At 37.5% G+C, this 72,089-nt stretch overlaps 2 long non-coding RNA genes across 2 annotated transcripts; both read right to left on the minus strand.

Moving 5' to 3' along the window:
• Positions 1-9,428: 9,428 nt before the first annotated feature.
• On the minus strand, positions 9,429-12,105 carry LOC118483080. Its single transcript, XR_004869553.1, has 3 exons — positions 11,882-12,105; positions 10,004-10,070; positions 9,429-9,468 (listed from the first exon to the last, which is right to left on the minus strand). It is a non-coding gene; the product is annotated as an uncharacterized LOC118483080 (long non-coding RNA).
• A 7,217-nt stretch (positions 12,106-19,322) lies between these two features.
• On the minus strand, positions 19,323-21,998 carry LOC118483078. The gene is made up of 3 exons (XR_004869552.1): positions 21,775-21,998; positions 19,897-19,963; positions 19,323-19,362 (listed from the first exon to the last, which is right to left on the minus strand). It is a non-coding gene; the product is annotated as an uncharacterized LOC118483078 (long non-coding RNA).
• Between the last annotated feature and the right edge of the window lie 50,091 nt (positions 21,999-72,089).

Here is a 72,089-nt window from a genome sequence, read left to right on the forward strand (position 1 = left end):
TACTCAATGTTGGACAATTTTTTATCAATCCAAGCACGAGACCCGAAATGATAAAATCACATGCACTGACACCCTCGTTTAATATTTCACACACTTGATGCACTTTTCAAGCGGTTCACACTTTTCAAACAAGATGGATAGTTTCAAACGGTCACGATGACAACTTTCAAATGGTTAACCCAACATTTTCAAACGATAAGATTCAGATTTCAAACGGTATCTTCAAACGGAAGAGGTTATTCAAACGATAGTTCTAACGGAATGCATATTTTCAAACGATAAGGGTCAAATTCAAACGGGAATGACCTATGACATCAGCAATTTATCGAACACTTTCAAACGGTCAGGCAGTTTTCTATCAGTTTTAGATCGAATTTCAGTCTGAAACTTTTAAGGCTTTGTTAATTGTCAAATCCGAACACAGTGTGAAAATTTGAGCCGATTTTAACCTGTAAAATTTATCGGTTTTAAAAAGAAGGTGTAGAAGATAGATTTTCAAGCTGAATATGGCAAGAACTCCTCCTGGGCTCTAATACCACTTGTAGGATCGATTTCGACCTGAATGAGTCGGACAGAAGAGCTCTAGTCCGTTTCAGAGGCGGAAACTAAGAAACGGATGTGAAAACAGCTTGAAATACACTTTAAACCTCTTGTATATTGAAATAACAGTGTTTACAATCAGAGGAAATACCGGCAGCACTTCGGTATCACTTGGCCTGTCCGTTACAAATGAACTCGTTTGAAGGCTATTTATACTACAAGCCCCTTTCGTTTGAACGTGCTTCAAATGGACACTAATTCAAACGGCCACTCATTGGACCTTTCAAACGGTCAACATAAACTCACACAACTTCAAACGGCCAACATACAAATTACATATTTCATGACAAACTCATCTAATTGGACCAATTTAACTTTTATCTTATGTGAGATGATGCAATGATGATGTCATCATATGATGTCATCATCAAAGATGATGACATAATGCATGATCAAATCTGCAACGAACCCAAGACTCGACATAAGACGAAAACGACAGATGAATGCACCAACAGAAGTGCTGCCGAAGTGTTGTCAGGCTTGTAAAGTGATTTCAGATCAATAAAAACAACAGTTTAAAGTGAATACGGCTGAGATTGCACTGAAACATTAGTTTCCATCTCTTGTTTTGGGTAAAAACTCTTCTGATCGACTCGTTTGGGTCGCAAACCCATCCTACACTTAGAGGCCAGGGAGTTAGTCTTAGAGACTAGGGAGTTCAGTCTTAGAGACTGGGGAGGTTTAGTCTGAGAGACGGGATGTGTCAGTTTTAGAGTCTGGGGAGGTTTAGTCTGAGAGACGGGATGTGTCAGTCTTAGAAACTGGGGAAGTTTAGTCTGAGAGACGGGATATGTTAGTCTGAGAGACTGGGAGATTTGTCTGAGAGACTAGGAAGATAATCTGAATACATGACTACGTGATAAATTACTCTTATTTGCATACGCTGATTTCTAATGATAATTATGGATATACGTGCTATGACTACTATGTACCGGCACACACGTCACCTTCCTCAGGGAACGGATTGTCAGATAATGATGACCCTACGGCCACCACCACAGATGATGAGACTGTACCTGCACCGGAGATATTTACGATAGACACTGAGAGCGACCCTGACATGCTAACCAAGGACGAGGACGACTTCTAACCGTCCGCGCTGCCAGACTTTGGTGATGAATTACCCTTGCTGATGGTTTCCTTGATGAGAGTCTTCCTGTCATTCTTGATTCGGTCCACGACCGCCTTACCATTAGGACACTTCGGTGGAGAGCACCTCTTGACTCCAATCTTCGATAATGCGCCTCCTGTGGACATTCCTTCCGAAGGTTGGCTACTCAATGAATAATTGATGATGACATTGGCTTGTTATTGACAGTCCTTCTGATAACACTCACGATGATGGGAAGTTAGACGAGAACGCTACTACTAGTTGCACTTTCAAGACCCTTGTTAACGAGCTATCCTCTGATTCTAGCATACATTCGATTTCAGACTCCTTTGAGTCTGCGACATCTGCAGCTTTATAGACAGCCAGATTACAACTACTAACGCAGACGACGACGCCGTTATGACTGCCGCAACTATCACCTACTCGAGGCACCACACCGTCACACGACCCAGAACCTACTACTGAGACAGCCTTGCTTCTTTTGGGGTCAGCCTGATATTGTACCTGCTGATCCTGCACCCTTACTTGATCATAACCCTGTTTCTTTTGACTTACCAGACAATACATCCCTTATACCCTGTCACACACTGCTAGTTGCGGAAGCGTGTTGCGTGTGACGTAAGAAAGGTAATCATTGCATCCAATCATGTATCACCGGCTCAAGACTTGTTTCCTTAAATACATGTAGTTTTAAAAAGTCAACAAAAGTTGAGCGAGTTCATGCAGTTTTTGTTATCAAACGTAATCGTAGTATTCATGAAAACGAAATCTTGTAATCATAGTATTCATGAAATTGAGATCTTGTAACCGTAGTATTCATGAAAATGAAATCTTGTAATCGTAGTATTCATGAAAATGAAATCCTGTAATCGTAGTATTCATGAAAATGAAATCTTGTAATCGTAGTATTCATGAAAATGAAATCTTGTAATCATGGTATGTTCTGATTCATTCATGGAGTCCGTTAAGGATCTATCAGTGGGTAGCGAGCCCCTGACATAATGTACCATAAGTAAATAACCAAACCGAGAACACTTTGTTATCATTTGGGATCACAAAAGCACTCCACGGTTAACAACTAGGAGTGGGGCGTGCCTCAGGCCCAATAGATCTACACCTTTTGCACCTTGGTCACTAAGTGATTAATGGTTACTAATGTTATCATCCTACTTATGCACATTGATCATGTTATCTTCTACTCCGTAACTAACATACCAATAGTTTAGCATGTATTTCCCCTCGATGTTTTTGAAAACAAAACATTGAAATCAGTGAAAGGAGGGACATGAACTCACAAGTTTGCGTTCCGTGTATTATGATATCGAAGTGAGCGTCCGTACGTGTCAATAACCTACAAGTGTACTAATCTCGTTAGACACTAGGTCTTTCGGACCTCGTACAAGTTGTTCATCTTGAATTCTTTATTATGTTCTCGTTTGTCATTTTTGGAACAACTTTGTATTTTAGAGCGTTGATAGTTTACTCGCTCGATTGTTATATGTATACATATATTCTACACGTATTGAATTTATAAGCGCATTCATGTATTCTATGTGTATTGACTTAAGTGTGATCGACTTCGTTCTTCACACGTCCTCGTGCAGTGCACGCATGTCATTGAGCCTTTGCTCATGTCATTGGGCCGAGCCCATGTCATTGGGCCGAGCCCATGTCATCTATGTTATCGTACTTAAACCATGTTTTAATGTTATTGGGCCGAGCCCATGTCATTGGGCCGAGCCCATGTTTTATTGTTATTGGGCCTAACCCATGTTTTGTTGTTATTGGGCCGAGCCCATGTTATATTGTTATTGGGCCAAGCCCATGTTATATTGTTACTGGGCCGAGCCCATGTTATATTTTTATTTGGCCGAGCCCATGTTATATTGTTATTGGGCCGAGCCTATGTTATATTGCCATTGGGCCCTAGCCCATGTATTAAGGAGTTTGGGCCTAGTCCATTACTAGCTTTGATAGGCCTAATTCTAACTTTATGAGTCCATTAACATAATCTTGCAATTTCTTTACCAAAATGTTACCAAGTTGTGAACTTTAAATAAGTTCATTTTTCCTATGAAAAATACTTGGTAATTTTTATAGTTTTCGACTTTCCGGATTCTTGTTATAGGTCACTTATATATGTGATCGTTTTAACGTCCAAAATATGTTATTTTAGACTCGACTTTGTGGTAACTTGTTCACGATGTCGATACGCCCAATTTGTCATCATCATGTGTTATGTATTTCCATTTCGGCCATTTTATTTAATTGTCCGATTTACTAGCATTTCTTGGACCATGTAGGAACATGTATGCGTATTTATTTAGATCATCCTATAGGTATCTAATACATACACATATAGCACATATTACATGCATTTGACAAGTTTCCAAAAATATTATTTTTACCAAAAATTATATATATATACATATATGGTTACATTTTTAACCATTTATTTTTGTAAAAGAATAAGTTTAAGTCTATAAAACTTATTGAATATTTAAGACTTAAATATTCTCATTAGGGTTTCCAAAATGATGTTTATGACCACTAATCGCGTTTAACCTTGTTAATCACCCATTAATCCCCTCTTTAATCGCGATTAGATTTTTAGAAATATTCGCCATAGTTTCCCCTAAAACTATGACATTTCCCATGTTATAAAAACTCGTTTGAATCGTAATCACAATCAATTTTTCAAATCAAGTTTCAATGTATCAACTTTTTATACTCGATAACATACACTTTAACCCTCATTTCCATGAACTTAACAAGTGTATTCTAACAACTTGATTATGACAAATAATTTTATATTTTTACTAGACTTTTAAATACATCATTTTTGCCATATGTTCAAATAAAGTTTCACACTTTAACCCCTTTGATTACTAGACTTTTTATGGTGATATTTCATAAAAATTGAGTTATTAAACTTAACTTGTAAGAACAAAGTTTAATAAACTTCCAAAATTAAGTGTTAAATCCATTTAAACACTTGTTTCTTTATGAAATCTAGAAATTATATAATTAGCTCATGAAAGTGAGTATGATGATCCTTCAAGATTTAAACATATCCATGTTTAAATCATATATTTATGTTCATCATGGTGAGATGAGCACTAATCTTGAATACTACAAGAATATACCCACAAGATCGTCATAAACATGAACTTTAACTCACTAATATTAACAGATGTCATCATAAATAACAAGATCACACAAACTAACTACACTAATCTACACATAACAACACATAATATGGTTAGATTTAGTGTTTATTAGCTTTGAGATTAGGGTTTTTGGGTTATATTTTTCTTTAGTTTCAAGATAATCAACTTGTACTTCTATAATCTAGACATAATAATAAGCTTAAAAATGGTGATTAGAAGACTTACAATATTGCACAATCTAGACAAGAAAATAAGAAGAAGATTAAACTCCAAAATGATCCTAATGAAGCTCCATGTTTTCTCCTTACATTAATGACCTTTAAAACCCTTGAAAGTGAGTAATTAAGGTGTTTAATGGTCATTTATTGTGGGTTTTGTGCTCTTCTTCTTTGGCCGAGATTTAGGAAGAGGTTGAGAGGAGTTTTGGTTTCACTTTTTGTGATAGGAAATGATGGAATGGTAAGTCTTCAAGTATGGTAAAATAATGGTGTAGGTTCATAATTTCAACAACTATCTACATAACCATACTCAAAATCTTGCAAAAATTCAAACAAGATCAAGTGGGTGGGAACCACTGGTTGACCGAATTTGACCATGGGGGGGGGGGGGGTACCATGTGAATTATTTTTATAAAAAAAATCATTAAAAAGTAGATATTTTGGTAATTAAGCAAAGTATGGTGATTAGGGGTATCTTTCACCATTAAGGGGTAATTAGGAATTCGGAACGTAAATTAATATTAACTAGTCCACTAAACTAGTAGAAATCATGTCTTGATACCTTGGATGCCTTTTGTTCGGTCGTCGGTGGGTTTACGGCACTTTTGTGGCGTACCGACGGACTTTGTCGCAAGATGTTATTTCACATTCGAACGATGTAGGAAGTGATTCCGAGTTCCAAATTTTGCTTAACTAGTTCGCCAGATTCTTCGTTTGCTTGTTTGGTGACAAAAACGTCGCCTACTAGTTCGTCGGTTCGCTAACGAACTATTTTAACGCAAAGCGATGTAATACCGGAAACTTGTGATTATGAACATTCCGTTGATATCATCTTATTGTTTTAGTGTGTTTTTCATCAAGTGACATTTTTCCGAAGTCCCGGAAATGCTTTGTTATAGGTTCGGACAGGTTAAAAATGGTATATTTTAAGCCGAAATGGACATTTTTGAGATTAGGGAGTTATACCGGAAAGTCTTGTTCCTTTGCAAGATGTGTTTTCATAATAATGTTTTCCTATATAAATGGACTCAGTTATGTTATCTGAGTGTCGTTTTTCAGTGTTTCGGTCTAATTTCACAGTTTGCTGGCATGAATAGTGTAACCGTGAATAGTGCACGCAGCACTTTCTACCAACACTTTTAGGACATTGTTTGCTTGGTTTCGCAATACGACGAAGACCAACATATGTTTTAGCTTTGTTTTCTTGTCCTAACACTGTTATCCAGTATACGACACAGTTACGTAATTAAATTATGCTAAATGCATGAGATTATGTAAATAAAATAGTGATTAGATTGTACGGAATTACCAGTTATTTGCCAGTTGTCAGATTCTCCCCCTGTTAAAAGAATTTCGTCCCGAAATTCAGGTTGAGCCATCCTTTGCAAGAGTCTTCTCGAACAGGTGGGGATATTTTGCCTTAATCTGATCTTCACGTTCCCAGGTGTACTCGGGTCCGTGACGTGAGTTCCAGCGGACCTTGACTAGTTCGATACGACTTCTCCTTGTCTTGTGGACTTTCCTGTCCATAACCTCGACGGGTTCTTCGGTAAGCTGGAGCGTTTCGTCTACATGAATTTCATCCGCTGGGATGATAACTGTCTCAACGGTCGGACTTTTCTTGAGATTCGATACATGAAATGTATCGTGTACATTGCTGAGTTCTTTTGGCAGTTTCAATTTGTACGCGACGGTACCGATCTTTTTTTTTTGGAATCTCAAATGGCCCAATGTATCTCGGGTTTAGTTTTCCGCGTTTCCCGAATCTAGCTATGCCTTTCCAAGGCGAGACTTTCAGTAAGACTTTGTCTCCAACCTCGAAGGATAGTGGTTTACGTCTTTTGTCCGCGTAGCTCTTTTTTCTATCACGAGCCGCCTTGATATGGTCCCGTATCTTTGCTATCTTTTCAGTAGTCTCTTGGACTAGTTCAGGGCCAACGAGTTGTTTGTCACCGACTTCTGTCCAACACAGTGGTGATCGGCACTTCTGTCCTTATAGTGCTTCGTATGGGGCGGCTTTGATGCTTGTGTGATATCTGTTATTATAGGAAAACTCTACCAGAGGTAAATGAGTATCCCAATTACCGCCTAAATCCATCACACAGGCACGAAGCATCTCTTCCACTGTTTGGATGGTTCGTTCTCTTTGTCCATCGGTTTGCGGATGAAATGGTGTGCTTAGATCCAAACGAGATCTAAGTGATTCTTGAAATGATTGCCATATTCTTGACACAAAGCGACCATCACGATCCGAGATTATCGAAATAGGCACTCCATGGCGTGCCACAATCTCGTTGAGGTAGATTTCAGCTAACTTCGCGGTACTGTCTTTTTCACGAATAGGTAGGAAGTGAGCCGACTTGGTTAATCGATCAACGATAACCCATATCATGTCATGACCTCGAGGGGTCCGTGGGAGTCCTGTAATGAAATCCATTGATATCTGCTCCCATTTCCAAACAGGAATATTGGTTTGTTGTAATAACCCAGATGGCTTTTGATATTCTGCCTTGACCTTTGCACAAGTTAGGCAATTCCCAACGTAGGTCGCAATGTCTCCCTTGAGATTAGGCCAATAACAGTGTTCTTTTAAGCCTTTATACATCTTATCGGATCCCGGATGTGTTGAATATTTCGACTTGTGTGCTTCGTCCAGCACCGAGTCTCATAGACCACCAAAGTATGGAATCTAGATCCTTTCCATCAAATATAAAGTGTCATATTTGTTCATTTCCATTTGTTTTTCCAATCCCCGCAAGGATTCCGCTTGGATGTTCTCCGGATTTAGGGTTTCTTATTGTGCATCGTGCACTCGAACCACAAAGTTCGTCTGAGTTGTCATTTCTAAAGTTCGTACCCATAATGTTTTGACTCGTTCCTTCCGGCTTAAAGCATCCGCCACACCGTTTGCCTTGCCCGGAGGGTACTTGATTTCACAGTCATAGTCATTGACAGTCCTACCCAATGACGCTGGGGCATGTTTAATTCCTTTTGATTGAATATATGTTGAATACTCTTATGATCGGTGAATATGTTACACTTAGTACCATGAAGATAGTGACGCCACATCTTTAAAGCGAATACCACTGCGCCCAACTCTAGGTCGTGAGTGGTATAATTCTTTTCATGGACTTTTAACTGTCGTGACGCGTACGCGATGACTTTCTCACGTTGCATTAACACACAACCCAAGCCTTGGTGCGATGCATCACAATACACCACAAAGTCATCGGTACTGTCCGGGAGTGATAAGATTGGCTCTTGACATAGTTTATCCTTGAGTGTTTGGAATGCCATTTCTTGTTTTTCACCCCAATCGAACTTTTTATCCTTTTGAGTGAGTGAGGTTAGCGGATGAGAAATTTTAGAAAAATTCTCAATGAATCTTTGATAGTATCCCGCTAAACCCATAAATTGTCTTACTTCTGTTGGGGTTTTTGGAGTGTTCCAGTTCTTTATGGCTTCTATCTTAGCTGGGTTAACAGGTATTCCGTTCTCGTTCACCACATGACCAAGAAATTGCACCTCGCGAATCCAAAATTCGCATTTTGAGAACTTTGCATACAATTGTTCTTTCTTAAGCAACTCCAAAATAGTTCTCAAGTGTTGTTCGTGTTCCGCCTCTGTCCGTGAGTATATCAAAATGTCATCAATGAATACGATCACGAACTTGTCGAGATATGGCTTACATACTCGGTTCATCAAATCCATGAATACGGCGGTGGCGTTTGTTAAGCCGAAAGGCATAACAAGGAACTCGTAATGCCCATAACGAGTCCTAAACGTTGTTTTAGGAATGCTTTCCTCTTGTATCCTCAACTGATGGTATCCGGATCTTAGGTCGATCTTGGAATAGAAGCTGGAACCTTGCAACTGATCGAACAAATCGTCGATCCTCGATAAAGGATACCGATTTTTGATAGTTAGCTTGTTTAGTTCTCTGTAATCGATGTACATTCGAAAGGTTCCGTCCTTCTTCTTGACAAGTAGCACCGGAGCTCCCCAAGGTGAGAAACTCGGTCTATTGTGTCACACCCGCTCGTAGCGGAAGCGCGAGGTGTGATCTGATCAGTTCTCATTGCATAACAATATAAGTGAACATACTAAATGAATAAAAACAAGCTCCAATGCCATTGTCATAATCGTTTCAAAAGAACGCAAATAAGTTAAATGTATTGGTTACAAACCATCAAATGAAAATAAGTTGTCATTGTTTTATACTTCGAAATGTAAGTCTTAAAATGTCAAGGCTTTGACCACTATATCACCGCAAAGAGGCGGTATATAACGGGCAAACCCTTTAAATGGTGGCATGGAGTCTTGATACTTGCTTTCCTTGACTGAAATGTCTGCATGGTCCACTAATTCCCTGAAATACATGTTATGTTTGAAAACATCAACAAAAGTTGGCGAGTTCATGCAGTTTAGTTGGATAAGATGTATCTGTAAAAATGTGAGTTGTATAAAATGTATCCATAAAATGTGAGTTGTATAAAATGTATCCATAAAATGTGAGTTGTATAAAATGTATCTGTATGTAATGATGTAGTATGTAAAGCGTCAATGAAATCGTTGATCATTAATGTTTCGCGAGGACATTAATATGTGTGACGAAAAAGGAAGCAATCCAACCCTAGACGATTTTATGCCGATTCCTATCGACTGGGACACAAAAGCACTCTTCCGTATGGGTCCACGACCAAGAGTGGGGCTCGCCAAAACCCATTAGATCTAACCACTTGTACCTAGGTCCAAACTGGATTAATGGTGCTTAGATGTATAACCCTAATTCGCACATGATCTAAGGTGTTTCATTCCCTAACTTTAACATACGTTGAACATGTATTTTCCCCGATAGTTGTAAAGTTGTAAAACATTTAAATGAATAGGGGACAAGAACTCACAGAATTGCGTCCGTGAATGGTAAGTAACTGTGATCTGACGTACGGTCGTCCTGAATAGTATCACCACCTACAAACGTTCTATATTTGTTAGACACTTCGGTCTTGTAATGACTTGAGTACAAGTCTTTTATCTTGAATATGTGTTAAGAATTGTATGTCTTTGTTATTCATTGAACTGTGTCTTAGATGTATTAATTGATAACTGTTTAGTGTATATATTTCGCCAAATATATATTCTTGTATCTCGTGAGTTGTATCATCGGGTCTTGTCCTCTGGATTTCATGTCTTGTATGAATAAATTGTATAATTGTATTTTTACCAATTTATATGTCATTGGGCTTAGCCCAAGAATTCATGTTGTTGGGCCAAAATAGTGTTGGGCTTCAATAGTGTTGGGCCTAAATAGTGTTGGGCCTAAATAGTGTTGGGCCTCTATAGTGTTGGGCCTAAATAGTGTTGGGCCTAAATAGTGTTGGGCCTCAATAGTGTTGGGCTTAAATAGTGTTGGGCCTCAATAGTGTTGGGCCTAAATAGTGTTGGGCCTCAATAGTGTTGGGCCCAAATGTTATTGGGCTTTATGTTGTTGGGCCTTGGCCCATATGTTGGGTATTGGGCTTAGCCCATAAGTTTTGGTATTGGGCTTAGCCCATGTATTTATGTTAAGCCCATTTAGGATGATAAGCCCATTTGTAAAAATAGCCCATTTGTTATAAGAGAAGCCCATTTGTTAAAAATATATTCTTTCATTTTTATAAAAATTACTAAGTATAGGCTTTTTAGTTAAAAGAATACACAATAGTTTTTATAAGTTTCAAAACATTCGGATATTGTTTTCGGTGATGTGTATGTATTCGTGTCGAAAGATCGCCTAAACGTCGTAGTAACTTCCTCGGAATGGCGAGATGTTCATAGATTCGCCCGTCGTCCGTTTTGACCATAAGTTGTGTTTGAAAGCTCGGAATGTCCGTAAGGTGTTTATAAGATGTATTTAAATGTAGTCTTGTAAGACTTTAGTCGAAATGTACATTGTGTTCATTTGTATCATTGTATTCAAGTTCCTAGTTATCATAAATATAACTAATACAAACAAATGACACATAGCACATAAGTTGTTAAGTTAACTAAATATATATTTTCTCAAAAATATATATTTATATCAAACTTTGCTTTTATAAAAACTATTCTTTGAAATCTTTTTAATCTAATAAAGATTTTGTCAAAAATAATAGTTTTTGTAACTTACGATTTTTAAGAAAAACTTGGCCATATTTTATTAGAAATATGGACTTTGCCATGTTTAATAAAAACACATCTTTTTCTTATAAAATCACCACTAATCTTCTCATATTTTTCTTAATAAAAACATATGAGATTTATAACATAACTTATCAAGATGAACTCGTAATCATGTAGGGTTTTGGTATGATCTTTACATATGTTTACTAGTCCAAAAATCATATTTTACTTCTAGTTTTAACAAGCTTTTCATAAAAACCCATCTTGTATGTTTTCTTTTTATAACTTGTAAAAGCATTATTTTTTTTGTTAACAACCTTATATACTTTAACAAAATCAAAGATCATGATCCTCCATCTAAACATTTATGTTTAACAAAACCCTTAAACATTTTCATGTACACTTGTTAGATTATGTTTTTAAACATCATCTAACAAGTTATTTTTATGCTAATCATCAAAACTAGATCAAATATGCAAGTAATCATCTTTAACTCACAACATAAACACACTTTTATATCATGATTATTATTTTGCTTCTTTATATTTTCATCTTGTTTTGTATTGTTGTTTTAGTTATAAGTTGTTCTTTAACAATAAATACATAAACAAGTATGAAAATAAAGGATTTAGAAGTCTCACTTCTAGCTCTTGGCTAGGGATGATCTAGGTGAAAATAAGAAGCAAAGAAGATGAAGATTTGATGGTTGAAAGCTCTTAGATGAATGGAAATGCTTGCTTCAACTTGTGGTTGTCTTAGATCCTCCTAAGTTCCATGAAAATGCATCTTGATCATCATGAAAGTGGCTTGAAAATGAAGATGGGGGAGGGGTGTTCTTGACCGAAAATGGGGTGTTGTTGGGAGCTTTTGGTGCTGTGAAGATAGGAGGTGAAATGCATGAATGAAAGGGTTAGAAAAAGAAGGTAACTAGTTGCTACAATGATCACATTTCACCACTTGTATCAAGTTGCAACATGAAGTAAATATCTAGATATTATTGGTAACAAGTTGAAAGAAAAGTGGGGCCCACAAGGGGTGTTGCAACCGTGAATGGGGGGGGGTTCCCTTTGCTTTTCCTTCTTGAATTACTTAGTAAAAATGCTAGAGTTCTTAGTTAGATGTTTTAGGTAGTTTATAAGTATAAGTGTTTAAGTGTTTAAAGGGTGTTAAATGATCATTACTAGACCAAAATGATCTGATTAACACTAGATGACCATTAAAAAAAAGATTTGATATCGTTCGGACATTTGTTTCGAATTGTTTCGGTTAGATGTTATTTGAACGCTAAGTTGCGAAACATGTGTGAATTGATGTAGTTATTGGCTCGGATATTACCCGAATGTATCCTCACATGAATTATATGTCAAATAATATTTTTACATGTCGTAAAAATATTAGAAAGCTGATTTCAGCAGAATTTCTGCGGAAAAAATGTTGAAATCATCGCTTTTAGTGCTTTTCGGGCAATTTTTAGTGTTATCGGACTTCGGAAAGGATTTAAATCAAACCCTTGTATTCCTGGTTAGGGTTTAATATATATAAGATGTTGGACTTTCGTCTAAGTCCTAAAGATGTCGTTTAGATGATTTTCTGCGGATTCTGCTTTTTCGTCAGAATACTAGTTTATTAGGTGCTTTTCTAGTAGTTTCGATGCATTGTTTAAACTGTTCCAAATGTACTTAATAAAAATGAGTCATATGCATCCTAAGTAAGTATTCCTTGAGTATTCTATGTGTATGTCATGAAATAAGCAGTTCGGATGTTCAAAATGAATAAAAAATGTAGCTAAAAATGTAGCTAAAATGAGTATTTTAAGTGTGAAAAGTTACCGTAAAGTGGCAGTTGTCACATTCTCCCCCTGTTATTAAGAATTTCGTCCCGAAATTCAAGCTGAGTCGTCCTTTGCAGGAGTATTCTCGAACAGGCAGGGGTATTTTGGTTTTGATTTGATCTGTACGTTCCCAAATATATACGGGTCCGTGTCGAGAGTTCCAACGAATTTTTAACTAATATGTTACGACTCCTTCGTATTTTCTGGACCTCCCGGTCCATGACCTTAACAGGTGCTTTATGAATTGGAGTTTGTCATCAATGTGAACTTCATCCGCCGGGATGATAACCGTTTCTTGTGTTGGACTCTTCTTAAGATTCGACACATGAAATATGTCGTGTACACTACTTAGTTCTTCTAGTAACTTCAGTTTGTAGGAAACGGTGCCAATCTTTTCTAAGATTTCAAAGGGTCCTACATAACGGGGGTTAAGCTTTCCACATTTGCCGAAACTTGCTACGCCCTTCCAAGGTGAGACTTTCAAAAAGGCCTTATCTCCGACCTCGAAAGATAATGGCTTCCGTCTCCTGTCTGCGTAGCTCTTTTATCGATCGCGAGCCGCCTTGATACTGTCTCTGATCTAAAGATTTTATCCGTAGTCTTTTGGACTAAATCCGGTCTGATTAGTTGTTTATCGCCCGCTTCCGCCCAACATAGCGGAGAGCGACACTTTCGACCATAGAGAGCTTCAAACGGTGCAGCTTGTATACTTGTATGGTAGCTGTTGTTGTAGGAAAACTCAACCAAAGGAAAATTAGTATCCCAATTGCCGCCCAAATCCATAACACACGCACGAAGCATATCTTCGAGTGTTTGGATTGTCCGTTCACTCTGGCCGTCAGTTTGTGGATGAAAAGTCGTACTTAGATTTAAATGAGATCCAAAGGCCTGTTGGAATGACTTCCAAATTCTTGACACAAAGCGATCGTCTCGGTCTGAGATGATTGAAATAGGCACTCTATGACGAGCCACTATTTCCTTGAGATACAAAGTCTATCGATGATTACTCAATCATGTCATGACTGCATGAAGTCCTGGATAACTTCGTAATGAAGTCCATCGATATTTGTTCCCATTACCAAACAGGAATGTCGGGTTGTTGTAACAAGTCTGAGGGATTTTGCTATTCGACTTTGACTTTCGCGCAAGTCAAGCATTCTCCGACATAAGTCGCGATATCACTTTTGAGGTTAGACCACCAATAGTATTCTTTCAATACTTAGGCCTATGTGCTTCCTCAACATATCATCTCGAAGGCTGCCAAAGAATGGAACCCAATTTCGACCCATAAGGTATAAAGTTCCATCTTCTTTCGGCACTAATTGTTCCTTCATGCCTTGAAGTGTTTCTGCTTGAATATGCTCTTCCTTGAGCGCTTGTGAATCATCTTCTCTAATGCTTGAACTCTCAGTGTTCTAACTCGCTCCTTGCGGCGCAAGGCGTCAGCTACAACGTTTGCCTTGCCCGGATGGTACTTTATTTCACAATCGTAGTCGTTCAACAATTCAACCCAATATCGTTGACGCATATTTAATTCTCTTTGGTTGAATATGTGTTGAAGATTTTTATGATCCGTGAAAAATAATGCATTGAGTACCATATAAATAATGTCGTCATATTTTGAAAGCGAATACCACCGTACCTAACTCGAGGTCGTGAGTGGTATAGTTATTTTCATGAACTTTCAGTTGACGTGATGCGTACGCGATAACTTTATCCCGTTGCATAAGTACGCAACCCAATCCTTGATGCGAAGCATCACAGTAAACTACGAAGTCATCGGTACCATCGGGTAGTGATAAGATTGGTGCATCGCCCAACTTATCCTTGAGAAGTTGACATGATTCTTCTTGTTTCTCGATTTAGGTGAGGGAGGTTAGCGGTTGAGAAAACTTTAGAAAAATTCTCTATAAATCTCCGATAGTACCCTGCTAATCCCAAGAATTATCGGACTTCAGTTGGAGTCTTGGGCGCTCCCCAGTTCTTAATTGCTTCGATCTTGGAGGTGTCTACTTGAATGCCTTTCTTGTTCACTATCTGCCCGAGAAATTGTACTTCACGGATCCAAAACTCACATTTGTGTCTCCTTCTTGAGTAGTTCTAAAATGGTCCTCAAATGTTGCCATGCTCAGCTGCTGATCGCAAGTATATCAAAATGTCATCAATGAACACTATGTCGAATTTGTCGAGATACGACTTGCACACGTGGTTCATTAAATCCATGAAGACCGCTAGTGCGTTCGTTAAACCAAAATCATAATGAGAAACTCGTAATAACCATAACGAGTTTTTAAAAGCCGCTTTCGGTGTGCTTTCCTCTTGAATTCGTAACTGATGATACTCCGATCGTAAGTCTATCTTAGAGTAGAAGCTTGAACCTTTAATAAACCATTTGAGTTAGTTGGAAATTCATTTGCAACATGGTTTAGAAATATGCATTTCCATTCATCGAAATGTTGTGCACTTTTGCAAACTTGTATGTCTTTCCACCCCCAAAACCTTTATAAAGATGTATATTGGTAAAGAGTGGGGGTTATGAATTCACAATATCCTTGTTCGGTCAACTACAAGGTTCAGAAGGTGCTAATCGATATGGGGATTTGGCTATGGGTGCGGTTCACGATACCAAGTCGATATGTAACTCGACTTGTCGATATGGTTATAGTCCCGGCAAGTCTTCAGGAAAGACTTCGGGAAACCCTTTTACCACTGGATTATCTGTCAACTTCGGCCCAACGGCCTTCTTGTCGACAACATGTGCCAGAAAGGCAACACAACCTTTCTGTAAGCACTTCTTTGCCTTCATGCAATTGGTTAATCCACAATGGTGTATCGTGATTCTCTCCATGATTAATAAGTGTCCCTTTGTTCAGTAGTGGTAGGCGAATGACCTTTTCATGACAAAAAAAACTTTGGCTTGGTTATCGGATAACCAATCTATGCTAACCACTACATCGAAACTACCTAACTCAACGGTAAGAGATCAATACTGAGTCTTCGCTCGCCAAGTTCCAAGGAACATCCTCTAACAACTTTCCCTGACTCGACTAGTTTACCGTATATCGATTCTATAGAATGAGGAGACGTCTAGCTTACTTGGCTCTAGGCCAAGTACATTTGGAATTCTGTGAGGAGAGGACTTCACTCTATATTTTTAGGAACCCTATGTTTAAATGTAGGATAACCCAATCCATATGTTTAGATGTTGGATAATCCAACCATATGTTTAGATGTTGGATAACCCAACCATATGTTTAGATGTTGGATAACCCAACCATATGTTTAGATGTAGGATAACCGAATCCCTAATTGTAGCTAGGACAATCTCGTCCCTAGCCATGAAACTCATGTATGTGAAATATTGATATGGAGCTAAAATTGGCACCGGTATCAAATAACATGGATGTGAAATGTTGGTTGATTGGAAACGTGTCGAGTAACTACTATTTGAGTGATTGAGGTAGGGTGGGATGATGCGGTCATGCCTCGAATCTCCGGGGCTAAATCCCATATGTAACGCGTAATGCGTTTGAATTTGGGTGTTACATTGTATGGAAACAACCCTTGAGATATCGTGAAAGCCTCGAGTGTAACAAACAACATTGGCTCTAATCATGATCGAGTTCAAGAATTTTTTTTTTCCAACCTTTGAATTTAAATCAGCGAGCAATACTCTTCTCGTATAAGATCCTTGAGTTCTTCCCCCGATAAACTCTTCACTGTATCCCTTCCTAGCTTTTGTACATGGGGGTTCCTCCAAGTTAAGGCCGCGTTCAGCAGGAGACTTTCTCTATTTATCTAATTGTCTACTCAGGAATACATTTCCTAGCATGACTAACTGACTTCATTGTCTTTATTTGGCAGACCGAACCTACCGCACCTCTCGTATTAACGAGGTCTTGCGGGTTACAGTCCGGAGAAAGTCTTAAAATTAAGGCCTTGTGTGATCGCATCTTCAGGAGTGGCATTGCTACTCATTCCCGATCCATCAAGATTTGAACCACTTGAACTACCAGTACCACCAGTATCGTCACTAGTGTCGTCTCGATTGACCTCATGTTGTGCAATTTCTGCACCCTTGTGTTGTTCCATAAGAACTTTAGTTTGACTGTGAGATGTTGATTAGTTAACCCTTTTTTTGGGTATAGACCATCCTCCTGGCGCCATGATCTTTTTAATATACAACATTAAAAGAATCTAGACATATATTTTGGATAAATATAGTCTATCATGTGTCCAAGAATGAAGAAGGAAATTGGTCATAAAATCCTCAAGATCGTATTGTTCATACATGTTTGAATAAATGATAATGTGGATAACCGCAACCAATATGCGTAGAGCCTCTTGCGTGTATTCGTCATATGTTTAAGTGGAAAACGAAATAATCTGTTGAGGAGGGGAAACCAAACAGTGGCCTCCGTCCCTATATTAGTTGTCCATGTGACGAATATTGTAATAGTGGTTGAGCTTCACGAGCTCCAACAAGATCATTAAGATCTTCATAGATGTCGAATAGAATGCAATTAGGGAGTTGTAGCATGGCTCATGCCATATTATCCCTTGGATAAGACAAATGTCAAATGACGGAATTTATTGTATTCATTTCCAGTAAATAAGATAAGGTGTCATAGACACCAAGGAACCAACTCATGTACAAGAATTCTAGAATGTTGAGGAAAGATCCTCCATGAGTGGTTAACAAGTTTTGTTTGTTTAGATGACTAGTCTCGAAAAACTCGTGTTGTAGATCGAATGTTAGGTGCGAACAATACGTATCGTCTTCCTGTATTGTATTGTAGGGTGTTATAGTAACCATGTCGGATAGTGTTCTAATGGATTTAAACTTAAACAACTTAAGAATTTTGAATGGATAGTGATCACTAGTATTGCCCGTAGAGTCCACCAGGATTTCCATGCACTACAAGTTGTTATTACGTGGGCCCCCGTAATAATAAATTGCCTTGCATGGTCACCCTAGCATTCTCTCGTTCAAGACAGACGACCAGTCAGAGAGAGGACACTATTGTCTATATATACCATCAACATAGAAGGGACCTTCGTGATAGTTCACGTGTCAACGTCCGTTGACATTTCTCGTGGAAAGGCACGGCGTTAAATGAAATAAAAATAGAGAGAATTTGTAAAGATAACAACTGGAAGGGCGCCTTCAAGATGTGTACTTCATCTTCCTGGACTGGACAAGAGTGTTGTCAATCATGATTTGTATGATCCACAGGTACCTCGTCCCACTAATGGAGTTATTGTCCAAGGCTGCCACCTCCGCCTCATCATCACTACTAAAGTCAGGCTTCTCAGCATCCGTGAGAAAGCAGCCATCTTCTACGGGATCAATGCTTTATGGCGTCACTTAGGGACCACATTCGCCATAAGCTCTGCAGTAGACGTGAGGTCGATATTCTCATAGAAGATGTATTGTATAAAGTATGTTATGTTTTGAAATAGAGTATTTTGTCTTGTGTAAAAGATGTCGTGTCTTAACCATGTTATGTGTGTCAAGGATGACATTGGAATTCGAAGTTGAAGGCATTTCGTTCTTGCCAAAGTATTTCGTACAACACATATATAAATGAATCATATAAAATCCTATCTAACAAGGATTTCTATCTTGTATAAGCTGAACTTGTAAACTGTTTATAATGCGTAAAATGATAATGTAATGCGTTGTAGGCACATAGTCTGTTAATGTAATGTGTCTACTTCTCATAGACTTCACCCATGGAAATGTCCTCGCTTGATTTATGTGAAGTGAATTTTTGTTGTAGTGGACCATGAAAAATGTTTATGCAATGAAAACCTTTTAACCTGTCCAATTTTATTTGTAATTTGTTCAACATGAACAAGAGGTTTTCGTGAGAGGTCCCTAGTGATTGTAGACTTAGACTCGAGAAAGAATCCTGGTTCACTACAATCGATGCTCTGATACCAACCTGTCACACCCGCTCGTAGCGGAAGCGCGAGGTGTGATCTGATCAGTTCTCATTGCATAACAATATAAGTGAACATACTAAATGAATAAAAACAAGCTCCAATGCCATTGTCATAATCGTTTCAAAAGAACGCAAATAAGTTAAATGTATTGGTTACAAACCATCAAATGAAAATAAGTTGTCATTGTTTTATACTTCGAAATGTAAGTCTTAAAATGTCAAGGCTTTGACCACTATATCACCGCAAAGAGGCGGTATATAACGGGCAAACCCTTTAAATGGTGGCATGGAGTCTTGATACTTGCTTTCCTTGACTGAAATGTCTGCATGGTCCACTAATTCCCTGAAATACATGTTAAGTTTGAAAACATCAACAAAAGTTGGCGAGTTCATGCAGTTTAGTTGGATAAGATGTATCTGTAAAATGTGAGTTGTATAAAATGTATCCATAAAATGTGAGTTGTATAAAATGTATCCATAAAATGTGAGTTGTATAAAATGTATCTGTATGTAATGATGTAGTATGTAAAGCGTCAATGAAATCGTTGATCATTAATGTTTCGCGAGGACATTAATATGTGTGACAAAAAAGGAAGCAATCCAACCCTAGACGATTTTATGCCGATTCCTATCGACTGGGACACAAAAGCACTCTTCCGTATGGGTCCACGACCAAGAGTGGGGCTCTCCAAAACCCATTAGATCTAACCACTTGTACCTAGGTCTAAACTGGATTAATGATGCTTAGATGTATAACCCTAATTCGCACATGATCTAAGGTGTTTCATTCCCTAACTTTAACATACGTTGAACATGTATTTTCCCCGATAGTTGTAAAGTTGTAAAACATTTAAATGAATAGGGGACATGAACTCACAGAATTGCGTCCGTGAATGGTAAGTAACTGTGATCTGACGTACGGTCGTCCTGAATAGTATCACCACCTACAAACGTTCTATATTTGTTAGACACTTCGGTCTTGTAATGACTTGAGTACAAGTCTTTTATCTTGAATATGTGTTAAGAATTGTATGTCTTTGTTATTCATTGAACTGTGTCTTAGATGTATTAATTGATAACTGTTTAGTGTATATATTTCGCCAAATATATATTCTTGTATCTCGTGAGTTGTATCATCGGGTCTTGTCCTCTGGATTTCATGTCTTGTATGAATAAATTGTATAATTGTATTTTTACCAATTTATATGTCATTGGGCTTAGCCCAAGAATTCATGTTGTTGGGCCAAAATAGTGTTGGGCTTCAATAGTGTTGGGCCTAAATAGTGTTGGGCCTAAATAGTGTTGGGCCTCTATAGTGTTGGGCCTAAATAGTGTTGGGCCTAAATAGTGTTGGGCCTCAATAGTGTTGGGCTTAAATAGTGTTGGGCCTCAATAGTGTTGGGCCTAAATAGTGTTGGGCCTCAATAGTGTTGGGCCCAAATGTTATTGGGCTTTATGTTGTTGGGCCTTGGCCCATATGTTGGGTATTGGGCTTAGCCCATAAGTTTTGGTATTGGGCTTAGCCCATGTATTTATGTTAAGCCCATTTAGGATGATAAGCCCATTTGTAAAAATAGCCCATTTGTTATAAGAGAAGCCCATTTGTTAAAAATATATTCTTTCATTTTTATAAAAATTACTAAGTATAGGCTTTTTAGTTAAAAGAATACACAATAGTTTTTATAAGTTTCAAAACATTCGGATATTGTTTTCGGTGATGTGTATGTATTCGTGTCGAAAGATCGCCTAAACGTCGTAGTAACTTCCTCGGAATGGCGAGATGTTCATAGATTCGCCCGTCGTCCGTTTTGACCATAAGTTGTGTTTGAAAGCTCGGAATGTCCGTAAGGTGTTTATAAGATGTATTTAAATGTAGTCTTGTAAGACTTTAGTCGAAATGTACATTGTGTTCATTTGTATCATTGTATTCAAGTTCCTAGTTATCATAAATATAACTAATACAAACAAATGACACATAGCACATAAGTTGTTAAGTTAACTAAATATATATTTTCTCAAAAATATATATTTATATCAAACTTTGATTTTATAAAAACTATTCTTTGAAATCTTTTTAATCTAATAAAGATTTTGTCAAAAATAATAGTTTTTGTAACTTACGATTTTTAAGAAAAACTTGGCCATATTTTATTAGAAATATGGACTTTGCCATGTTTAATAAAAACACATCTTTTTCTTATAAAATCACCACTAATCTTCTCATATTTTTCTTAATAAAAACATATGAGATTTATAACATAACTTATCAAGATGAACTCGTAATCATGTAGGGTTTTGGTATGATCTTTACATATGTTTACTAGTCCAAAAATCATATTTTACTTCTAGTTTTAACAAGCTTTTCATAAAAACCCATCTTGTATGTTTTCTTTTTATAACTTGTAAAAGCATTATTTTTTTTGTTAACAACCTTATATACTTTAACAAAATCAAAGATCATGATCCTCCATCTAAACATTTATGTTTAACAAAACCCTTAAACATTTTCATGTACACTTGTTAGATTATGTTTTTAAACATCATCTAACAAGTTATTTTTATGCTAATCATCAAAACTAGATCAAATATGCAAGTAATCATCTTTAACTCACAACATAAACACACTTTTATATCATGATTATTATTTTGCTTCTTTATATTTTCATCTTGTTTTGTATTGTTGTTTTAGTTATAAGTTGTTCTTTAACAATAAATACATAAACAAGTATGAAAATAAAGGATTTAGAAGTCTCACTTCTAGCTCTTGGCTAGGGATGATCTAGGTGAAAATAAGAAGCAAAGAAGATGAAGATTTGATGGTTGAAAGCTCTTAGATGAATGGAAATGCTTGCTTCAACTTGTGGTTGTCTTAGATCCTCCTAAGTTCCATGAAAATGCATCTTGATCATCATGAAAGTGGCTTGAAAATGAAGATGGGGGAGGGGTGTTCTTGACCGAAAATGGGGTGTTGTTGGGAGCTTTTGGTGCTGTGAAGATAGGAGGTGAAATGCATGAATGAAAGGGTTAGAAAAAGAAGGTAACTAGTTGCTACAATGATCACATTTCACCACTTGTATCAAGTTGCAACATGAAGTAAATATCTAGATATTATTGGTAACAAGTTGAAAGAAAAGTGGGGCCCACAAGGGGTGTTGCAACCGTGAATGGGGGGGGGGTTCCCTTTGCTTTTCCTTCTTGAATTACTTAGTAAAAATGCTAGAGTTCTTAGTTAGATGTTTTAGGTAGTTTATAAGTATAAGTGTTTAAGTGTTTAAAGGGTGTTAAATGATCATTACTAGACCAAAATGATCCGATTAACACTAGATGACCATTAAAAAAAAGATTTGATATCGTTCGGACATTTGTTTCGAATTGTTTCGGTTAGATGTTATTTGAACGCTAAGTTGCGAAACATGTGTGAATTGATGTAGTTATTGGCTCGGATATTACCCGAATGTATCCTCACATGAATTATATGTCAAATAATATTTTTACATGTCGTAAAAATATTAGAAAGCTGATTTCAGCAGAATTTCTGCGGAAAAATGTTGAAATCATCGCTTTTAGTGCTTTTCGGGCAATTTTTAGTGTTATCGGACTTCGGAAAGGATTTAAATCAAACCCTTGTATTCCTGGTTAGGGTTTAATATATATAAGATGTTGGACTTTCGTCTAAGTCCTAAAGATGTCGTTTAGATGATTTTCTGCGGATTCTGCTTTTTCGTCAGAATACTAGTTTATTAGGTGCTTTTCTAGTAGTTTCGATGCATTGTTTAAACTGTTCCAAATGTACTTAATAAAAATGAGTCATATGCATCCTAAGTAAGTATTCCTTGAGTATTCTATGTGTATGTCACGAAATAAGCAGTTCGGATGTTCAAAATGAATAAAAAATGTAGCTAAAAATGTAGCTAAAATGAGTATTTTAAGTGTGAAAAGTTACCGTAAAGTGGCAGTTGTCACATATTGAATCCTTTCTCAAACATTTCCTGAAGCTGAGTAGATAATTCCTGCATCTCCGAGGGTGTGAGTCTATATGAAGCTTTCGCCACCGGTGCAGCTCCTGGCACAAGATCGATACTGAATTCGACTTGTCCCTGCGGAGGTAGTCCCAGCAAGTCTTCTGGAAAGACTTCAGGGTATTCCCTTTCCACAGGGATGTCCTCCACCTTGCGCTACTCGGCCTTCTTGTCGACCACATGGACAAGAAAGGCGATGCATCCTGTTCTTACATTCTTCCGAGCCTTCATACAGTTGTTGGTCAGCAGCCGTGTGTCGTGTTTCTCTCCGTGCACCAAAAGATGTTCTCTTGTCAGACAGGGGGAAAAAGAATAATAGTTTTCGCAGCACAACTACTTCTGCTTGGTTGTCGGCCAACCAGTCTATGCCAGAAGTTAAGTCGTAACAACCTAATTGAATGAGTGAAAAGTCGTTACTGAATTTTCGTGCTCCAAGTTCGAGTGTGCGTTCTTTGATGTCTTTCCTGACTTGACTAATTTACCATTGGTCAATCCTATTGAATGGGAGGACGTCTTGTTTACTTGACTCGGCCAAGCATACTTTGAATTTTATGGGGATGAAGCTAATACCGACAACGGTGTTAAACAACACGGACGCAACGGGTCGGTTGATAGGAACATATCGGTGACCCTTAATGACTTCACTTGACTTTGCTAATTCCTCATTAGCTAACTTGATAGAGCAAGACATGTTTGACCTACATGACTCTAATTCGTGTATATGCTTAGTATCTAAAGACACTAAGTTAAGCCGACGTTGGTATCCAAAGAATTGATACATGATGGTTGTAAGGTAGAGCATACCCCAAGACTTGCTTACTCACTAGCTTGATTCATCCTTAACCATCCATGCTCGTAGTGACCTCCTTGCCATAGTAATAACCACCTCGTTCATTCTTAAATATAGCTAACTCATTAGTTTCTGTTTTGTGCCAAGTCTCACCACACTGCTACTCTTGTCACTTTTGCAAGTGCCCTCATGATGAAAGTTTCACCTATCTCATTTCGAATTTTGACAAGTTATTAGCATACTTCTTAATGAGAGCATCGATTATGGCAGTACCCCTTCGCTTTGCTTGTCACGGGATTTCTCTTTCTCTTAACACCCTCCTTGGGCAGTCCCCCATCCTCACCACATCCTTGGTGAGACTAACTGAGAGAGTTACTTGAAAATAAATCTAGGTAGGGTGACATGATGTGATCATGATTCGGATCTCAGGGCTAAACCCCAAATGTAGCGCTCAGTGCGTTCAGATTCGAGTGTTATCCAATATGCAATCAATCCTTGCCAGATTGTAGAGGCGTCAGGGTAACTATCAACATTAGCTCTAATCATGATCAAGTTCTAGAGCTCGGTTCCCAAACATGGAATTTTTCCACTAGGGAGCAATACTCTTCTCGCATAAGATTCTTGAGTTCTTCCCACAATAACCTCTTTGTTGTATTACTCCCTATAGTTTGCACTTGGAGATTCCACCAAGTTAACGCCTCATTCAACAGAAGGCTATTCGTTTACCAAAACGTTTACTTAGGAGTACATTTATTAGCAAGGTTAACTGACTTCCTTGTCTTTATCTAGCGGATAGAACTCACCGCACCTTCCATATCAATGAGGTCTCACGGCTTATAATCTGGAAAAGCCTTAGGATTAAAATCTGGTGTGATTGCATCTCCAAGTGTGGCATTGCCACTCGTTCTCGTCCCATCGGGATTTGAACCACTTGAACTACCGGTACCATCAGTACCATCACTAGTGTCGACTCGACAACCTCATATTGTTCCATATGACCTCTAGTTCAACTTTAATAATAGGGTGCTGATTAACTGACCCTCTTCTAGGCGTAGATTTTCTTGTCGACACCACGTTGTTTCCGATACATAGTATCATTGGGTCTAGGCTTTTATTTGGACAGATATAGCCTACCATGCGCCTAAGAATTAAGAATGTGATTGGTCATGGAAACCACAAGACAGCATTGCTTAGGTATGTTTGAACAACGATATTCATGAATAAACGCATTCCAAAATGCATAGTACCTCTTGAGTGTATTAGCCATATGCCTAAATGGGAACAGAAGTAATTCGTTGAGGAGGAGAAACCAACCCAGCGGTCGTCTCCAATCTTTTTTTACAACGTGTATTCCATACTTCCTGGATCACAATCGTCCAAAGTGGGAAAAATCCTTCGCCGCATTAGCCCGTGTGACAAATGCATTGATACCCCTTAAGCTCCACGAGGTTCGACAAAATTGTTATAGTTTCCATAGATGTCGAATAATACAATTAAGGGGTTCTAGCTTGGCTCATGCCATAGTATCCCTTGGAATAAGACAAATATCAAACGACAGAGTTTAATGTAATCATCTTCGATAACTAAGATAAGGTAAGGTGTCATAGACACCAAAGAACCAGCCCATGTACAAGAATTTCGAGAATGTTGAGGAAAAATCCTCCATGAGTGGCTAACGAGTTTTGTTTGCTTTCGATGACTAGTCTCAGACGACTCGTGTTATAGATCGAATGTTAAGTGCAAACAATACGTGTAGTCTTCCTGTATCGTAGAGTGTTATAGTAACCATTCCGGTTAGTGTTCTACTAGATAGAATTTGAACAACTTAAGAACTTCGAATGGATAGTGATCTCTTGGTTTGACCCGCAGAGCCCACTAGGATTCCCATGCACTACAAGTTGTTATTACGTGGGCCCCCGTAATAATAAATTGTCTTACATGGTCACCCCAATGTCTCTCGTTCAAAGCAGACGATCAGTCAGAGAGAGGAGTCTATTGTCTACATACCTTCAACATAGAAGGGACCTTCGTGCAGGTCCACGTGCCAATGCCCCTTGTCATTATTCGTGAAAGGGCACAACATTAGTTTAAAAAGAATTCATAATAATAACCACTGGAGGGGAACCTTCAAGATGAATACCTCATCTTCCTTTCCTTAACAAGAATGTAATCAATCATGACCTTTATGAATCTCAGGGACCTCTTCCCACTAGTAGAGTTGTTTTCCAAGGCTACCACCTTCGCCTCATTGTCACAACCGAAGCTAGACATATACTACCCGAGGGAAGCAACCATCTTCCACGGAATCAATGCTTTAGGGTCTCAATTAGGGACCACTTCCGCCAAGGCTTCGTAATAGACGCGAGGTCGTCATTCTCATCGAGTGAGTTAAGTGTGATAATAGAATTCATAGTCGAAGGTATTTTCATTCATGGCAAATATTCCATACAACACATATATAAATATATTATACATATATAATTAATCACTAAATCTCATGTTGTTTTTATTCTCATGTTTCACATGTAAGCCTTAGTGTTTTCAAGTCTATTCCGTATAGACGAAACTCGTATTGAACCATATCAGTTACTTATGATTGAGCCTGCGTGATAGATCCTCATGTTATAGTGACACAATGAAAACCTTTTGTCATTTTGTCATACTTTTTGAAATCATCTATGTAATGTTATCAACTTTGTTTTCATGTGAGAGCCCTTGGTGATTGTAGACCAAACTTTATAAAAGTTTGTCCCCGGTTCACTACAATCGGAGCTCTGATACCAATTTGTCACACCCTGCTAGTTGAGGAAGCGTGTTGCGTGTGACGTAAGAAAGGTAATCATTGCATCCAATCATGTATCACCGGCTCAAGACTTGTTTCCTGAAATACATGTAGTTTTAAAAAGTCAACAAAAGTTGAGCGAGTTCATGCAGTTTTTGTTATCATACGTAATCGTAGTATTCATGAAAACGAAATCTTGTATTCATAGTATTCATGAAATTGAGATCTTGTAACCGTAGTATTCATGAAAATGAAATCTTGTAATCGTAGTATTCATGAAAATAAAATCCTATAATCGTAGTATTCATGAAAATGAAATCTTGTAATCATGGTATGTTCTGATTCATTCATGGAGTCCGTTAAGGATCTATCAGTGGGTAGCGAGCCCCTGACAATGTACCATAAGTAAATAACCAAACCGAGAACACTTTGTTATCATTTGGGATCACAAAAGCACTCCACGGTTAACAACTAGGAGTGGGGCGTGCCTCAAGCCCAATAGATCTACACCTTTTGCACCTTGGTCACTAAGTGATTAATGGTTACTAATGTTATCATCCTAATTATGCACATTGATCATGTTATCTTCTACTCCGTAACTAACATACCAATAGTTTAGCATGTATTTCCCCTCGATGTTTTTGAAAACAAAACATTGAAATCAGTGAAAGGAGGGACATGAACTCACAAGTTTGCGTTCCGTGTATTATGATATCGAAGTGAGCGTCCGTACGTGTCAATAACCTACAAGTGTACTAATCTCGTTAGACACTAGGTCTTTCGGACCTCGTACAAGTTGTTCATCTTGAATTCTTTATTATGTTCTCGTTTGTCATTTTTTGAACAACTTTGTATTTTAGAGCGTTGATAGTTTACTCGCTCGATTGTTATATGTATACATAGATTCTACACGTATTGAATTTATAAGCGCATTCCTGTATTCTATGTGTATTGACTTAAGTGTGATCGGCTTCGTTCTTCACACGTCCTCGTGCAGTGCACGCATGTCATTGAGCCTTTGCTCATGTCATTGGGCCGAGCCCATGTCATTGGGCCGAGCCCATGTCATTGGGCCGAGCCCATGGCATCTATGTTATCGTACTTAAACCATGTTTTAATGTTATTGGGCCGAGCCCATGTCATTGGGCCGAGCCCATGTTTTATTGTTATTGGGCCTAACCCATGTTTTGTTGTTATTGGGCCGAGCCCATGTTATATTGTTACTGGGCCAAGCCCATGTTATATTGTTACTGGGCCGAGCCCATGTTATATTGTTATTTGGCCGAGCCCATGTTATATTGCCATTGGGCCCTAGCCCATGTATTAAGGAGTTTGGGCCTAGTCCATTACTAGCTTTGATAGGCCTAATTCTAACTTTATGAGTCCATTAACATAATCTTGCAATTTCTTTACCAAAATGTTACCAAGTTGTAAACTTTAAATAAGTTCATTTTTCCTATGAAAAATATTTGGTAATTTTTATTGTGACAACTCGTACCTTGAACCTACCTTGTGTATCGTTACGTGTTTATGTGAACTTGGTGATTATATGAATGTTATGTTAATACGTGCTTGTGAATGTGTGTATGTTTATAAACGGCCCAATTGTACAACACCTATTCAATTGCACAAACCCACTCGGTCCATGTAGTTGGACTCGAGACCATGAGGTAGCCCAAGTGGGGGTTTCGGCCCACTTCCATTCCATACGTATACATGTTCACACACATCTTTAGGGTTTTAGTTTTTCACAACTTTGCAACCAAGAACACACACACACCAAACGCTCTCTCTCTCTCTCTCTCGCTAAAACTCGACGGCACAAGGCAAGACAATCGAAGATCATTCTCTTATTCGGATCACCCTCTTACTACCATTAATCGGTTAGTGTGTTTATGGTTGTGTTCATGCTCGATTGATGTTATGATTCATATATACTATTGCTCATGTTCATGCAAATCGGTTAGTGTGCTAGATGTAACCCGTTGTTATGTTATATGATTTAGATTGTAACCTGTTTATGTGCTAAGTAAATCAGAGTATGTTGGTAATCTCGGCTACATGTTCATGTGAATTAATAGACAATGTTCTTAGGCATGGTACTAGGGTTGCATGCTAGTTCCTGAATTCGTAAATCACATGATCCGAATATATGTTACATAGACTATTGAACTGTTATTGTTCTTGATTAGATGATGATTAGGGCTGATTGAATATGCTTGATTCTGATTTTGATTGTTGTTTAATCGGATTGTGAAACTGCCAAACTTGTTAGCTGATATCACGGAATAATTGTTGCATGAATTATGGAAACCAGTTACACACCTAGTTGCGACATAGATTGCGAGTCGAGACCTCACAATCTCGACTCGAGACCACAACAGCATAACCCGAAACCATGGTTGCGAGTCCCGTTGCGACTCGGGACCTCACACCGACACACAGCAGCACGAGCCGAAACCACGGTTGCGAGTCCCATTGCGACTCGAAACCGGACCATGGCAAGTCGAGACCAGGGTTGCGAGTCCCGTTGCGACTCGGGACCTTCTTGTTGCGACTCGAGACCAGTTACACATGCACACGGATTTGGGCCTTGCACTGTCACGGGCCCAATTGTCTGGGCCGGGTAGCTGGACTTGTTTACGTATCTGCTAATTGGACTGTTAAATCTTATTGGGCCGATGTGTAGTGGACTATGTCTTTCGGATCGTACAAATTAGACATGATGAGTGCTTTACTATTGTTGTTAAAATGTTAACGTGTACTATGTGATTTGCCATGGGCTATACGTGCTTTTTAACATGTTAACTTGCGTGATTCATACGTACAATACTTGAACACCAAACCTGACTTGTATGGTAACCCTGTTAGGACGTGGTTGACCACTTTTAGTTCAAGAAACTCTTTTTGTGTGTATCTGCCGAGCAACCCAAGGTGAGTTCACACTCTTACCAAGGCATGGGATTCCCGGGGTGTTGGGAATGGGATTGATAAGGATAAGGTTGAATAGACTCATACGGACATTGTTACTAGACTACCATACCATCGTCCTCGGTTGTGCAGGACACATACGTAAAACCTACGTATAACTAAGTTACTCGCTATCCTCGGTCGTGAAGGATACTCACGTAAAACCTGCGTGAACGGATACTCACTACTGCCTCGGTTGTGTAAGGCACTTACGTAAAACCTACGTAAACCCCCGCGTACCCCTATCCTCGGTTGTGAAGGATACTTACGTAAAACCTACGTAAACTTGTACGTATTACTGTTCTCGGGATATGAAGAACACTTATGGTTACGCACAGTCTAGTGGATTAATAACATGGGAAGCCCCCACCAATAGGAACCTATACTGGCCCAGTAGAGCCACCTGATACTCCTGAACGTACTATTACGCATTTACTTTCTGTGAACTCGCTCAACTAGCTGTTGACTCTCTGCTGCATGCCTTGCAGGACCTCAGGTACTAATGGAGCTTGCACAAGGAGGAGCAGGTCGTTGTGGGATACGGATCGTGGACAATATTTGAACTTATAACTTATTTTGGGTTTTCATTATTATGTTTCCGCTACTTAAATAATGTTTGGTTATGAACATCAGTCATGTCACGATGAAATACATTTTCTACTTTTACACTTAAATGCTATGTTTGATATGATTGATGGCTTGATCCTGGTCACGTCACGCCTCCAAGCGGTGATATTCCGCGGGTGGATTTTGGGGGTGTGACATTTATAGTTTTCGATTTTCCGGATTCTTGTTATAGGTCACTTATATATGTGATCGTTTTAACGTCCAAAATATGTTATTTTACACTCGACTTTGTGGTAACTTGTTCACGATGTCGATACGCCCAATTTGTCATCATCAAGTGTTATGTATTTCCATTTCGGCCATTTTATTTAATTGTCCGATTTACTAGCATTTCTTGGACCATGTAGGAACATGTATGCGTATTTATTTAGATCATCCTATAGGTATCTAATACATACACATATAGCACATATTACATGCATTTGACAAGTTTCCAAAAATATAATTTTTATCAAAAATTATATATATATATACATATATGGTTACATTTTTAACCATTTATTTTTGTAAAAGAATAAGTTTAAGTCTATAAAACTTATTGAATATTTAAGACTTAAATATTCTCATTAGGGTTTCCAAAATGACGTTTATGACCACTAATCGCGTTTAACCTTGTTAATCACCCATTAATCCCCTCTTTAATCGCGATTAGATTTTTAGAAATATTCGCCATAGTTTCCCCTAAAACTATGACATTTCCCATGTTATAAAAACTCGTTTGAATCGTAATCACAATCAATTTTTCAAATCAAGTTTCAATGTATCAACGTTTTATACTAGATAACATACACTTTAACCCTCATTTCCATGAACTTAACAAGTGTATTCTAACAACTTGATTATGACAAATAATTTTATATTTTTACTAGACTTTTAAATACATCATTTTTGCCATATGTTCAAATAAAGTTTCACACTTTAACCCCTTTGATTACTAGACTTTTTATGGTGATATTTCATAAAAATTGAGTTATTAAACTTAACTTGTAAGAACAAAGTTTAATAAACTTCCAAAATTAAGTGTTAAATCCATTTAAACACTTGTTTCTTTATGAAATCTAGAAATTATATAATTAGCTCATGAAAGTGAGTATGATGATCCTTCAAGATTTAAACATATCCATGTTTAAATCATATATTTATGTTCATCATGGTGAGATGAACACTAATCTTGAATACTACAAGAATATACCCACAAGATCGTCATAAACATGAACTTTAACTCACTAATATTAACAAATGTCATCATAAATAACAAGATCACACAAACTAACTACACTAATCTACACATAACAACACATAATATGGTTAGATTTAGTGTTTATTAGCTTTGAGATTAGGGTTTTTGGGTTATATTTTTCTTTGGTTTCAAGATAATCAACTTGTACTTCTATAATCTAGACATAATAATAAGCTTAAAAATGGTGATTAGAAGACTTACAATATTGCACAATCTAGACAAGAAAATAAGAAGAAGATTAAACTCCAAAATGATCCTAATGAAGCTCCATGTTTTCTCCTTACATTAATGACCTTTAAAACCCTTGAAAGTGAGTAATTAAGGTGTTTAATGGTCATTTATTGTGGGTTTTGTGCTCTTCTTCTTTGGCCGAGATTTAGGAAGAGGTGGAGAGGAGTTTTGGTTTCACTTTCTGTGATAGGAAATGATGGAATGGTAAGTCTTCAATTATGGTAAAATAATGGTGTAGGTTCATAATTTCAACAACTATCTACATAACCATACTCAAAATCTTGCAAAAATTCAAACAAGATCAAGTGGGTGGGACCCACTTGTTGACCGAATTTGACCGGGGGGGGTACCATGTGAATTATTTTTATAAAAAAAATCATTAAAAAGTAGATATTTTGGTAATTAAGCAAAGTATGGTGATTAGGGGTATCTTTCACCATTAAGGGGTAATTAGGAATTCGGAACATAAATTAATATTAACTAGTCCACTAAACTAGTAGAAATCTTGTCTTGATACCTTGGATGCCTTTTGTTCGGTCGTCGGTGGGTTTACGGCACTTTTGTGGCGTACCGACGGACGTTGTCGCAAAATGTTATTTCACATTCGAACGATGTAGGAAGTGATTCCGAGTTCCAAATTTTGCTTAACTAGTTCGCCAGATTCTTCGTTTGCTTGTTTCGTGACAAAACGTCGCCTACTAGTTCGTCGGTTCGCTAACGAACTATATTAACGCAAAGCGATCTAATACCGGAAACTTGTGATTATGAACATTCCGTTGATATCATCTTATTGTCTTAGTGTGTTTTTCATCAAGTGACATTTTTCCGAAGTCCCGGAAATGCTTTGTTATAGGTTCGGACAGGTTAAAAAGGGTATATTTTAAGCCGAAATGGACATTTTTGAGATTAGGGAGTTATACCGGAAAGTCTTGTTCCTTTGCAAGATGTGTTTTCATAATAATGTTTTCCTATATAAATGGACTCAGTTATGTTATCTGAGTGTCGTTTTTCAGTGTTTCGGTCTAATTTCACAGTTTGCTGGCATGAATAGTGTAACCGTGAATAGTGCACGCAGCACTTTCTACCAACACTTTTAGGACATTGTTTGCTTGGTTTCGCAATACGACGAAGACCAACATATGTTTTAGCTTTGTTTTCTTGTCCTAACACTGTTATCCAGTATACGACACAGTTACGTAATTAAATTACGCTAAATGTATGAGATTATGTAAATAAAATAGTGATTAGATTGTACGGAATTACCAGTTATTTGCCAGTTGTCACATACCCGACCCAGTACCTGCACCCAATGATCTTCCTATCAGTAGAGACGTTTGTAATTGCACCTTCACCCGCTGATGTGGCTCTTGTGAAGACCGACGTCCATTGCGCCAACGTGCCTATCGCTTCCTTTCAAAACATACCCGCACCCCGGGAAGGTACTCCAGGTCAGCACCCGCGTAACAATTCCTTTTGTCACAACAGCATTTACTATGACCTCGCAGGCCGCACCATTCGCTACTTTCAACTCTACCGCGCTGAACGAGCCATTTCGATGGTTCCTATAATACACTATGCTGATATTAGACCCTTACCATCCCTCACTTTGTGAAGACTACACACGAGACAAGTACACCTGTAACGTTAGCTGCAGTTTGAGGATATAAGTCGCAGAATGTTAGAGCTTGAGCTGACACCACGTCCTCCACCCTGCCTATTGCCAGTATACTTTCATCAAGGTTCCTTTTGCGCTCTTACCTGCTGCTATTACACCTTTCCCAGGTTTTGATGCTCGCATCCTTACTGCCAAGCAGCAGAGCAGTTACCCCTTTCGACGTACATACAAGCTCGAGGAGGAATTCACGCATGTCGACAGTTAACTTTTCTTTCTTCCACCACCTCAGTCACCAGTATAGTTGGTTTCGGGATTATGCGGATTGCATACAGCTGGGTAGGACATCAATGATAAGCCGAGAATGTGGAGACTTTTGAAGACCACATCTGACTACGTAACTTTGATACACTAACATATTTAATGGACAAGGGTAGGGTGACCCTGTGTCCCTGTTGATGTGATACATTTTGGAAGACGATACAATTGTGGCCCGGGGAATAATGAGAAGTCAGTCATCATTAAGCATGCGACAATACTTTGTGACCAATGACCAACGAAAGCTCAGTCACTATGACTTCGATAAACGCGTTATTGACCTATATGTGTGTGTGCTATAATTATAATGCTACGTGCTTACTTGCTATAAATATAATTACCAAGTTGCTTGGTTATACTATGATTATACTATTGCTTGATTGGTTGGTAACCTATTATGTGCATGTGCATATGACCTCTAAACAACTATATGCACTCGCCGAACGAATAAGACCTGACCTAACCAATCTTCTTCTCAGAAGATGTCGATACCAGGGAACGTCAATACCAACAACCCTCTGCCGACAACAGCAGTTTCAGAACTACAAGAGCGCATCTCACGAGCCATCGCACAACTCGAGGCCCTTCGCTCCGAACACGGCGGAGGTACCTCAGGAAATAACCCACCCAGCGGCTGCACCTACGAGCAGTTCTTGAACCACAAGCCTCGAGGATTCGACGACACTGGGGGTGCCTTAGCCTTCGTGCCTTGGGTTGAGAAGACAGATTATTTCTTACGGTTGAGCAAGTGTGCCCCAGAACATCAGGTCACGTACGTAGCTGGACTATTAATAAATGGGGCTCTGTCATGGTGGAACTTTCAGGTTCAGCCAATGGGCGAGACTACTGCGTATGCTTTGACGTGGGACGAACTGAAGGAACTAATGCGCAAGAGATATTGCTCCAGGGCGGAAGTCCAGAAGTTGGAAACTGAATTGTGGAACCTGAAAATGGAAGGTCCAAAGATAGCTGAATATGTGCAGAGATTTGGCGAATTGTCACAAGTTGCATCGCGTTTGGTGGAACCAGAATCTAGGAAGATCGAACGTTTCATCGGGGGTTTGGCACCTCAGATTCTAAGCCCGTAACATCATCTAAACCTTCAACGATCACCGAGGCTATCAGCATAAGCGTGGCACTCACTGAAGAAGCAATTAGACAAGGAAAATTTCCCAGTGTGGAAGAGAAAGAGGAGACTCCTGTAGAGTCATCTGGAGATAACAAGAGAAAGCTCGCAAATTTCAAAATGATTACTCGGGCGAGTAACAAGAAGAAGGCCAAAAAGGGAAAAGTCTACATAGGTATCCTACTTAAATGCGACAATTGTCTACGTTATCATGTCGGGTGATGTAAATATGGAAAATGTGATAACTGTGGTAAGAGGGGGCATCCCAAGGAGACTTGTAGACAAGGTATTGAAAGTGGAAATAAAGGTCAAGATGATAGCGAGAACCACGAAGGGAACAACGACAACGACGAAGGCAGGACGAGTGACAAACAAAAACATGCTGAAGGTTGTCTTAACTGTGGGAGCAAGAAGCACTTCAGAAAATACTGCCCTAAGAAGAACCAGGCACAAGGATAAAAGCTCAGTAGCAGAGCTAGGGGAGCACGCCAAGAATTTAAGCATGAATATCGGTACGTCCCATATTACTCAACGCTATGCATTTGCGCTGCTAGATACTGTTGCAAATTTTAGCTTCGCATCTCTAGGGATTGAGAGAATACTTGGTTTAGTAGTAAGTAAGTTAAATAATCCGCACATGAAAGTACTAGCTAATGGAAAAGCTAGTGGAAGCCAACGAAGTAACTGGAAACGGCATGATAGAACCCGGAAAGCGTGAGTTTACGCTTGATCTACTGCCAGTGAATTGATAGACTTCAACAAGGTAGTTGGATGGATTGGATCAATAGAAGATTGATATCCGCACGGCGATGGAGAACGAAGAAACAATCTTGACTCATGAAGCGGGATACGCCTCTGCAAATTAGTAATTGCTTGAAGGCACAAAGGATGTTGCGTAGAGAATGTGTTGTTTTCTTGACTCATGTCGAGGACAGGGGAGTCGAAGAACCAAAACACGAAGACATTCCTGTGATAAAGAAATATCCCAAAGTCTTCCTCGAAGATTTGCCAGAAATACCTCCTCAACGACAAGTCGAATTTCGTATCGATTTGATTACAGGCGTCACGTCTGTAGTAAATGCACTCTAGAGACTTACACCTTCAGAAATGCAAGGATTGACAGTGTAGTTTCATTAGTGGATAGAGAAGGAAGATAACAGACCAAAATTTCCATTTTGGGTAACCCCAGTTCTGCTTGAAAGGACGATGACTCTCAAATGAACATTAAACAACCAAGAGCCGGACGAACTAGCCAACGAGAGTCGGCGACTCTTGCTAAGGATTTGGCGAACTACTTGTTTGACTAACTGCGAGGATCCAACCAGTATTTCCTGACTATTGTGGGATAATAACTTGTTCTTAAACGCACACAAGAAAGGTGTCTCCTATACGATGCACATGACGATTCTACACTGAATACGAAACTCTGAGAATCTAGGAAACATGTACTTAGGAACCACATCTGTTAACTCAAGCAGACACCATTAACCTGACATATATGCCAGTTCCGTTGACCAAACCGAAAGTACTCGAAATTCTTTTACTTCTAGCGAGTAGACGTTTGCATCTCTACTCCCCTTAATGGTAGTTGCATCGCATTAATTTTCGATACTTGGTCATTTCTTCATTTTAGCAGATACTCATTATCCCTTTTCTTGGAAACTTATTTGTCACGAATGCACCATTTGCTACGTGTGAGACTTCACTTTGTTTCAAACGCTTCATTTAAGTTCAAATATTAGGACGCTAATTTAATTACCGATTTGTGAATTCGAAAGACCTATGTTATTGTGACTGTTGGCTCTTTTGCAACCATGCCGAGATTTCCTTTATCGATACATACGTTTATTATCAGATTACGCCATAACCAAATTCAATTGCTTGAACTTATCCACTTCGTATATTCAGTTTAAGACGTCATATGATGTATTGAAGGCATCATATTCAAATAGTTTGCAAAGATTCTTTCGTTTCGAGTCGTGGATCTACGACTCCACTAAATCGTTTGATTGATTTCGATACCTCGCGGTGATACTTACACAAAATTTAAGCTTGCGCTTATTTGGTTACTCACTTCGTACACGGATTTAATTGATTATTTGATAATTTGCCCTAAATCCGTCTTGTTTATCACGATGAAATCGGTCTCAACACAGTTGTGTGTTGAGGCAAAGGTACATAGATTGATTTCATATCACGGTGTACCTCCTAACGATTCTTTTACGATCGATTGAATGCCTTGCGGTACTTATTGCTTTCTCACTTTTGACCGAAAACAATGGCTCTTTGAAGTTCCATATTCAACTCAAAACTCTATGACATTGTGTAAATCAAATCTTCTGGCTTGTTTCGGTACGTGTTCATTTGATTTCCAACTCGGTGAACTGGTTTAGTCACCACTATAGTTGAGATATGTCACTACGACACCTTGTGATGTCATTCCAAACTTGTAACTTGTGCTAACCAGGGTCAACCGTTTCACACAAAATTACACGTACTTTCGTTTGACTTGCCATTTAAACATTTCTGATGCAACTACGGATCAGGACAATGATACACCAGATTCGCTTGTAATTCATTCGGTGTACTTTCGAAATTTAAGAATGTCAACACACAAAATCTTACCATCCAGTTACTCGGTAGTTTAGCAGACCATTTTACTATTACATTTGAGTTATTGATTTTGAAATCTTAAAGCGGATGCTATGGTTTGAGAATCTTATTTGCCAAAACTCCTCTTTTGCGAAACCCCCCTGCTAGCTGGATTACACTAGACTATATGTCAATTACGTCTTGTACCTTTGTCATCAAAGGCCAAAAGTACATACCTTTTAACCATAGGATTCGGATTGTTATATATTCTTGGGCTCACCGAGGTGAGTAAGGTTTAATGCGGTTTAGTGATTATTTTCCTTGGTATTATTCATATACACACACGTGTGACGTAACCATAAGGAGTTAAGGTAGTACAAATTTCGAGGACGAAATTTTCTTAACAGGGGGAGAATGTGACAACCCTCACATTTACAGGTATCCGTACAATTAATTAATATTTAATTTGTGCTTAATGACTGTGCTTAATTTAAACTGTGATTAAACTGCTTTCTGTTTTCTGTTACATACATACATATGCATCACATTTTACATTGTCACTCCATTTATTTCACACAAACATTAGTGACAAACTTGATGCACAAAGCACAGTTAGCACAGTGAGCGGATAACCCAGAAACATGCTGATAATGCCAGCACCTAGACAAGCAATGTTTTTGAGGCCAGTGTGAGCTAGAGATAGAATACTACACTAGTAGGGAATGTAGGGGAGTGAGAACCATAAAACTGTGTCACTAGGTGATAGCTATAGTGCCGGGAAGTCCTTAAAACATACTTTAAATGCAGAATTCTGCACTAAATAACAAAATTCAACATTTAACAATGCTAGTAATGTGCAAAAACTGCGCAAAATAGTCCTAGATACTTTCCAAAGCGTTGGAAATTAAATGTGTCACAAAAAGTAACATAAAAGACACTTTATGGATTAATTTAGCACTTTAACGGACAACACCCAACCGAACAACCGGACTTTACCCGGAACATAAAAATATTGCCAAACACATTGTTTTTATTTTTCTGAGCTAGTTAGGCTCCCCGAACACCCTAAGACACTATATAATTAATAACACACGTAAGACACTAACTATATCACTTGGTTTCTAACTAGAACTTGTAATCACCCATTGAAACACAACCCTATACCCCCCCCCCCCCGGAAACGGTCACCATAGGTGTCCCCACCCATGGATTTAGTTGAATATTAAAATGGATCATGTTGTTGGATATTAGAACATTATACACAATGGTTAAAAGTGAAGATGGGATTATAAGAAGGCACAAGGGTCACACATTCATCTTCATCTTCACAATCAACAAACTTCACTCATCTCTCTCTCTCCTTATGGGTTCGGCCGAACACAAGCACACACACCACCACTATCCTTCAAGCTTCTTAAATCATTCCAAGGGCATCCAAAGGTGAAGGTGATCATACAAGTCAGCTCGGTGTGTTTGGAAGCTCAAGGACCGCTCTAGTTTTCTTTTATCCACCACTTTTGTGCTCTTGAACTCCCCTAGCCTTGTGCTAGTAGTAAGTGCCTTAGATCTTCATCTTGTTCATATTTTTGTTGGTTAATAGCAAAAAGAATGGTGAAATGTTAAGAACTCTAAAGAACATAATAAAAGTCTTGAAGTATAAACTAACTAGAGATGAAGTAATGTTATATTGATAAAGAAACCAAGTGAAAGACATACATGTTTTCTTGAAAAATAAAGATCAAATGGGTTGTAAACTTGTAGATCTAAAGATCTACGAGTGGTTTTTCGAAAGAACCAAGTGAAAGACATGAGTTTTATTAAGAAATGGATCTTACATAAACTAATCATATTTTTAGTGGGTAAACAAGTGTAGAAACACTTGTGTAAAAAGGAATTTCATAAAGAAATATTTTTAGAAATTTTGACTATAAGTTGTGAAAATACGAACCCTTTAAAAATAAAGTTTTTAAGAAACTAATCACATTTTTAAAGGTAACAAGACTTACTAAGTATACTAGTAAGTTACTACATGTTTTTGTAAATTTTCCAAGTTCATAAGTTTATGGTTTATGCTTATTTTTGTCAAGATTGGTAATTAGAGCTTTGTATATTGTTGATTGAAAATTGTTGAATGATTTTACAAAAGAAAATGATATGCTAGTAAGCATGGACGCCTCCATTTACAAAGAAAACTCTGGCAAATTTTTCTAGAATTTCAACAGTTAGAAATATTTTTTTAACAAGAGTTTGCAAATTTATTTTTAACTTTATTTTTCTAAATAAACTTCGCCATCATTTTTATTTCAAAATTACCAAGTACCGGAGGTGGATTTTCGTAAATAAGATTTGATAAATGTATATTTAGAATATATATTTTATACGAAAACGCTTGTGTGATTGTTTGTTATTCTGTGCACTAGATATATTATTTTTAGGGTAAAAATAATATAACTTGAAAATACCATGAAATTATGACTCCAAAATAATACCAACGCTCTCACAAAATAAATATTTAAGTTACACAAGTATTGTTGCTTTACGACACGCTAAAACGTAACTTATGTATATTTCGGAAAATACTCTCATACGTATATTTTGATAAAGTATTACTTTGGAAAGTGTATGAGGTAAAATATAATATTTTTGGGAAAAAATATATATATATGTTGGAATTAAAATGTTTTAGACAAGTGATTAAAATATATTTTCTAAGTGGGACTTAAAATATATTTTTCGGAATTATAAAGCGTACATGTATAAATACCCCCTTCCTTGGGAAAGAATATACGAAGTTAAAATACTTGAGAAGTATTAATACAGAGATATTGAATAAACAATTATTCCAAAACTAAATAAAATCATTATAACTTGGAATAATATCAGAACGTAACTCAACAACACAAATACTAAGACAAAGCACGACCCGTTCGTCTAATAGACGTTAGTACACTGTAGGTAGTCGTGTTGGCTGAGGAGACTTGGGTTACACATACTGAAGACGCAATACTGTGAGTTCATGTCCCCCTTTTTTCTTTACTGTTTTCAGTTTTATACTTCGGGGGTGAAATACATGCGACAAATATTACAGACATTACTTACATGGTATGATTAGCTTAAGGAGGGTTTATACTACTAAGATCATGTGAGTGGGTAGGTATAACATAAGGCCATTAATCCTCATTCTAGGACCGAGGGTCATGAGTGATAGATCTATTCGGGTGTAGCGAGCCCCACTCCTGAGTCCGCTGAGTGGACCATGAGGTGACTATGAACCCGACACTGAAATCTGCTAGGTTTGAGTCTTCCTGCATCACTTCACACATATCATTGGCTTTGCAACCCAATGGTGATCTCTTTTTCCTTAAATTGCTACATACCAGGGATTTTAATACATACAATTACATTATAAAGGTTTATACATACTCACTTACACATGAACTCGCTCAACTTTTGTTGATTTTTTAAATTACATGTATTTCAGGAAAACTAAGGGATCTGGCAAGTGTCTGCATTTGTGTCAAGTTGCGTACTAAATAAAGACGTCATCCAGGGTAGTAGGTTCAGGAGGTGTAACCTTTACCTGGACGGGTTACATGACCTTAAACCATGTTTTTATTTAAGTCTTTTATTGTGTCATATGAACACGTTTTAAATTATGTTATGGTTGTATCTTGTTTATGAGTCGACATTTTAAAAATGATGTTGTGGTATTATTTCTAAATCTTATTTATGGATGAATATCTCTTGTTTTTATCATATAGCATTGTTATTATTGATTGCTATGGTATTAAGAAGTCACACCAAATAAACCCACCCTTCTGCAAAAGTCAGGGTGTGACAGTAAGTGAGTTTGTGAAATGTTGAACTTTTGAAGTTTTCGTTGTAGCATAAGTAAAGTCATTCAATCGGTTGGTCATCCGAATGGATGACCGTTCGATCGGATGGCTATTCGATTGAAACTAATATTCTTTGAAGTTTTGAAAATTGTTTAAGTGTTTGAGATTACAAGTTACCTGGTCGAATGTTAGTGCATATGTCTGTTGACTTCGTCTTATGTCTTGTATCGAGTCATGTAATCTAGATTTGATAGATGGGAGCTTGGTAGACTAGAAAATAGAAGTTTAGGGTTGTTTGTCCAGGTCGCACGAACTGGCTAATCCAGTTCGTACGGACTGAGCTGGTCGCACGACCTGGTGAAGTCTGGTTCGTGCGGACTGGTGACTCCTATAAATAGGTGAGTTCATCTCTTCATTTGCAACTTTCTGATTCCGGTAGCGAAGCTCTGCCGAAGTGTCGCCAGCTCTTGTAACGTTGTGAAATCAATACAAACGACAGTTAATCTACTTCTAAGTACATATCAAGCTGAAGGAAAATCAAATCAATGAATCTCGCCTCTGATTTGGTCTAGAACTCTTCTGATCGACTCATTTGATCGAATCCCCGATCCTACAAGTGGTATCAGAGCTCAGGAGGAAGAGTTCTTACCATTGCAGCTTGTTTTCATTGATAAAAACTGATTTCTTCCCATTTCTACTCATTCTTCTACACATTTTTTGAAAATCAGGACGTTTTCACGACTAAAATGATCTGAATTTCACATATAACATGTAAAATTGAGTTTTAATCAATCCGTGAACATATCGGGACCTAATTCAATCTAAATCTTGATAAAATTGACCAAATCGTTCGAAAAACCATTCAGATCGTTCGAGAAACCTTCAGATCGCATGAAAGTATGTTCAGGTCATACGAAGTTGAGTCAAGTCGTTTGAAGGTTTGAATCAGGTCGCACGGGTTGAGTGAAATTTGATCAGATCGCACGAAGTTTACCAAGTCGTTTGAGTTTAAATCCCAGGTCGTGCGAAGTGACTCCAGATCATTTGAAGTGTGATCAGGTCGTGTGAGAGTGTATCAGGTCATTTGAGATATTACCAGGTCGTGTGAAACTAGGTCCAGCTCGCACGAGTTGATTCCAGGTCGTGTTAAATACCAGATCGTTTGAAATCTGTATGATCGTTTTACCGACCGAACGGGTCGTTCAGAAGATTTTATGCTTGATACGAGAGGCGGAAACAAACGTATCAAGGTCAATTCAACTAGATATACACTTTATACTACCGTTTGATTGATTTGACAATGATTTACAGCGAGACGACACTTCGGCAGCAGTTCGGTACTCAAGCCAGAAAGTTACAAATGAAATCAAGACACCACTATTTATAGGCCACCTAATATCGCACGAACCTGCCAAGAGAAATTAGATTTCATACGAAATCTAATTTCGTGCGGAATTACACTGTTAATTTCGTACAAAATTACAGCATGTAATTTCGTGCGAAATTACCTTCAAACCTATTTTTGACATTTTTCTCGAACAACGTGTCCTGATCTATCTACATACAAACAAGACTCGATACAAGACGAAGTTGACAGACGGATGCACCAACAGACTCCCACTCGGATGTTGACGAAGTCTTCGGTGTCGAGTCTTCAATCTTCAGCCTTTATCGATTCTTCTCTCGAACTCTTCTGAAGTATCTAACAAAATAAAGTATCCTCAATCTCTATCTTCTCTTCATCTTCAATATATCGATCTGGCTTCAGTGACTCAGAATTGCAACCCGACTCTCATGCTTTCTAATTCTCTTGATCAGATCTCTTGATTCCTTAAGTTTATCAGCATCATCAGCATGCGTGAATATCAGGCTTCCAGAATCATAACCTGGCTCTTAACATCTACAGACTCCCCCTTTCGATAAGTTGGGATCGCAGTCTGGATCGTGACCTGGTTCAAACTCTGCTCAGGATCGAAACCTGGCTCTCCTAAAACACAGACTCCTCAGGAATCGAAAACCTGGCGTACCTGCACATCCTCTACCACAAACATAAGTTTTATAACATAAAGATTTGGCAAACTCACACACCACTTGCAGATCTTTTTCAACAAACATCATCTTTATTGTGAGGTAGAGTTATTTGTAACATATTTACTTCAAAAACAATCTCCCAAACCTTGTTCATCATATTTAGCATTCGGAATTTTGAAAATCAGCTCTTCAACATCAGTTGTCGAAAATATTTTTGGATTTTTCAAAAATTTATGCTAAAACACGCTGAAAATCTTTTTGGAATTTTGCTTTTGATGAAATGCAGTAACGAAATATTTACAAACAATATTTTTTGTGAGCTTGTGTAAGAGGATCATATCAGTTTTTGAGACAAATCACTAACACCGTTAAGCTTTAATCATTTTAAGCTCTAAACGATTCACTTAGATTGTCAGTATACAGATCCACTTAAATTTTCACACAAAGTTCAACTGTTTCGAGATACGAGATTAATGTTTTAATGACTTAAACTTATTTGCGTTTCCCACCACTTGAATATACTCCTGTATCCAAATCCCAATATTCAGTCTTACAGGTGAGTATACCTAGATGATATCTGTAAAGGGTTAAATACGAAACCGTGAGAGCTCAGGTCAGAATTTCCGTTCAGCAAAGAGATGACGGCTCGTCTTTTGGTGTGTTCCCTTTAGAGAATCTTTTCTTCAACAGCACATGATTAGCATTTTTCAATGTTTCATCATTTTTTGTACTGAGGGCGGTGCTATATTTCAAGCAAGCAGAAAGTATTATACGGGGACTAGGCCATTGCTTCCGCAAAATAAGAAGTCCCGGGATAATACCCCAGATATCACTAAGCATAAAGACCTAGTATCTCAGAAAGAGGGACCTTTCAAACAAGATTTCGGGGGTTACCCATATATCCGAGAGATGTTCCCCACGATATAAGTAAGTTTGATATTTAGGTTTATATCTCGACAACAATCTATTGAATGTGTAAAAACCTACTGACACATCTGCAGTGAGATTGTTTATCACATTTTTTGATTTTCCAATTCTTTAGCGTGTTGTGATAGTCCACCGATGTACTATCATTTCCTTTTTTTACAACACAACTCATTTTTATTTTATCATGTTTTTGACTTTTTCAAATTTTCTAATGTTTTTGGATTTTCTGAAATTTCTTACTCCCCCTAAAATTCAAAAACATTTAAAGAAATAAACTGTAAAAGTAAGGTGACAACTGTTGTGAATTGCTTCAATTCTCCATCCATTTAGCATAAACAATCAGAACTCCCCCTCTCAACAAACTATTTTCCCATTATGATTTCAAAATACTTAAGTTTGTTTTAATCAAAATGGTTTTTCCGGAAAATAAGTTTTGTTGATTTTACCACATGTAGGTTAGGGGTTCACTCATAACATTGTTTAATCATCCTTTTCAACCATTTATAGGTTTGTCAACCAACTTTACCACTTGTAAAAATATGACAATGTTACAAAAAAAATATCATTTGTAGAAAATCAAGTACAACTTAATGTCCCTGATTGACCACTTGTACATCAAAATATCACAGTTACCAACCTGTGAATTTCTCAAGAAAGATGCCGATTCCTACTCCCCAATTACCAACCTGGGAGTTCCGGCAAGTCAGGTTTTTCAATCAAAGAATATATCCACCCAAGCCTGACCAGCCTTGGGTGATTCCGAGTTACCAACACTCAGTTTCTTTCCTTTCATTTTCTTTTCATAAAATTCTTTAACCCCTTTTGCTTTCCCATTAATCATTTTTCCAAAAATATGTTTCACTTTGGGATTAAAGACCTTTTCAACATCAAATTCTTTCTTTACAGAAAAGAATTGATTTGAAATTTCAACTTTTCCAACTTTTTGTTTAAAATTTTCAGCCCTCAATCGTGGAAAATTTGAATCATCCATTGGTGGAACTGACTTTTCACTTTTTGTTTCAAACTGTGGCTCCTCTGACTTTGTGGAATCAGATTCATCGCCCGAAGATAGCTCCTCTGATTTTGATGAATCAGAATCATCGCTAGAACTATCATCAGATTTCTTAACAACCAACTTTTGGTTGTCAAAATTAGCTCTTCTCTTGTAAAACCTCTTCGAACATTCACCTACTGTTAGTGCACCTACGTCTGCTGACTACGTCTTCAATCAAGTCATGAAGATTGAGCATATCGGAAATGACATGGAATCCTAGAATAGTGTTTTGTATATAGATCGCTCATATGTACATAACCTAGGGTCGCTTATGTGTCATTATAAGTCATGGATCACTCATAGGGTAATATAGGTGGACCGCTTATATGGCTCTATGTAGGACCGCTCATACGGACATGTCGTATGAGCGGCCCAGCTAGTCTATATATAGTAGGGGCGATCCAAGCACAAATTAAGTGGTGTATTCTTCCGGTACTCTGCCGAAGTGCTGTCTGACCGTGCAATCTTGCAAGAAATCAATACAACAGCAGTATTAAAGTGAATACAGCGTGAATAGCACCGAATTATTAGTTTCCGCCTCTTAATTCGGATACGAACTTCTCTGAACGACTCAAACAGGTCGACGAATGATCCTACAAGTGGTATCAGAGCTCAGGAGGAGGAGTTCTTGCCATTTTAGCTGCTATTCTTCTATTCTTCTACACTTTCTTCACTTTTTCAAAAAAAATTTCGGTCAAAACAAGCTCAAAATCACACAGTGCACTCGAAATCATGAATTAACAAATCCTTGATGTTTTCAGAACTAAAATCGAAGTAGAAACCAAGATTTTAGGTGATTTGTTCATTCTGGATCGCTCTAAAGATGATGTCAGCATCTGGATCGCTCCAAGTTACTTGATTGAACCGCTCAAAATTGAATATTTGGACCGCTCATAGGACCAGTTCTAAGTGGGATCGCTCATCAGTACAAGTGTGAACCGCTCGAATTGACCTCTGTGAACCGCTCGAACAGCTGATAGTTGGACCGCTTTTGTGAAAACTTCTAGATCGCTCGTACGAACAACTTTTGGATCGCTCTTTCAGACTTTGCTCGGACCGCTTATCAGTCAATTTTATTGGACCCCTTATTGGCGCGATCGCTCGAACTGACATAGTGTGTGGATCGCTTATTTGAAAATTTTTGGGCCGCTCATTAAGACAGTATATTCCAGTTGCTTTTGTGAACAGATTGCAAATATTTGAAAGTTATTGAAAAGTTTTGAACAATTTGAAAGATGGATACTGATTTTTATAATGCCTTTGCTACCCCGGTCTCGATTACTCAGAATGCTTTGATTGAAAATGAAACCGGAACGTCTCAGAAACCACCGAAACTCATGGATATTGATGATTACAACGTGTGGTCGGAACGATTCGGAAATTGGGTTGAAGCTTATCATCTGGATGCATGGGAACACACTGAGGAACCATATGATAAACCAGTTAAAAATGGTGTGCAACTAACACTTCGAGAGATGAGTACAGATGAGAAAAAGAAGTATCGAGATGAGAAATTGATGGTCAGTCTACTTCAACAAGCGATAAAAGAGGATATCTTGATTCTGCTTCAACACGATGGAACTGCATATTCGATTTGGACAGAATTGGAAGCAAAGTTTACGGGAAGTGATGACATGTTAAAGAACAAAATGTCTCTCATGAAGAAAGAATTTGACTTGTTTAGGGGATTAAAAAATGAAACCACCAAACAAATTATTGATCGATACTGTAATTTGGTGAGAAATATGACAAAGTTAGGTGTTAAGAAAGATACTGATGAATTAATTGAAAAACTTGCAGATGCGCTTCCATATGAAATCTGGGGAACATTTTTGATGATGCTGAAGTCCAACAAAGCAGAATACAAAAAGATGAAACTAGGGGACTTCATAAAGCATTTGGAAGCTCAAGAAATGGAGCAAAGAAAGATCGCTAGGATGAAGAACTACGATGGAGAGCAGGATATCAGTCTGTACTACAAGCATGGTGCTACTGATTCAACAAAGTTCTCTCCTAAGATCGAAACTGCTTGTAGTGTTAAAGATTCTGCTGAGAAGACAGCATCACAAGGATCAAGCAGCAGCACAAGATTTTCATCTTTTGATCCTAACATCTCTGTAACAAAGAATGGTAGAAAACTTCAGTGTAACATTGTATTAAGCCTTGAAAATGATCAAGACTACACTGAAGATATTGCTAAAAATCAAATGTCTTTGTTAGGGATGATTTTAGAATCTTATAGTTGTTTTGTTGCAGGAAAGATCGGAAATCCAATGCTCACGAAAGAGGATTACGATCAAATTGATGCTGAAGAAATGGAATTGATGGATATAAAATGGTGTATGGCGAGTGTGGTGAGACGAGCTGAAAAGTTCAAACAAATTACCGGCCGTGATGATTTTCGTGATGCAAATGTTTCAGCTTTAGGTTTTGACAAATCTAAAGTTACATGTTTTCATTGCAGGGAGAAGGGGCATTTCAAGAGAGAATGCAAAAATCGTGAAGCTACCGGTGCCCAGAATCCTTTTGGAAACAATGATTATCACAAGAAGGCCATTTATCATCAAATCACTCAACCAGCACAGCAGCATCAGGCACAAACGGCTCATGGGAGAGATGTGGTTGATAAAAAGGCATGTGTTGTTAGTGAGGGAAAATATGATAATTTTACATGGGAAAAATATCTTCCGAAAGAAAGCAAAGTGTGTGTAGCTGAACAAAATGACGAGAAGTTGGCTGAAGGATTTACTTGGGATGATTTCTGTACAGATCAAGACTTTATGGCCAAAAATACTTCTCATGCTTTCTTTGCTAATGCTTGTGATCTAAAATGTGCAGAAAGATGCAGAAAAGTCATGGAAGCTGCTGAAGAGAGACGAAGAAAGATTCAAGAGGAGGCTGAAGAGGAAGAGAGATTGAAGGAAGAAGCAAAAGCTGAAAAATTGAGAAGAGCTCATTTTTTAAATTCAGGCAGGACAGTGAAAGAAGTTCCTGAATTTGAAATTAAAGTGGATGCTGAACCGGTCATGGTCCAAGAAAAGTTCATGAACTGTGATTCGTTGATTAAGCAGAACAATGAGTTGTTGCACAATATTCACAAGCTGAAAGAATCATATGATACTATGAACCGAGAAATCAACAAATATACTGATTCTGATGGTGAACAAGCTGAAGCAATGAATACTTTGAAGATAGCTTATCTGAGACAGCTTGATACGGCAAACTATAACATAAAGAAATGTGCAGATCTCGAGCTTGAGTTAGCAACACAAAAGATAGAAACTGAGAAAGTTAAGAAATTATTAGACAGTTACTCATGTTCTACTTTTGTTGTTGACAGGATTTATCCAGTTGTGAAAGATTTGAAGACTTTTGAAGAAGTGAAGATATTTGAAGAAGAAAAATCCGTGACAAAAGATGAAGAAAAATTGAAGACTTCTGGTAAGAAACCGAGTGTATCTTATAACAGATGTCCGCCCCCGGTCGAAAATGGATATTCACCTCGAAATCCAAATTCAGAAAGAGTCAATCAAGCAATCAATTTGAAATGCGAGTCTGGGTCGTCGGATAACTTACCAGAAAGCACTGATGTCACATATACGTCATCAGACACTGATCATGAGTCAAAGTTGATAAAAAGTATGGTCGATCAGGTGTTAGACACAGATGACAATGAGGAATCAAAACCGAAGTCAAAACCCGAGTCAAAGTCTGGGTCCAGTGCGTCAAAGCAAACAGTCAAAAAGGACAAACGGGTTTATGATAAAGAATTTTTACTTTCGAAATCTAATTTGAATGATGAATCAGTCAAAGTGGCATATACTTTGAAAGGTTCTGACAAATTATATTCAGATGAAAGTTTTCCAATAAGAAGTGTCAGATTTGAAATGATTCAAAAGGTTTTCAAAATCATAGAAATTAATATTTCTGAAATAAAAGATTTCAATCTTAATGGAAAACCTAAACAATACACTTCAAGAGATCAACAAAGAATCAACAAGAAAATGGGTTACAATTGTGGTTATAGTTTCCAAAAGAAACCAAACCATAATCGTAATCACAAAAAGAAAGGTCTTGGTTTTGATCCACAGAAAAACTATAAAAATGAAAAAGTTTATAAACCAAAAACAATGTTTGTTGCTGGAAAAACAACAGAAGCTGAAAAAGAGAAATCATTCCGAAATCAGACAAATCAAGAATTCCTTTCTAAGAAGCAAGAGGATATGAAGAAGAAAGAAGACCCGAAGAAGGTTGAAAAGAGATCTTGTTTTCAGTGTAAAGCTGTGGGCCATGTTGCGAAAGATTGTCCAAAGACATTTCGACCAAATCAAGAAGTCTCAAGAAAATTGAAAGAAAAAGTTGTTGAAAAGACTGAACTGTCAACCCGGAAGTTCACAGGCTTTGAGAATTCGACGTATGAAAAAGGAGAATCTTCAAAGAGTGCTTCCAAAAGAATAGACAATGCCACAAATCAGAAATGGGTTGTAAAAGGTTCAGGTAAGAAGTCTGGTGATGAATCTGATTCCATAAAATCAGAGGAGCCACGTGTTGAGAAAAATATTGAAAAGAAAGTCTCAAAAGTGGACGATGTGAATTTTCCGCCACTAAGTGCTAAAAATTACAAATCTAAAATCGGAAAAGTTGACATTTCAAATCAGTTTTATTCTGACAAGAAGAAAATTGATGTTGAAAAAACTTTCAACGGAAATGTAAAACGCATCTTTGGAAAAATGGTCAGTGGTAAGGCCCAAAGCATTCAGGATTTTTATGCTTCCAAAGGATGGGTTTACAGGTCAGTTGAAAGGAATAATGAAAACGATGAGGTTACACCCAAGGAAGGTCAGGCTTGGGTGGATATATTTTTTCAAGAATGAAAACCTGACTTGCCGGAGATCCCAAGATGGTATTGTGGATCATGAATCGGCATCTTTCTAAATCTGTTTGTGAAGTTGCAGGACTTGCCGGAACTCCCAGGTTTGTAAGCGAGGAGTAGGAATCGGCACCTTGAGAATTCAACCAAAAAGATGGTAATTGGTTGAAAAACAGGTTTGAAGAGCTTAAATTGCTAAACTTACAAGTGGTTGTATGTTTGTGATTGTTATAAATGGTTCAGAATGAGAACCAGTTGATCTTACAAGTGGTTAAATCAGGGTCATTAAATTGAACTTGATTTAATTATCATTCAAGAATTTGGTAAACAAAGTGATGATTTGAACCCCATTTTTACAAAAGGTAAAAACAACGAAACTTATTTTCCGGAAAAACCATTCTGATTAAGACAAACTTGAGTGTTTTGAAATTATTATGGGAAAATAGTTTGTTGTGAGGGGGAGTTCTGATTGTTTAAGCCAAACGGATGGAGAATTGAAGTGTTTCGATATCAGTTGTCATGTTTTGTTCAGTTTGCTTTCAATTTTCTTTAGATGTTTTTGAATTTTAGGGGGAGTAAGAATTTTTAGAAAATCCAAAAACATCAGAAAATTTGAAAAAGCCAAAAACATGATAAAATTGAAAAATGAGTTTTTGTTGCATAAAAGAGGAAATGATAGTACATTAGTGGACTATCACAACACGCTAAATAATTGGAAAGTCAAAATGTGATAAATGATCTTACTGCGGATGTGTCAGTAGATTTTCGCATATTTAGTAAATTGAAACGAGATATAAACCTAAATCAAACTTGCTTGATTCGTGGGTAACTATTCTTGGATATATGGGTAACCCCCGAAATCTTGTTTGAAAGGTCCCGTATTCTGAGATACTAGGTCTTTATACTCAGTGATATCTGGGGTATTATCCCGGGACTTCTGCTGTATGGAAGTACTGACCTAGTCCCCGGATAATACTTTCTGCAAATGCTTGAAAAAGCGCCGCCCTCAGCATGCTGATGAAACAATAAAATTGATAGTCGCTGCTGTTGAAATACAAAAAGATCCTCTAAAGGGGACCCACCAAAAGTCGAGCCGTCATCTCTCTGCTGAACGGAAGTTCTGACCTGAGCTCACACGGTTTCGCATTTAACCCCTTTACAGATATCATCTGTGGTATACTCACCTGTAAGACTGAATATTTGGGATCTGGATACGGGAGTATATTCAAGTGGAGTGATACACAATTAAGTTTAAGTCTGTAAAACATTAATATCGTATCTCGAATCGATTGAAATTTGTGTGAAGATTTAAGTGGACAAACATACTGACAATCTAGGTAAATTGTTTATAACTGAGTATGTTTAAAGCTTAACGGTGTTGGTGATTTGTCTCATATACTGATATGATCCTCTTGCACGAGCTCACAAAAATATTGTTTGTAAATAGTTTATTTTTGCATTTTAGTTTCTTTATTTCAAAATACAAAAAGATTTTTGGTGTGTTTTAGCATAAATTTTGAAAATTCAAAAAGATTTTCGACAACTGATGTTGAATAGCTGATTTTCAAAATTCTGAGTGCTAAACATGATGAGCAATTCTTGAGGTGGAGTGTGTGTGTGAAATTAAATGTTTTCATAATCTAACCTGTCAAGTGGTTCATCAAAATATCTGTGTTTGTTTTGAATGAGAATCTGGATTGGTGCAAGTTCATATGTTTAAAATATGTATGTGAAAGAAATTTACTCTGAGGTAGAGTTTATGCAGAAAAGCCAGACGTCGATCCTGAAGATGTTGCTGAAGATGTGAATACCAGTAAATCGAGAGGGGGAATCTGTAGATAGAGGAAGAAAAGCCCAAAGACTGGTCAAGACTGAAGATGTGAAGGCGCAGTATGGTGTGTCTCGATAATCGACTCCATCAACATCTGAGGTGGAGTTTGTTGGTGCATTTCATCTGCTGATTACGTCTTGTATCGAGTCATAGTCTTAGTACGTCTGATCAGGGCATATAATATGAGAAATTGAGAGTATGTATAGTGATAAATATGATTGGATCGCTCATAGGACCAATTAGAATTATGGGCCGCTCGAATGACATCATATGTGGGCCGTTCGAGTGTCAACCATCTTGGGCCGCTCCAAATGTGTCTGGGCCGCTTATTGGGCCTGTCCAATAAGCGGTCCCAAAGCCTTATAAATACCACTTGAGCGATCTCATTTGTAATGGTTCCTGATTTTCGTACCGAAGTGCTGCCGGATCGAAAACAGGCTGTATTCATCGTCAAATCAATAGAAAGGAAGTTTAAAGTGTATATCAAGCTATTCCTACGTCATTTACTTGTTTTCCGCACCTGTAATTGACGAAAACGCCTCTGATTGACTCGTTCGGGTCACCAAACGATCCTACACCTACCTCAACTTTTGAATTTTTGAAAATTTTAGATCTTTCAATTGGTGGTTCAGTTTCAATTATCTTTTCTTTCAGTTTACGAGACACTTCCTGTTTTGACTGAGTTGCCTTAGAACAATCCTTGGCAATATGACCAACAGTGTTGCATTCGAAACAGGTTCTCGTTTCTTTCTTCTGAACAAATTCATTCTTCATTTCATCTTGCTTCTTCGCAAGAAATTCTCTGTTTGTCTGTTTTCTGAACAAATTTTCTTTCTCTTCTTCAGAAGATGTTCCTGAAACAAATACCATTTTTGATTTAAAATCTCGAACCTATTTTTCATTTTTATAATTTTCTGGTGGAATAAAACCCAAACCCTTCTTTTTGAATTACTGTTATGGTTTGGTTTCTTTTGAAAGCCAGAACCAGAACTGTAACCCTTTTTCTTGTTTAATCTTTGTTGAACTCTTGAGGTGTAAGGTCTTGGTTTTTTAGAAAGATTTACATCTTTTATTTCAGAAATATTAATTTCTGTTAATTTGAAAACCTTTTTTATCATTTCTGGTTTAACACCTCTTATTGGAAATTCTTCATCAGAATATAATTTGTCAGAATCATTCAAAGTATATGCAACTTTGAATGGTTCATCATTCAAATTAGATTTTGATAACAGAAATCCTTTATTGTAAACCCGTTTCTCCTTTTTGACTTTTGAACTTGACATGTCGGATTCAAACTTTGACTCTGACTCTGATTTTGACTCCGACTATGACTCCTCGATTTCATCGTTATCTAACACATGATCCACCACTTTCTTCATCAATTGAGATTGTTGATCAGTGTCAGACGATGTAAACGTGACATCAATATTTTCTAGCATGTTAACTGAAGACTCCAACTCCCACTGTAAGTTTGCTGCCTTTTTGACTCTTTCTGAATTTGGATTTCTCGGAGAATATCCATTTTCAAGCGGGGGTGGACACTTGTTGTAACTGACACCTTTTTTCTTACCAGATGTCTTTACTTAAGTATCCTTCTTCTTTTCTTTCTTCTTTTCAGAAGTCTTTTCTTCAGATACTTCATCGTCTTCAAATACCTTTATCCCTTCAACAGTTGGATAAATCCTGTCAATGACATAAGAAGTACATGAGTACCTTTTTAACAATCGATTAACTTTTTCTGTTTCAATTCTTTGTGTTTCCAGTTTTTGTTCCAACACAGCACATTTCTCAATATAATTGTTGACCACTTTCTGCTTTGTCATGAAAGCTCCCTGAAGTGTCTTCATAGCTGTTGCTTGTTCACTACTTGATTCGTTGTATTGATTCATGGCTTTGTTCACTACTTGAACTGCTGACTGGTTTTTTAGCTTTCTTCTTTTTCTTTTTAGCTTTTTCATCATCACTATCACTTTCTTCCATCATTTTCAAGTGCTCCCTCACTCTTTTTGCATAATAATCATCATCATTATCACTATCTTCTTCAATTCGAGCAACAAAAGCTTTGGCTTTTAGCATTTCTTTATCCGGACAGTAATTATCCCAACTGAAATTTTCCCAACTAAAGCCTTCTGGTAACTTTTCATCGTCTTGATTTATCAAAAATGCCTTGTTATCAGCTGAAACGTATTTGTCCCAATTGAATCCTTTTTGATGATTTGTTATCTTCTTGATTCACCATACATGCTCTCTTTGACGATTCTTCAATCTCCTTCCTGGCATGAGCAGTTTGTGGTAGTTGTTGTTGTTGTTGAGCAACTTGATGATAGATTGCTTTCCGATAGTAGTCATTGTTGTTGAACGGATTTTGAGCTCCACTTGCTTCATGATTTTTGCACTCCCTCTTGAAGTTTCCTTTTTCCCTGCAACGAAAACAAGTAAGATTAGATTTATCAAATCCTAGAGTTGAAACATTAGCATCACGGAAGTCATCTCTTCCAGTGATTTGTTTGAATTTTTCAGCTCGTCTCAACACACTTGCCAAACACCACTTTATGTCCATCAACTCCATCTCTTCAGCGTCAATTTGATCGTAATCCTCTTTTGTAAGCATTGGATTCCCGATCCGGCCTGCTACTAAACTTCCATACGACTCCAACACAGTCCCAAACAAAGACATGTGACTTTTTGCAACTTCATCAGAATAATCCTGATCATTCTCAAGATTCAATACGATGTTGCATTGTAATTTCTTTCCATTCTTGGTTGCTGACAAGTTTGGATCAAATGACGGATATGATGAAAAACTTGTTTTGTTGTTTGACCCTTTAGAAGAACTTCCTGATGAACTCTTAGCATTGAATGCTGTCTCAACCTTTGGTGACATGTTGGTTTTTTCATTTAACCCTGCTTTATAATAAAGACTGATATCTTGTTCACCATCAAAATCCTTCATTCTTGAGATCTTCCTTTGTTCCATCTCTTGAGCTTCCAATTTCTCAATGAACTTGCTCAAAGTTAGATTGTTAAACCCTTTCTTATTTCTTAACATCATCAAGTATGTGCCCTAAGTTTCATGTGGCAATGCATCAGCCAGTTTCTCAATCAACTCTTCATTATCCTTTGTGATGCTCACCCTTTTCATGTTTACTAACAAATTGCAGTATCTTTCAATTATTTGCTTTGTGCTTTCAGTTTTCAAACCACGAAATAGATCAAACTCTTTTTTTAGAAGCGATTTTTTGTTCTTAATCATTTCTTGACTTTCAACAAACTTAGATCTTAACGCTTTCCAAATCTAATATGCACTCCCACTATGTTGCAATAAAACCAAAATGTCCTCTTTAACAGCTTGTTGCAGTAAACTAATCATCATCTTTTCGTTTTTGTATTTCTTTTTCTCATCCACACTAAGATCTTTGATAGCAATCTCCTCTTCGTCATCATTCGTTGGTCTAACGTATTTTGTTTCAACACATTCCCAAGCATCCAAATAATTTGCTTGTACCCAATTTTCAAACCGTTCTTCCCATCCTTTATACTCCTCGATATTCATGAGCTTAGGCGGTTTCTGCATAGTTCCTGTTTTATTTTCCAGCATTGTGTGTTGTGCAATGGTAATCGAAGTAGCAAAGGCGTTGTAAAATTCCTCTTCCATGTTTAGGTTTTAAAAAATTTCACAAACAGACGGTTCAAACGAAATTATCCTTTCAAACGAAATATCCTGGTGTGAAATTCCTTTTTCGAACAAAATTACAACTTTGGAGCGAAATTACCCTAATTTCGTTCGAAGTGACACCCTTTCAAATGAAATAGTAATTCCGTGTGGAATTACGAAACGAAATCAGAACTTCAAGCGAAATTACTAATTTCGCGTGGAACCTCTCAAACGAAATTACATTTTTGGTGGGGAATCACTAATTTCGCTTGAATTTTTCAAACGAAATTACTGTCTGAAATGTAATAAGGTCCTAATTCCGTGCGAAATTATGCTGATGTCATCATCTCAAGCTGAATTTTGTCAAATTAATCAAGTTTTAAGCCGATTTTAAGTCTGAAACTTTCAAGGGTTTGTTAAAACACGATTGCGAGCATTATCTGTAGAAATCAGAATTTGCAGCTGAATTGGTATGAACTCTTCCTCCTGAGCTCTGATACCACTTGTAGGATCGTTTTACTGACCGAATGAGTCATTCAGAAGAGTTTATGCTTGATACGAGATGCGGAAACAAATGTATCAAAGTCAATTCAGCTAGATATAGACTTTAAACTGTCGTTTGATTGATTTGACAATGATTTACAGTGAGACGACACTTCGGCAGCAGTTCGGTACTCAAGCCGAAAAGTTACAAATGAAATCAAGACACCACTACTTATAGGCCACCTAATTTCGCACGAACCTGCCAAGCGAAATTAGATTTCACACGAAATCTAATTTCGTGCGGAATTACACTGTTAATTTCGTACGAAATTACAGCATGTAATTTCGTGTGAAATTACCTTCAAACCTATTTTTGAAATTTTTCTCGAACAACGTGTCCTGATCTATCTACATACAAACAAGACTCGATACAAGACGAAGTCGACAGACGGATGCACCAACAAAATCTCAGCTCGTTTGAAATCTCAGCTCGCTTGAACTTTGTGATTTTGTGAATCTTTTCACCGAAACATGGATAACGAGTTTTACAACGCTTTTGCTACTGCTCCGGTCGCTCCAGTTACTGTTGCTGAAACTGTTGGTATCGAGAATGAAACGAGAACTTTCCAAAAGCCTCCAAAACTATGAACATTGAGGACTTTAAAGGATGGCAAGATCGTTTTGAAAACTGGGTACAAGCGAACAAGTTTGATGCATGGGTTTCTTTAGAGAAAGACTATACTTTACCGAAAGATGAACTTGGAGATGAAAAACAATTAAGTCAATTTTTACCGGACGAAAAATTAAAATACACAAGTGAAAAAATGATGATTAGCATTCTCCAACAAGCGGTAAAGGAAGATATTTTTGTTTTGCTTCAACATGAGGGAACTGCTAGATCAATTTGGAAAGCGTTGATTAAAAAGTTTAAGGGTAGTGCTGATACGATAAAAAATAAACGAGCATTACTAAAAAGATCTTTTGATATGTTTACAGCTATGGAAGGTGAAACAACAAGAATGATTATTGAGAGATATCATATGGTCATGGAAATGAAAAGATTGGACATCAAGAAAGAAGATGATGAATGGGTTGATAAGCTAGCCGATGCATTACCACAGAATGAATGGGGAACATATCTGTTGATTTTAAAGCATAACAGACAATTTGAAGATAGGAATTTGAGTATGTTTATCCAGAAATTGGAAGAACATGAGCTAGCAATTCGAAAAACTGCTACGATGAGAAGTCCGGGTGCTCCACAAGATGTTAGTCTATACTATAGAGGAAGCAAAGTTGAGACCACTCCGAGTCCAAAGATTCAGACTGCGTTCAATGCTGATGGTACTTCCAGAACAAATGCAAACAATACAAATCAGAGTAGAGGATATTCTTCGTCTTATTCAAGTTTTGAACCAAATTTCTCAACACCAAGTTCTCAACCACAAAGTTCAACAAACTTTAATGGTCAATTTTTGCAATGCAATGTTACATGAAATGTTCAAAATGGTCAAAATTTTTCTCCAGATATTGCGAAGCAACACATGACATCACTTGTTACTGTGTTAGAGTCGTATGAAAGCTTGGTTGTTGGACGAACTGGCAATCCGATGCTCACTAAAAAGGATTATGACCAGATTGATTCTGAGGAACTTGAGTTGATGGACATCAAGTGGTGTTTAGCTAGTGTTTTGAGAAGAGCAGAAAAGTTCAAACAGATCACCTGAAGAGATGATCTTCGTGAAACTGCAACATTACAGCTAGGTTTTGACAAATCGAAGGTTACTTGTTTTCGTTGCCGAGAAAAAGGGCATTTTAAGCGAGAGTGTACAAATAGAGAAGCAACCGGAAGACAAGATCCTTTTGGAAATAACGATTATCATAGAAAAGCAATTTATCATCAGGTTGCTCAACAACCACATACTATTAAAGAATCAAAGGGTAAAGCTTGTTTTGGTTTGCTAGATCAAGAAGATGAAAGGATTCCGAAAGATTTCAATTGGGATGATTATGATCTTTCTAGACCTTCAGTTTCTAAAGCATTTGTTGCTCGATTCTTTGAAGATTCAACCTCAGAAGAAGAATCAATCAAATCTAAGAAGAACAGTCCTAGAAGACAACCAATTTTTAAATCTTTAGGAAGTGATGCAGACACTGATGATGAGGAAGAGTATATTAACAGAGCTAGAAAACAATTGGATACTTATACTTTTAATTTGTTTTTTACAGATAAAATCGAGATATTAAAAGAGAAAAGGGCTGCTAGACTGAAGAGAGAAATGGAAGCAAGAAGGGTTGCTGAAGAAAAGACTGAAGTTAAGATGAAAGCTGATAAGGCAAAAGTTGAAGAAAAACCTACAGAGAAAGTCAAGGTTGAAGAGAATGAAGTGAAAATAGAAGTTGAGAAAGAACCAATTGTGATTGAAAAGGTGGTGGGAAAAATAGTTGAAAAAATTGTCGAAGATGAAAAAATTGTTGAAGTTGAAAAGATTGTAGAGGTTGAAAAACCTTGTACAAAGTGTTTACTACCTTGCAAAAGTTGTGCTGAAAAAGATTCAAAGTGTGATGAATTGGAGAAGCTCAAAGAGAACTTATTGCACAATGTGAGGAGCATAAAGGAGTCATATGATCTCCTAAGTAGCAAAGTGAACTTGTACAAAGGAGCTTGTGATGAGGATATTCAGATGAAGAGTCTTCTGAAAGCAACAGTTCTTCGAAAGCAAACTGCAATCAACAAATACGTTGAGATTATTGCTGGGGTGAAACAAGAATTGGCAGCAATGACGATCGAAACCGAAAGAGTGAATTCTTTACTTCGAAGTTATCAAAGTTCAGATTACTTTGTTGATCGCATTTATCCTACCGTGGCAGCTCATAAGTTTGCAAAAGATGAAGAAAATTCTGGTAAGAAATCATGGTTTGAATTATAACAGAGTACCAAATCCAATGTGGGATGGCTATACCCCCCGAGACTTTGAAAAGGTGGCTGAAGCACTCAATCTGAATCTGAAATCCGAGTCTATCGATGGATTGCCAGATGATATTGATGTCACCTTCACAGCGTCTGAAAATGATCATGAGTCCGAGTTAATTAAGAAAATGGTTGATCAGGTGTTGGATAAAGATGAAGAGTCAAAGTCAGAGTCTAAATCTGAAAAGTCGAGTTCGTCAGACAAAAGCTCGAGTTCACCGGTCAAAAGGGTTTACAATAAAGATTTTCTGATGTCACAAAATAATTTGAATGACGAAACATTCAAAGTAGCATATACTTTGAATGATTCAGACAAATTATATTCTAATGAAGAATTTCCAATAAGAAGTGTTAAAACTGAACTGATTAACAAGGTTTTCAAATTAACAGAAATTAATATTTCTAAAATAAAAGATGTAAATCTTACTAAAAAACCTAAAAAATACACGTCAAGAGTTCAACAAAGATTGAACAAGAAAAAGGGTTACAGTTTTGGTTCGGATTATCGAAAGAAACCAATAACAATAATTTCAAAAAGAAAGGATTAGGTTTTATTCCACCCGAAAATCATAAAAATGAAAAAAAATTTATAAACCAAAAACTAAATTTGTTTCAGGAACAAGTTCTGAAGAGGAGAAGGAGAAACCTTTCTGGAAACAGTCAAATAAGGAATTTCTCGCCGAAACGCAAAAGAATGTGATGATGGATTCTGAACCGAGAGTTGAAAGAAGAACCTGTTTCAAATGTCAAGAGGTTGGACATATTGCCTGGAATTGCCCAAAGTCCACCAACATAAAACAGGGAGTTTCGTCTAACTCTAAATTGACAGAGAATTGTGTTGATAAAAAAGAACAACCAATAGAAAATTTAAAGAGTTCAAAAATTCGACTTTCGAAGTTGGTGAAAGTTCGAAACATTTTTACAAAAGAAGAGCCAATTTAAACAAACATAAATGGGTTGTTAAAAATTCAGAAGTTAGTTCTGGCAATGAATCTGACTCGTCAAAGTCAGAGGAGCCATCTGTTGTGCTAAATGATGAGAATTCCGTTCCAACAGTGGATGATGAAAATTTTCCACCATTGTCAAACGGAAACTTGAAATAAAAAGTTGATAAGATTGAGATTTCAGATCAATTCTTCTCTGATAAGGAAGAATTTGATGCTGAAAAAACATTTAATGGCAAAGTGTTACATATTTTTGGTAAGATGCCTGATGGGAAGGTGAAGGGAGTGAAAGAATTTTATGAATCGAAAATTGTCAAACCTAATGAGGATGGTTCACCCATGATCGATCAGGCATGGGTGAGATTCTTTAAAAAGTAAAATCGTGACTTGCCGGAACTCCCAGGTTGGTAATTGGGGAGTAGGAATCGGCATATTTCTTGAGAAATTCACAACTGTGATATTTCGACTTACAAGTGGTATTATTCTTAAAAATTGTTTTGAAAAATGTCAAGTGATAAGTTTTTACAAGTGGTAGTTGGAAAAACAATGTGAAGAAACCCCATGATGTGTGAAATCAACAAAACTAATTTTCCGGAACAACCATTTTGATTAAAACAAACTTAAGTGTTTTGAAATCATAATGGGAAAATAGTTTGTTGTCAGGGGGAGTTCTGATTGTTTAAGCCAAGAGAATGGAAAAGTGAAGCAATTCACATCAGTTTGTCATTTTATTTGTACAGTTTATTGCGTTTATTTTCAAATTTTCCTGGAAAATCAAAAATTGAAACATATTGTTGATTTTAGAGGGAGTAAAAAATTTTAGAAATTTTGAAAATTTGAAAAAGCCAAAAACATGATAAAATCTGAAAATCCAAAAACATGATAAAATCTAAAAATCAAAAACATCGAAAAATCAAAAATGAGTTTTGTTGTAAAAAAGAGGAAATGATAGTACATCAGTAAACAATCACAGCATGCTAAAGAATTGGAAAGTTAAAATGTGATAAACGGTCTCACTAATGATATGCCAGTAGGTTTTTACACGCTTAGTAGATTGTTTCGAGATATAAACCTAAATATCAATACTTACTAATTTCGTGGGGAACATCTCTCGGATATATAGGTAACCCCTAAAATCTTGTTTGAAGGGCTTTCTATTTCTGACATACTAGGTCTTTGTGCGTGATGATATCTGGGGTATTATACCAATACTTCTGATTTTGTGGAAGTAATAGCCTAGTCCTCGTATAATACTCTGCAGTGCCTTAATCATAAAGCCCACCCTTAGCATAAAAAATGATGAAACATTGAAAAATGCTAATTATGTGCTGTTGAAGAAAAGATCCCCAAACGGGACACACCTAAAAGTCGAGCCATCATCTCTTTTTCTGAACGGAAGTTCTAACCTAAGCTCTCATGGTCTCGCATTACCCGTTTACAGATATCATTAGTATACAATCACCTGAGGTGGGACACATAAATAAGTTAAGTGCATTAAAACACTAATTCTCGTATCTCGAAACGGTTGAACTTTGTGTAAAATTTTAAGTGGATTAGTATACTGACAATCTAAGTGAATCGTTTAGAACTTAAAGTCTACAAAGGTCAACGATGTTAGTGATTGGTCTCATAAACTGATATGATCCTCTTACACAAACTCACAAAAGTATTGTCTGTGAATATTTATTTTTTGCTTTTCATTAAAAGAAAAAAAATCCAAAAAGAATGTGTTTTAGCATAAAATTTTGAAAAATAAAAAAGATTTTAGTTCATTTTATTTTCGACAACTGATGTTGAAAAGCTGATTTTCAAAATTCCAATTGCTAAACATGATGAACAACAGTGGATTGGGAGAGTGTGATTGAAATGAAAAACGAAGTCAAAGTTTGAGAAACTAACAGTAAAATCAATGTTAGTTAATCAAGGTCATTAATTTGAACTTGATATAACTATTGTTGATGTTGAATAATATCTACAAGTGGTTTCTAAATTTGTTAAATCTTGAAAATTGTGAAATTTACTTTTGGGTAGGGAATTGTGCAGGTTGCCAGGTTTCTGATCTTGTTGCTACGAAGAGCCAGGAGACGTTCTTGAACCTGTGAAAGATGCAGATTGTGAATTCCAGACTGCGATCCCAGCTTATCGAAAGGGGGAGTCTGAGGATGTTCGAGATAGAAGCTGCTGATGCTGATAAGCTTAAGGAATCAAGAGATCTGATCAAGAGATAGGATAGAGCCAGATTGAGATTCTGATAGAAGAAGATAGAGATTGATGAGGATGCTTACAGAGAGAGATACTTTGGAAAGAGGAAGAAGACCGATCAAGACTGAAGACTCAATACATTGAAGACTCGTCAACATCCAAGGGGGAGTTTGTTAGTGCATATGTCTGTTGACTTCGTCTTATGTCTTATATCGAGTCATGTAATCTAGATTGGATAGACGGGAGCTCGGTAGACTAGAAATAGAAGTTTAGGGTTGTTTGTCCAGGTCGCACGAACTGGCTAATCCGGTTCGTACGGACTGACCAGGTCGCACGACCTGGTGAAGTCTGGTCCGTGTGGACTGGCGACTCCTATAAATAGGTGAGTTCATCTCTTCATCTTTCTGATTCCGGTAGCGAAGCTCTGCCGAAGTGTCGCCAGCTCTTGTAACACTGTGAAATCAATACAAACAACAGTTAATCTACTTCTAAGTGCATATCAAGCTGAATGAAGATCCAATCAATGAATTCCGCCTCTGATTTGGTCTAGAACTCTTTTGATCGACTCATTTGATCGAATCCCCGATCCTACATCGAATAGTCGTTCGATCGGATGGTCGTCTGATCGGACGGCTATCCGATTAGGTAATCAGTTTGTTTAAAAACTTGTAAAATCGGTTAAGTGGAAAAGTTTTACGGTTTGACGGAGACGGCATGATGACGTGTTAAACAACGGAAACCACACCAAGTTCAACTCATTCGATCGGACGGGAATCACCCCGTTCGATTAGGCTCAACTGTTCTTGACGGAGTTTCATGTTCAACCCGTGAATCGGTCGTCTCTGCAGAAGAAATCCAATATCAGACCGGTTCTCCACTAGAGAATGAGTAGAGAGCCTGAACGAGTCCAGATTCTAACGGTTTTGAGTTGAAAAGTTAAGGATGTTGAAGAAAAGTTTGAAACAGTTTGAAAATGTTAAGATTTAGATGAAATATGTATAAAAACATGTAGAAATCCTTTAGATCTGAACCGTTCTTGGTGAGATGAGGTCACACTTTAGTGTTCATGAGAACCCATGGTGACGTCACCCTAGAACAGGCCCAAATCAAATGATTTCACGGTGAAAATGTGAGATTTGATGGAGAAGATGATGAGAAAGTGTGTAATGAAAATGGATGTACAAGATTTAGAAAGAAAACTTACAAGAATCGCTAGAAATCGAGAGAAAATAGCCTGAGAGCGCGTGGGTCGGACGGAGCTGTCACATTAATGAACAGTTGATATGACAGGAGGGGTATTTATTGGTGGAAGGGTGAAAGGCGGTGTAGAGTTAACGGGTCGGACGACCGTTCGATCGGATGGTCATCCGGTCGGATGTCCATTCGATCGAATGGTCGTTCGACCGGTTGGCTCGTGCGGGTTAGTTTTCCAACTTTCGTTTCGTGCGTTGAGCGTTGCGTTGCGTTTAAGTGAGTTGCGTATGAGCGATGCGATAGTATTAATCAATAGTTACACAAATAACATAACTCCTATAAATCAAAAAAGTAAACTTAGTCTCGAGTTCGCGTTGAGATTACGTTGCGATAGAGTTGCGATTGCGTTTGCGAATAACATCCCAAAACATATATATAGCACACACAAGTAAGCACATAAGAACACACACACATAGTATAATACCAATACTGTGTTTCGAGTTGGGATGCGATAGCGATGTGATTAGCATTTAGTTGCGTTTATCGCATTGTTACTTCACATAATGATACATCGTAGTATATAAAATAGCGTTAAACAAAGTATTGATTATCAAATTGCGAGAGTACAAGACAATAATTAAGCCAGAAATGTCAGATCTGAATAACAACCTGACTTTGACTTGTACTTTGACTTTCTAAAAAAAGTCGGGTTGTTACAAACGTACTATATGAAGTTCACAATATATGAATGGACTAAAACAGTTGAGTCGAGTGTTGTAAAACTCGAGATATTCAGATAAATAGGGATATAGGTTTGATTGAAATAACCATGCTTATACAAAAAAAATTACTTTTAAAAGTTCAATATAATCGCAATTTATGTTGATGATATCCCACATCATCGAGAGAAACTGTCGAGCTTTTAGAGAGAGAATTTTTTAATGATCTTGACACATTGTAATTATTTCTCGACATGCAGTTCGAGTATATGTAATCAATCAAACTATATCTATAAGAGGTTGGCACATTTTACCATGGACAAATCTTATCCTTTAAGTACGTTAAAGGTTGATCAGTTACTTGATATAGAAAATGACTATTATAGCCTCCTATGAAAGAAATTGATATTTCTGTTCTAAAAGTACCATCGTTAAATGCATATGTACATTAATATGTTTTGCTAGCTATATATGGTTATAATATCTTTCACTTGAGCTTATTGTCATGATATAGCATTTGTGAAGCGAAGAGACATTGAAATGAGTTCAAAGAAATATTTCAGATATAAACCATATTTGTTTATATTTTACTAACCCATCAAAACAAATTTGTTAGTTTTGTATACGTAGGAATGTAACAAAACGCAGTCGTGGACATATGATTTTTTTAAAGAGGCACCTAAAGTCTTGTTAGAAGATTATACAACATTTCTCAACATAAAGGATTGCACATTGAGGGATCAAGCAACAAATCATTGGCTACAAAAGCTTTGATCAACTTTCAAGGAAGATGGACACACGTTACCTTAAGGATACATGTTAATTTGAGGGGGAGACTTATTCAAGTTACACTCTTTCCCCTTTACTAAGTTTTGTCCCGTTGGGTTTTCTTAGTGAGGTTTTTAATGAGGCAACATACCTGATCAAGAAGTATCGGAATTAGAAAATACGCGCTGCACTCTTTTTCCCTTAGCTGAGGTTTTATCCTACTGGGTTTTCCTAGTAAGGTTTTTAACGAGGCAACATCACAAAGCGTATAAAGTTGATAACCAAGGGGGAGTGTTATAAATATTATGTATTATATAGTTATCAACTCCTAATATAGGTTAACTTGTTTTCCAAGACTTACTCTTCTATATATATTCATTGTAAATTATTGTAAAGATCATACCTATAAATAAAATATGAATCCCTTTCTCCCTCCATCTCAACTATATTGTTTTGCTATTAGGCTAGTTTAACAACATTACCAAATAAATTGGAGTAATCCAGTGAAATTAAGGGGAGAGAGAGAGAGAGAGAGAGAGAGAGAGAGTGAGAGAAATATAACTTCAAAAACACCATTTTGGTAAATATTTTCTCAACAACACTATTTTGGTAAATATTTTTCCACCAACACAATTTTAGAGAAAAAAACTCCATCTTTTCGTCATCTAAGTATTTTAAACTAGTATGTTTCCACATGTGTTCCGGCAGCGTTGAATCGTGAAGTAAATCGATTTTTTACCATCTAATGAAAACGTATAATATTTCACCCGACTCGTTTTCGAATAAAATTTACATTAAAACGTAGACCATCTGAAAACATACATAAAATAAGCTCAAACTCGTATTATATTTGACCAGACTTATTTGTGAAAGAAACTTACGTCAAAAGGTAAACCAACTTGAATTTATACCTACACGTATATAAAAAAAAGCACATAAGAATATAATATTTTTTAAGTTAAAAGAATGTTACGGCTCGTTCCGACAGCACTGAAACATACAGTAACACGAATTTATACCGTTTAAAGAAAATGTATTATATTTGACCCGACTCGTGTCCGAACAAGATTTATATCCAAAAATAGATTAACTGGGAACGTATATAAAAATAATCACAAAAATGTAATATATTTGAACCGACTGATTTACAAAAAAACATACATCAAAACGTTAATTAACTTGAATTTATACTGACATGTACATAAAAATAAGTATGTAGAACTCGATTATAAAGTATTTAGTAAGTTGAAGGGTTGTAACTATTAATGTTGAAAGTTGAAAAATAAACATATATAAAACGAAAAAATTAAAAAAAAAAATTGCTACTATAGACGTGTTGGTGCACTTATGTCTGTACTTTGTCTGTATTTTGTCATGATACAAAACGATGTCTTTTGTTAGTCTGGGTTACGTCTTAGGTTTGTTAATATGTGTATTTGATGTAAGTTAGACCAAGTCAACCATCCTCCTGGTTTAACTTGGCCAAACAGTTAGAACATGGTTGTAACATGTTTGTGTCGAAGGATGAGTCATCGAAGGATTATTTAGATCCTTCGATGAGCTCGAAAGATAAACTTTCGATGGATGTTGATGGACCTCGAAGGATATCATCCTTCGAGGTATATGTGGATCCTTCGATAGGTTACAGATCGATAGATGATCCTTCGATCAGTCTATCTGATCCTTCGACCAGACGAGCTGTGATGGTTATATATATACTCATGTAATGTGTTCACTTAATTGGGTGATAGTGAGAGAGAGTGTGAGTGAACTTTGTCTTGTAGAGAGCGTATTTTCAGTTTGGTCAAGGGCTGTAACCGTGTCCACTGAAATACAAGAGAAAACTTTGATATCTTGTGTGTCTACCTTTCTCTTTGTAGCTTGTGTTCTCATATAAACTATCGGTTTGCATTCTAGCTTGGATTCCGCACTTGCTAGTGTGTTAAACATAACAAGGATAAGGTTTAACCTCAACCTCCGCGGGACCTACAAGTGGTATCAGAGTCGTGGCTCTTTTCCTTGTTAAAAACCGAGTTTATACAAGACTTTGGAGTGTTTGAACAAAACTTACATGGTTTAGCACCCGTTTTTAGTGTTTTTCTCGCATTTCTAGACGTAAAAACGTGTTCTAAACTAACCGGGTGTGTTAAAGGACGGGTTGGGTAACTTAAAAAATTGTTTTTAAGAAGTTAGGTAATTTCCGGCCAAATTCCGGCTTACTCCGGTGACCGGTTGTCTGGATAAGAACCTTCCTTTTTAAGTAATATTTTATTAGGTCAAATCTGGTTTGGTAAAAGGTATGGTTTGAACATACCTTCTGCCGAAAGCATTCTACCAACCAATCACCTTTTCACCAACCTGTCACCTTTTGTCAACTGTGTCAGTACAGATCGAAGGATATCCTTCGAAGACGAAAGATCATCTTTCGGTCAAAGGAAGTTCGATAGATAATCATCCTTCGAACATCCTTCGAAGTCTGTGACTTATCCTTCGATCCAAGGAATCTTTTCGAAGGATATATCTTTCGATCTACAGTTCTTATTCGAAAGATAAGGATCTTTCGATTGGAGAATCTTTCGAAATCATTGTTCGAATTTCAACAGTGATCTTTCGAACACTGTTGATCCTTCGAACAAGTATTGATCCATCGATCCTAGTCTGTTTAAGTTTAACAAGTTTGTGTTTTTAAGGCTTTCGATCAGGGATCCTTCGGCTGGTCGTTATCATTCGAGATATTAACATAGTTTGTGAAAATTAATTTTTTTTTAAAAAAAAGGGAAAACTTGTTTTTCAAATTTTAAATCAATTTTCACTTAATATATTAATTTTTATAAAATGGGAACAAACGGTCAGTGGGATCCAACCGCGTGGACTCAAACAACTTTGACTCCACAATCATCACCTACGCAATCTGCGTCAGATTTCGACAAAACGGCATGGATGCGAGCTATTGCCCCACCTCAAGCTGCAATGATAACTGCAAATCAATGGGCATTGGTCACAAATCAAAGCAGCAGCATTCAAGCAATGATGCAGAATGACAGTGAAACTGGTACAAGCACAAAACCGCCAAAACTAAATCACATCAATGATTGGGGATGGTGGAAAGAAAGGCTGACAACTTATGTTCAGGGGCAAGGTCAAGATCTATGGATGTGCTTCTTCACCGCATTTGACAATGATTTGGAAGTTGCAGGATCTAATCCAACAACTTACAGCACTATGTCTGATGATGATAAGAAGAAATTTGAGTTAGAAAAGAAAGCATTCATGATTCTCACACAAGCTCTTCACAGAGACATTTACCACCAGTTTGTTTACTGCACGACTACTAAAAGCTTGTGGGATATGCTCACGTTACGATGTGAAGGAAATGCTCAATCTAGAAAGATCAAGCAAGAATTACTGAAGAAAGAGTTTGAAGGATTCACGTGTATGGAGAATGAGACTTTGGCAGAGTTATCTACAAGGTTCCATCACTTGTTGAGCGAGATGTTTGCTTTTAGAGTCACTGCCACTCCACAAGAAATGGTGCAGAGATTCGCTGATAACTTACCAGCAAAGTGGAGCAGTTTTCTTGAAATTCTCAAACAAAATGGTGTTCTAGACACAATCACCGTCTATGAGTTAATTCAAAAATTGGAGAACAAGGATGTAGAAGAAAAGCTTAAGGCAAAAAGAACACTAACTCCTCAAAATCCAGAGATGTACTATGGGATTGCAGGAGGTATCAGTGGAGAAACACCAGCCTCTCAACACGCGAAGCTTCAAACAGCTTTCATCTCAAACACCGGATTTCCACAACAAATCAGTTTGATCCTTCAGCATACACGAAGATGTATTCAAGACCAGATTCTTCTTCTCAACAACAGTATGTGCAACCGACAGCTTAGCAATTCACACCACCACCTTTCTTAGACCCAAGCAGAGCTCAGCAGCAACAACTGCAACAGCAAGGGTTTTATGGAAGCTCTTCAAACTTTCAAGCCACTTCCAATCCGAACACAGTCAGATTAGACACTTCCAACTTTTCCAAAGTCAGTGTCGAAATAGCCAAGGAGCATATGGAGATGTTGAACACCTTGGTTAGTGCTTATTGTGGATTGGTCGCAGGTCAAATTGGGAATATCAATCTAACCAATGAAGATTATCAGCAAGTGGATAGAGAAGAGTTTGAAATGATGGATATCAAATGGGCTCTTGCTAGTGCAATTCGAAGAGCAAAGGAGTTTATGGAAAGGACGGGAAGAACCAACTTGGATAGCAACAACAACACCAAGTATGGTTTTGATAAGAATGATGTCACTTGCTTCAATTGTGGTGAAAAGGGTCACTTCAAGCGGGAGTGTGAGAAGCCACCTAAGCAAGGAAATCAGAATCCCTTCAGGAATCAAGGACAGCCACAACAACAACTGAACAACAATTCTGTCAGATCAATAGTTCCCGTTGGAGGAAATGCATCTGGATCCACAAACACTAATCCCCACAGAGGATTGGTTGTTCAAGCTGATGAAATCTGCGACTGGAACCTTCAGCTTGGAGAAGGAGGAAATGGTGGAACAGCATGTTATGCTAAGGTGATTGAGAAGGTAGTAGAACCCGTGTCTGCTGGTGAATCTTCAGAAGATGAAGATAGTTCGGGTTATAGTGGGAGCATGGATGGGGAATCACTTGATGCTGGTGATTTATCAAGTGATGCTTTAGATTTGGAAGTTGATGAGCTTTTGGCTGAAGCTGAAGCATTATGCAAGAGGAGATCTATTCTCTGCCAGAAATCTGCTAGAATTTCCGAGAAGCTTGCTAAGTTCTTCTCTGAAGATGGATCTTTTTCTTTTCATACAGCCTTTATGGCTCACGTAGAAGGTCAGACTTCTCAGGTATGTGATACTAATTCTGACTCTATTTCTGTTCCTATTGAATGTGCAAAGTGTTTAAAATATGCTGAAAAGGAAAGTCAGTTTGAAATCACACACAAACACAATCAAGAATTGATTGTAGATCTTTCTAAAGCAACCGAAGCTAACTTGTTTTTAACCAGAAATGAAAAGGAATTTAAAGCAACAATTGCGTCATTAAGACATGATGTTTCAGAATTACAAAAGGCTGTTTTACGAAAACAACATGCTAACAATAATCTTATTGACACTATTGAAAAGCAAATGGTAGAGCTAGCAACAGCTCGATGTGAATGTGAGACAATTAAGCAGAAACTGGAAAGCTATTCCAATTCCCGCTATGTATTGGATCACATCATTGACGTTCAAAAGAAAAAGGGGGATGCAAAATGTATTGGATTCAAATCATGTCCTCCCCCAATGAATCACAATTACTCCAAATTGCCTGATGACGAGGATATGCCCCGTTTTGAACCTACTGTGCCACTCGGCCTAGATGACTTTGCAGCAGGCCTAGGGTTCACAACTGGTACATCATCCTCGGGTCAATCAGAATCTGTGAATGTGACAGATTCATCGTGTGTTAAGGAACAGAGTCCTCCCATTGTTGAGGATGCTGACTCTTCGGACGATGAATCTGAAGAAATTGTGAAACAACAGTCTAACTCGGTTACAACAGATATTCCAATCGAGAATCACATCCTGTGTGATCCACCAGTGAAACCGAGTAAGACTGAAATGTCAAAAGCAATGGACTCCTTGTATCTAGCCTTGAAGGGAATAATTTGTTGTACACGCTCAAAGGAGATAGCAAAATCTACTCTAACAAAGATTTTCCAATTAAAAATGTAAATCAAGATTTAATTGAGCAAATTTTTTAAGGATGCACTGATAAGTTTTTGGGGAACAAAAGTGGCAAAGTTACCGTCACTCAATGTGATCCAATTCCGTGTGAACAAATTAGAAAACAATACGGAAATCAAAAACTACCAATTGAGCGAAAACAACAAGTCAACTCCGGAAAGGGTAAGGTACAGGGAAAGAAGGCTCAGAACAAGAATATTCAAGCACCTAAAGTTCAGCAGCCTAAGACTGAACAACCAAAGGTTCAACAACCTAAAGTTGAACAGTCTAAGGCTACTCAACCTAAGGCTGCACAACCTAAAATTCAACAATCAAAGGTTGAGCAACCTAAAGTTCAACAACAAAAGGTGCAAAACAAAAGACCTCCTGTTAAGAAACGAGAACCGAAAATGAACTTTGTTGGATCCACAGGTTCAGACAAACTTGAAACATTTCAGGATAAATCTAACGTTGATTTTGTAAAACAAGTCAGAATTATAAAACGAAATGATCAGAATAATTACACCCAACACACCAACGGATGTGATTTAGGTCCAAGTACGTCTAGATCACAAAGTTCATTGTCTGGTTCTCCGTCTGGTCATCAACATGTTTCTCCGAAGTTTGTAGAGCGGAGAACATGTTTTGAATGTGGCACAGTTGGACATATTGTAAGATATTGCCTACACGTGCAAAAGCTGAAGTAAAAAACGAGTGCTCCCCAAGAAATCGATTACCAAAAACGATCAGTTTCCCCGAAACAAGACCCACGTGTCTTGAAAGAAAGGGAAAAGAAGTTAAAGCAAAAGAATCAAAAGGTAATTGAAAAGGCCTTAAAATCAGAGGTCAAAGAAGAAAAACCTGTACAAGCAAAACCTGAAACTGTAAAACCAGTAAATGCTAAAACAATAAATTCAAATACTGGTAAAAGACAAACAGCTTGGAAGCAAAAGCAGGTAATTCAATCAGGGGGAGCACCACAGGTTCTTTTTCCTAATCATCAAGTGATTGAAATCACTTTCCTTGATGATCAAGGACGACCCAAGTCCACAAAGGCTTGGGTCCCCCTCTCAAACTGATAAGTTAGTTGCATGTGTAGGCGGCTCTAGGAGGAACTATTAATAGTCATTGGATTGTTGATAGTGGGGCTTCCAGGCACATGACGGGCGACTATCGTCTTCTTTTCGATGTATGAAGTATAGGAGGAGGATATGTCGCGTTTGCTGGAGACAAAGGAGGGTATATCACCGGCGAGGGAATGATCTCAAATGGAGTTGTGAGTTTCGACAAAATCAATTATGTGCAACAGTTGGATCACAATCTCCTGAGTGTTTCTCAGATTTGCGACAAGAAGTTCACCGTGCATTTTGATGATGCCGGTTGTTATGTGCTGAAGCCAGGATTCAAGATTCCCAAAGAATGGATTCTCTTATCAGCATCAAGAGTTAATGATTTGTATGTCCTCGATATGAGCCAAGCAATAACTAAGTCCAAACAAGTTACTTGCTTTATTTCAAAAGCCACTGAAAAGGAGACGATC

This window comes from Helianthus annuus, chromosome 10, assembly GCF_002127325.2.
Source record: "Helianthus annuus cultivar XRQ/B chromosome 10, HanXRQr2.0-SUNRISE, whole genome shotgun sequence".
NCBI classification, from domain to species: Eukaryota; Viridiplantae; Streptophyta; class Magnoliopsida; order Asterales; family Asteraceae; genus Helianthus; species Helianthus annuus.